The sequence below is a fragment of the Harpegnathos saltator genome, unplaced genomic scaffold (genome assembly GCF_003227715.2).
Source record: "Harpegnathos saltator strain DR-91 unplaced genomic scaffold, Hsal_v8.6 scaffold244, whole genome shotgun sequence".
Lineage (NCBI taxonomy): Eukaryota > Metazoa > Arthropoda > Insecta > Hymenoptera > Formicidae > Harpegnathos > Harpegnathos saltator.
In genome coordinates, this window is record NW_020230033.1 from 172,719 (window position 1) to 243,928 (window position 71,210).

Consider the following 71,210-nt stretch of genomic DNA (forward strand, 5'->3'; position numbering starts at 1 on the left):
TGCGACGGGGGCCCCACCCTGTACATTCAGGGAATCGGGGCTCTCGTACGTGGCAGTTGATTGGGGGCCCGTTACTGTGGTGGGGATATATCTTCCCCACCGCAGAAACAGGGCCGGTCTCGGTCGTCCTGCCCCGATTAAGGCGGTCCTGGACAGGGTCGGGCAGTTAGTGCGAAGGTGCCATCCCCGACCAGTCATAGTTGCCGGGGACTTCAATGCCCACTCAGAAGGGTGGGGCTGTAGTCCCCGGCAGTGGGACCGCCGGGGGGACAGCGTGATCGGCTGGGCGGCGGGACTGGGCCTCGTTCTGATGAACGAGGGCTCAAAGAGCACCTGCGTGCGGCCGGGGGGGGCGGAGCCTTGGTCATTGACTTGACCTGGGCGACCCCCTCGGCCGCCGGGTTCTTCCACGAGTGGAAGGTGGAGGCGGAGGGGGAAACACTGTCTGATCACAGACATATAGTGTGGACCCTCCGCCTCCCCAAACCCGAACAGGTGCTCACCCGCCGCCCAGGGCAGAGGGAGCTCCCTCTCCCCAAGAGATGGGTCCTCAATCGGCTAGACGCGGACAGGTTTCGGGCAGCTGTCCTTATGGCATCCTGGCACCTGGGAGAGGTGCCAAGAGGGCGGAACCCCGACCCCTGTAAAGGGACCGGGGAAATAGTAGGCATTGTGACGTCGTGCTGCGACGTCACGATGCCCCGATCCCGCCCCCGTCACCGCCGGGCCACGTATTGGTGGAGCGAGGAGCTACGGCGGCTCCGGTGCTCCGCCATAGCTGCTAAAAGGCAGCTGACACGGGCCCGGCGGGAAGACAGGGATGCCGCAGGGGCAAAAAGGGATTACCTCAATGCGAGGGAATCCCTAAAAGTCGCCATCGCCGAGGCAAAGCGAGCGACCTGGGAGCAACTAGTGAGCTCCCTGGACGACGATCCGTGGGGGCGCCCTTACAAAAGGGTGACTGGGAAGATTCGCCCTTGGGCGCCCCCACCGACCGAACAGTTGGACCACCAGGCCGTCAATGGGCTCCTGGACGCCCTCTTTCCGAGGGCAGAAGGGAGCCCACCCAGGATTCCTCCCCCAGAAGTGGGGGAGGGAGACTGGGACGAGGGCCTGGAGGTCAGTCCGGAGGAGCTCGCTGGGGCCAGGAAGAGGCTCGGGGTCAAGGGCAAGGCCCCTGGCCCCGACGGGATTCCTGGCCGCGCCTGGGCCCTCGCACTCGGCGAGGGAAACCTGTTCGCAGCCACCCGCAGGGTACTGAGAGGGTGCCTCAGGGAGGGGGTATTCCCCCCAGAGTGGAGAAGGGCCAAACTGGTCCTCCTCCTCAAGGAGGGCAAAGCACCCGGCAGTGCGTCAGCCTATAGGCCGATATGCCTGCTGGATGAGGCGGGCAAGTTGCTTGAACGTATCATTGCCGACCGCCTCGTCCAGCACCTGTCCTCGGAGGGGCCGAACCTCCTCGATCGCCAATATGGGTTCAGGCCCGGGAGATCAACGTTGGACGCAGTCCAGTGTCTCCGGGGCCTGACCCAGGCGGCCGTGGAGAGGGACGGCGGGGTGTTGCTGGCAGTATCCTTAAATATAAGGAACGCCTTCGACACCCTGCCGTGGCCGGAGATAGGCCGAACACTCGTGCATCACGGTGTGCCCGCTTATCTTCGGCGTATCCTCTCGGCCTACTTCGGAGGCAGGGACCTCGCCTTCCCAGTGGAGGGCGGGGTCCAAGGCCGGCGCACAATGGAACGCGGTGTTCCGCAGGGGTCCATCTTGGGCCCTCTGCTGTGGAACATCGCTTTTGACCGGGTGCTGAGAACTCCGCTCCCCCCGGGCTGCCACGTTATCTGCTATGCGGATGACACATTAGTGGTGGCCGGGGGGGAGAGCTGGAGGAAGCCCGCCTCCGAGCGGAGGCGACACTGGTATCGGTGGTGGGCTCCATAAAGGACCTGGGCCTATCGGTGGCGCCCCAGAAGACCGAAGCTGTATACTTTTACGGCAGAGATCGAGGGGCGCCTCCGGAGACTCAGGTCCTTGTGGATGGCGTCCACGTCCGCGTCGGGTCGACGATGAAGTATCTCGGCCTGACGCTGGACAGTCGCTGGAGTTTCGGGCCTCACTTTGAGAACCTGGCCCCCAGGGTGCGCAAGGCAAGCCTGGCGGTCGCCAGCCTCATGCGCACCCAGGGGGCCCAGGATGGATGGCACGCCGCCTGTATGTCATGGCCGTGCTCTCGATCGCCCTATACGGGGCGCCCAGCCTCTTGGTCTGCCGAAGGGGAAAACGCTCCCTTCGGCAGGCCTTGAGGCCAGTATTAATCAGGGCGATTCGAGGGTATCGGACCGTGTTATACATGGCGGCGACCACCCTGGCCGGCGTCCCTCCCGTGGAGGTAGCATAGCAGATGACGTGGCAGCCCGGGGGGAGCGGAGTTCTCAGCACCCGGTCGAACGCGATGTTCTACAGCAGGGGGCCCAAGACGGACCCCTGCGGAACACCGCGTTCCATTGTGCGCCGGCCTTGGACCCCGCCCTCCACTGGGAAGGCGAGGTCCCTGCCCCCGAGGGTGGTCCCTCCTTGCCGAGGAGAGGTCGATCCTCTATTGGCGGGTGAAGGAGCTCTGCGGGGAGGGAGCTCTAACGGCCAGGGATTTGAACGGCCTGAAGCTCCAGACCAGGAACTGGTCCCTTCGGAAGTGGAAGGACGAATTGTCCGACCCGAAGGTGTCCGGTCCCACAACGGCCGCGGCTGCCCACCCCTGCCTGTCTGAAGTGACGGGCAGGAGGGGACGTAGAATGACATTCCACCTGGTGCAGATGCTGACCGGGCATGGCTGCTTCGATCGGTATCTGCACCGGATACGAAAGGAGCCCACCACTCGATACCACCACTGCCCCATTCTCGAGGACACGGCGCATCACATCCTGTCCGCATGCTCCGCATGGGACGGGGAGCGCCGGGTCCTCGAGGGGGCGGTGAGGTGCTGAAGGGGGGAACTCTCGCTCCCGCGCATGGTCATGGCCATGTGCGGGAGCGAGGAAGCGTGGAACGCAGCGGTCTCCTTCTGCAGGGAGACCATCTCGCAGAAGGTCGCGGAGTGGGGACGCCGACCAGTCCGCAATAGGCGACGCACTGGTCGGCGGTCCCCAGAAGGGGGAATCGGCAGTGGGCCCGAGGTGGCGTCGGCCGAGGAGGACCTGCCTGTCCACAGGGACGGGACAGAGACTCCTCGGGCCCGCCTCCATCCGGACGGGGGGACTAGGTTTCCCTAGATCCCCCCCGTGCGGTCGGACAGGTAGGACAAGAGGGAGTGGTGTCCCGGTTGGGACCGGGCCCACTCCCCCAAAACCCCCCTTGACTAGCAAGGAAGGGGGGTAAGGAGGAGGGGTGGATGTCCCCTTCCTCCTAATAGATGATACCAGGAAGCCAACCGGTGGGACAACCCACCGGGGACCGCGCCCTGAACTCCCTCTGTGGGACAGGGCGCGGTACGTTGATGGCGCAGGGCTCCCGGAGAGCCCTAGGGCCGGGGGGTTGGGGAGGGAATGCGGGAGCAGTTCCCCTAACTCCCCACCCAACGGCCCGACAGGTAGACATCCCGCAGGGGTTTTAGTCGGTAAGAGTCCGACATAACCCCCTCCCCCCCAAGGGGAGGGGGTATCCATGATGGATTTCCCCTGCGTTACCAAAAAAAAATATATATGCATGGCCATACTTCCCCCTCTCTCTCATTTCACCAGATCCATTGGCTTTCTACGCTTTAGCCGTCTTATATCCCTCTCAGTATCTAGGAGTTGGAGAACTTGCACGTTAATATGTTCATGCAATCTTCTTTCATGCCTTAAAGCGCGTTCCTTAATTATTTCATTTACATTTTTCAGGTTCAGATCTTTATGAAGATCTTCATTTTTTTGAAACCATTCGCATTAGTAATTTGTCATATGATTATATTCTGAGAACGTTGAATAATCATTCGGTTGGTATCCGATGCACATCCCCAGATTTGGATGTCATATGTCCATATTGGTCTTATGATCATTACATACAATAATCTTTTTTGATCCAGGTTCAACTTAGACTTTCTTCCAATTAACCAATACATTTGTCGAATTTTAGATCGTATTTGTTCTACTTTTTTTCTTAAATGATGTTTCCAAGTCAAGGTGTGTCCAAATGAATACCCAAATACTTATCAGTGTCACTGCATGGTATTTTTTGGCCTTCAATGTACACAGAGTGTTTCACCTCAGTTCGTCTCAGAGTGAACGTAATATGAGTCGATTTCTGCTGATTGAGTTTGATTTTCCAATCCTGCAGCCATTTTATCTATAGCATTTTGAAGATTATTCGTTGCTTCTTCTTGCGAGTTTTTAACCGTCATGACCACTGTGTCATCAGCATAAGTGGCAAGTGTAGTATTATTGACTGTAGGTATATCCGCGGTGTATAACAAATACAGAATGGGTCCGAGTACACTACCCTGTGGCACACTTGCCTTTATTTGATAGAATTCCGACTTAGCACCATTTTGTAACATTCTAAATCTGCGTTCAGATAAGTACGATTCCAGTAGTCTACACAAATTTCCTGGTAATGATTTGCTTAACTTACATACAAGTCCTTCGTGCCAAATCTTGTCAAAGGCCTGCGCTACGTTCAAGAATACAACAGAACAGTATTTCTTTTCCTCAAGCGCCTTCTCAATAACAGAGGTTACTCTATGTATTTGATCGACTGTAGAATGTTTATTACGAAAGCTAAATTGATGATTAGGTATGTTCAACATAGGTTTTAGACGTTTAATGATTATTTTTTCAAGCAATTTGGATATCACAGGTAACAGAGATATTGCTCTATAGGATGCTGTTTCTTCTTCAGGCTTATCTGGTTTTTTGATCATGATGATCTGAACTATTTTTAAACATTCTGGTACATACTCGAGTCGTATGCACGCGTTAAACAAATATGTTAACATAACTATCCCCTTTTTGATAGTTCTTTAAGTATATTTGGTGTGATTTCATCAATGCCCGGTGCTTTTCTTGGATTTATGTTATTATCTATTACCTGGGCAATCTCTTTAGGTGTAACATATTCAATTTGAATATCATCGTTGTACGTTTTGGTAAGCACAATTTTGGACTGTATGTCATTAGTTTTGAATACTTTAGATAGGTGACGTGCAAACACCTTTGCTTTTTCCTCATCTCTACGGATCCACTTGCCATTTTGATTGGAGGGATTCTGGTTATAGGTCTCTTGAATCTTCTAGTAGCTCTCCACAAAGAGTAATCAGAATCCTTGTCAGCAGAAAGGTTTCCCAAGTATCTTTCAAAATTTTTATTGTTTAAGTCTTTTATTAATCTATTTAATTGATTACTGGTACGGTTGAACACATTCTTGTGCTCCAGATTTCTTGACTGTTGCTAAATTTTTCTTGCTCTTCTTCTTCTTTTAATCAGTTCTCTTATCTCAGTTAGGTAGCATAAATCTTGGACCAGGGTGTTTTTAGGAGTCGAAGTCGATCTTTGCGCCGCCATGCGTATTACTTCCACAAAGTTTTTCGTCTGTAGATTCAGGTCTTGAATGCTTTTAAGCCTCATTTTTAGATTAATAGATTTGTCCACCCCCTCTCTAAATTTTTCCCAGTCAGTATGCTTGTTGGTAAGTGTATACTTCTTTTCTTTACATATAACCATGCTACTTATTGTCATTAATACAGGTACATGATCAGATGAGAGATCTTCTATATTACCTACCTCCAAATAGTTATTTGAAATTCCTTTGGTAATATAAAAGTCTAAAAGATCAAGTGTCTTTTCTACATCTGTTGGCCAATATGTTGGTTTACCCGATGAGATGTAGTCACATTTGCAAGCATTTATTGCTTTGAATAGCTCTCTACCTTTCGATGTAGTTAGTCGCGATACCCATTCTTTGTGTTTTGAGTTAAAGTCACCTCCGATTATGAATCGCGACCCTAGTTTAAGAAGAATTTCCTCGAACTGGTTTTTTTAATGTTATGCCGAGGAGGACAATATGCGGCTGCTATATTAAGTTTTCTATTGTTCTGCTTGATAGTAATTATTGTCGCCTATATGTAGTCTCTTCTGATTTCCTCTTGTTGAAAGTGTTTTGTATTATTTTTGATAATAATCGCTGTTCCCGCGTGTGCTCGTCCACTGGGATGTGTAGTATAATATACCGTGTAACCATAGATCTTCAGATAATTTTTGTCGGTAAAATGCGTTTCGGATATTAATACTATATCTAAATTACTCATTCTAAGAAACACATCAAGTTCTCTACCGCGTTGCGCCAATCCATTTGCGTTCCACGCTATGATACGAAGTGATGTATTCGTCATTTTCCCTTCTTTTTTTTTCTTCTTATTAGCGGTGTTGTAAGACTTGTGCGTTATGGTTTCCTCCGGAAGATCGAGCCTACTTCTAGTGTCCATGATCATTTGTTGTACATTATTAAGTAGATTCCATATGTCTTGTGTAGTAGGTTTTCTAACTTCAGCTGGCAATATAATTTGCTCAGCTGACGATTGCTCTAAATTTCTTTTGGCTGCTTCGATATATGTTTTAGGTGTAGTGGGAAATTCCGTCTTATTGTGAGTCCCAATTTTTTGTTGAATACGTTGCGTAGCCGTTGTTCTTGTCTTTTGTATTGCCGTCGCTTTAGTTTTATAAACTTCACACCCTTTCCAATTAGCTATATGGGGTCCTTCACAATTGGCATATTTACATGCTTCATTCCTTGGTTTCTTACACTCCAACGAATAATGACTTCCTCCGCATTTTACACATTTGGCTTGCCCCTGACAATAGTTTTGAGTATGTCCAAAACTTTGGCATCTTTTGCATTGCGGTATGTCTTTCTTTATCCTAGGCGGTTCTATTTTAATCTTGCAATAAAGCATATCAGTTAAATTATAGACTTCTTTGTTGTTTATTTTTGTAGTCAGGTCAACGTAGAATAGGGGTAGAGCGACCTTACTTTGCTCACCATTAGTTTTCTTTTTGATAACAATATTAGTTACTCGTATAACTTCGTGTCCAAGTTTTCTTAGTTCTTCCTCTATATCACTTGTTTTTGTTGTTGGATGTAGTCCTCTTATAACTATTTTGTATGGTTTAGCTTGCTTGCACTGGTATGTATGGTAGTCCATGTCATGTAGGCTATGATCTTTTTGCATCTTTATTGTTTATAGTAGATTTATAATGGCTCTATAATTATCACTATTTCCTACGTTAACTTTGACTTCTCCATTTGCAAGCACTTTGAAGTTTGTACCGGTCTGTACTCCGCTTTTTGCAAAATTGCTTCTTTAAGTATATTAAAATTATTAACACCGCTAATAAATATTGGCGGAGGCAGATTTCCATTCTCATTACTGCTCCTGCTCTTCGCCTGCGTTTGTTGTAGTTTATATTGTTCTGGCGATACTTCCGGTGACGAGTTTGCTTTTCGTTTTTTTTCCTTTAACTTCTCTCCAAGAATCGCCTCCTGTTTGCCTCTCTAACTCCTCCTCGTCAGTTTCATATACTACTTTTTTTATTTTTTCATCTTGTTGCAGTGATTGTATCTTTTTTTCCAGCTTAACTAATTTTTTCTTCTGCTAGTTTCCATGCATTCCATAGGAATGCTTCATTTTGCGTTTGTGGTTTATATTCGTAAACCTTAGTATTTGGTCCATGCAGTAAATGGCCTTCCCCAGAATCCTTAGGGCCAGCCTCAATTGAGAGTGGATTATCCAGTTTTTTGTCTGGTATACCATCTGGGGTAATATTTCCATTTGTTTTGTTCATTGCATTTTCTTTCTTGTTGGTCCACGGGAGGTATTTTATTTCCCTCCTATCTTTCTGCCTACGCCAACGAGCATTCCCCAATCCGCCACTTGGGGACGTTGGGGGTTTCAAGTTCCCTACACGGGGTGGAATAAGCTAGATTGAGAAAACCTATATTTATCTCACTTTAACTTATTGCACCAGTTCAACAGTGCAGCTACACAGAACAAATCATAGGACTCCATGTATGTGGTGAGCTCTGGCAACGGCTGCGGTGACCAATCAGGTAGTCAAGTACATGCTGGCGCTTGCCGGAACCCGACCTGCACCTGGCTCTTGATTGGTCACCGTAGCCGTTTGCCGAAGCTTACCGCATATACATGGAGTCTTAACCAGTCTTAACTAAACAGCAGTAAGAAAGGAGTTTTTAGGATACGTCCCAGTAAGCAAAATGCTAACAGAATGTGCGCAGATTGACGCCAATTTCGATCAGATCTCCACATCAAAACCACAGCCATCTGTGTCCTCATTAGGCTCGTGTTTTGTCGACCTGTATGACAGGATGTGCGAGCAGATTGTCGGCAGAAACGGCGTAGGTCTTGCTGCCAAACTACACGTTGTGACGTGGCAGCCGGAAAGGCGCCCGTCCCAGGCCGAACCTTCGGCCCTTACGCAGGGGGCGGGGGGGGGAAGCGAACAGTACCTCGCGCGAGTATTATGGAGGGGGGGGAGCGCCGCTTTGCCCTCCCCCGCATTAATTAGTGTTAGTAATAGCAGCGCGCAGGTGGAACGGTCCCGCGTCCCCGAGCTCTGTGCCCCTGGACCTCCCGCGCCGCCCATCAGGACCAAAGGGACAAGTGGAGGAGGGAAGAGGACGACGCCCTCAGCCAGACCGCCACCCCAGGTGAATGCATTTCGTTACGAATATTATTATCGATTCCGTATCGTAGTGAAAGATTCTCGCTGCCGATTTCGTTGTCAACAGGCCTGCAGGGATAGCGCACCAAACGGTCGGTGTTCCCGTGCTCGAAACGTGACCGCCGGCTAGACAAAGCCGGCCTGGGCGACACGACAGCGGGAGTGCGAGCGAGAGAGAGAACGTGCGAGAGTGAGACCGAGACCCGTTCCGCGGATCAACAACAAAGATCCGCGAAAGGATTCCCGTATTGGGAGATGAAACGGGGAACGGGGAGAGACACGTGGCGAGACACAACACGGAAGAAAAGAGCGACTCTGTTTTTTGGCGGGGAATAAAAGAGCGAGCTCCCGTCTTCGCTCTCTCTTCTCTCCTATCTCGAGTTTCGGGGATCGTGAGTCTGCTATCGGCAAGTACGACAAAAGTATCGCTTAGAGCCGTCGCCTGGATCGCTACCACAAGGATACCGTTTACCGGGAGTGAGGAAAGAAGTTTGGTGGAGTTCCACGCGCCCAGGAGGCTGCCGTTGGTAGCGGAGGGGCGGAGGAGCGAACCGAGGAACAAGGGAGCGAAGGACCACGCCGCCGGGAGGTTCCCGACTCTGTAAGACCGTCCACCTGCTTCACTATTTCGATATCTCGGGCGTACCGTGTCTTGTGGTAATTAGCGGCGTAGAGCAAGTTTCGAATTCGCGAGAGCGTCTCGCGGAGTGTACCGTTTCGAGGGGGTCGGATCGTGTCGATTCCCAAAATAATAAAGACTGAGATAATCGAAACGCGTCTCGATTCTTGGGTTTTCCCGGTCGTTCCCGACTTCCGACGAACCCTTCCCGTCTACCGACTTAAATATCGAAGAGCTACCGGTCCCGTCGACTTCGCGTGTCTCGGCCCTTTGGGGGTGTGTCGCGTATCGTTGGTGAACGGTGCAGCCCGTTGCACCTGGCGCCCAACCTATTTCGTGAGAGCTGGGTTGGCCGAGGCGCGCGGACCGACGGCAGTTTGCCGACGGCGAGCGAAAATCGCGTCGCAACGTAGAGTCTGCGCGTAGAGTTTGCTCAGTTTCTGCCGCCAATCTGCCGTCAAATTACTGCAAGTCTTGCGCGGTTTTTGCTACAAATCTGCCGTCAAGTATCTGACAACAGGATCTGGCGCATATTTGACCGCAGATTGGCGGCATAATTTGATATAACAGATTCTGCGTTAAATTTGTTGCCTACTTGCCATCAAACTATGATAGCAGGCTTTGCTCGAAATCTGCTCGCGCAGGTTAGGCTATCTGGGGTTAAGATTAAGGTATGTGCATGTATTTATATTTTCTGTCATAGAAATCTTATACTCGTACATCTACACCTAAGTAAAACAGCGTTATTTATATGTTATATGTAATCAAAGTTATATATAACCTCTCAATTTAAATTTATATTATGCGTCGTCTACAATGGACTGTAGGAGTAAAGTTATAAGGTTTTTCTACACAGCAAAGGCTATGTTTATAAACCTTACAATCTTTACTTCTACAGTCATTATAGACGACACATTCGATATGTAACATAAAAGTATAGAACAACTAAGTTATATTAACCCAAGCAGCATAAATTCTTTGAGGGATATCCTGTAGACCGGATCTGTAACACTACAGAATAGAGGTACTGGATATTTCTTAAAACTCTGGAAAGTTCACATAATACCTTGGGATTTCCTTAGAAGTTATGTGTTATCTGAAAATGAAATCTTATACTCGTGCACAAACATGGTCATATAAAGCTGCACAAATTTTGAAGTACTTTTATATCCCAGTAAGTATATTGCATGAGATACATAACATATACAGGGTGTCCCATTTTAAGTGTCCACCCCAAATATCTCTTATTTTTTATTTTAGAGAAAAATGGTTCAGAAACGTTTTGTATGGTTTTGAGGGGGCCGTAAGATGGTATCATTTATTTGACCTTGAAGAGTCATTTGAGGTCACGTGAAGGTTACCTCAATTTTTTAGATAGCACCCCCTATTTTTATTACATATTCTTATAGCTGACCTCGAGAGCTTCCCAAAACACGATAATCAAATGTTTTTTGGTGAAGTACTTTTCGAGTTATAAAGCTCCAAATTTACAAAATTTTGATAAAGATACAAAATATTTCGTAAAACATTCACTTTCCGATAGTCTTATCTTACATGATCCAACCAGTCAAGACAAGATCCAAGCATGATCCAACCAGTCAAGGCAAGACCCGAGCATGATCCAACTAGTCAAGGCAAGATCCGAGCATGATCCAGCCAGTCAAGACGAGATCCTGTATTGCCTGATAATCAATGAACTGTAACAATTGTGAAAGTGCAATTGTCAATTCTTTTAATGAAACAAATATCAAGAGGCTTGTTTCAAATTTCTTACTTGGGCGTCGGTATTTTGGCAAAGTCTCAGACAGACGCATATTATTATCTATTGACTTTTTTTGATAAGAACATTGACAGGAATTTTTAGTTTTTTGGCGCTTTTTTTCTTTATAATTATGACTACTTATCCACCAAATGAAGTTGTGGACATGATTCGCATTTTGGGTGAGGCCAGAAATTATTACTCGGCAGCAGAAAGGCTTTATGCTGAAAGATTTCCAGACAGACGCCATCCTGATAGGAAAGTAATAAAAAGATCCTGTGACAGAGCTGAACAGGGTTTTCTTAGAAGAAACCGGCGAAAATTGAGCCCTGATGAAGTTACATCATTGACTATTATAGGTACCGTTGCTTTGAATCCTCAAATCTCTACGAGACAAATTGAGAGGCAATACGGTATATCTAAATCAACAGCCAATCGTGTGCTCAAGCTCAACAAGTTTCAGCCATATCACATTCATCTAACTCACAAGGAGATGACGCAACCTGTTTCATCGATTTCAACACGAGTCATAGTACACTCGACAGCTATGATGCCGTGTATAAACGCCTTAACATAATATGCGTGAATACGTCTTTGTTTACGAGTAATTTGCAGTTAAAATTTAGCTCGCGGAGCCATGCCAAACATAGGGCGCAAGTTACGACACTCTTTCACGAAGCCGGCGTGGCTGAGCAGACAGAGGCTCCCGCGTCGCGAATACTTTTGCGCCGACGACGGTGTTCGAGTCCCGCGTACGACTAATTCTTTTTTTATCGTATGTAAAGACATGTAATAAATATTTTTATATTGTTCTTATGTATAATTCCTTTTTTTGTTTCTACGCTATTAATCAAGGCTAATTAGGAGAGTCAGGTCTTTCAAATATGAACACAACATTTTTATTAATTACAATAAAATGTTTTTTTCGTGTAAATCTATTTCGTATAAATATTTCGTATGGTATGGGAAAGAAATGGCCAGACAGTGATTATTTTGTGTGAGAGAAACCCGAGAGCCGTTAGAACCGTTATAAGTGGAAAGGAACCCTTTTCCCTCGGGGAAGGGGACGGCCAGACCGGGCGCACCGAAGCCGCCGAAGTCGGCAGCCATAACGGTGAGATACCCCGATGGCCGCTACCATGAACTTATGGCCGAAGCCAAGCACCGTATAAAGCCAAAGGACCTAGGGATCGATGGACCCTTAAGGATCCGAAGGGCTCTGAGCGGGGCCATGATGGTGGAGGTGCTTGGCCTCAAGGCTGGACCTTCCGCCGACCGGCTTGCGGGGGAACTCCGCAAGCTGGCGGCGGAAAAGGGCCCCGATTTTCGGGTCCAAAGACCGGAGAAGGTCGCAGCGTTGCGACTCTCCGGCCTAGACCCGACCATCGGGGCCGAAGAGGTAGCGGCCGCGGTAGCCCGCGCTGGGAGATGCACTCCCGCGGAGATCTCCGCGGGAGGGATCAACGTCTCCCAGTGGGGCGTGAGGGCGATGGTGGTGCGGTGTCCGCTGGCGGTGGCTGCGAAGGTCACTGCCGCGGAGCGGGTCCCGGTAGGGTGGACCCGCGCCGGGGTGACGGCGCTGCAGCCTCGCGCACAACTATGCTTCCGCTGCCTTGAGCGGGGGCATGTGCGCGAGCGCTGCACCAGCGCCGTCGACCGCAGCGATCTATGCTACCGCTGCGGTAGTCCCGGCCACCGCGCCAAAGGCTGCACGGCGGCTGCAAAATGCCCGGTCTGCGCCGAACTGGGGCGGCTCTCTGGCCATAAGGTCGGAGGGCCGGCCTGCAAACCCCCCCCAGAAGGAAGAGGAGGGGAGAGAAGGAGAAGGATGAAAAGCGAACCGGAAAGGGAGGGACTGATGCGGGGGATGCCCGAACCCCCGCGGAGGTCCCCCTGGACCGGGTGTTGCAGGAGGGGGGTGTCGGTCCCGACACCCCTCCGACGAGGGACGGTGCGAAGGGTGTCGGCTCCAACACCCTCCCAACGAGGAACCCACCCGAGGTGACACCGCCGTCGAGGGACCAAGGGGAGGACGACGAGGTAGCTTCCACCGTCCTCATGTCGCAGGAGTGAGGGACACAGTACGCGTGGGACACCTCCTCCGACACCAGGATGGAGACCGCGCCCCTGGGACGCAAGAAGCGGACAGGGACGGAGACAAGGGGGCAGAAGGACTCCGACGAGGACCCGGCCCCCAAAAGAAGGGAGAAGGTGAGGAGGGTTACCTCGGGCGAAGAGAAACCCCCATCGACCCTAGGTGGGGAGTCGGCGGGAGTGTCACCCCTGATTCCCCGAGTAGACACCCCGCCATACTCCCGAGGGATAGGGCGGGAACAGTTAGGGACCCCCCAAGCCTCTGTGCACTCAGAGGCACCTGCACAGGAAGCCACCGACATTAAGGCCAATACCCGGACGGCAGAGCCGTCCCGGTCTCCCCCGAGGGGGCGGACGTAGATAGCCCGGAGGAGGCGAACAAGGCTTAGCCTTCACGCCCCTCCGGGTATTACAGGCCAATCTCGGCACCGGCACCCGGGCTCAGGACCTGTTTTGTAACAGGATCCTAGAGCTGGATGTCTATAGGAAGAGACGGGCTCTCCAGCGGGAGAGTGATAAGTCGACGCGCCTCGCAAAACGCTAAAAGTACTGCGCAGCTTTGCGAAAGTACGGCGTGAGGCTGCGAAAGACTAAGAACAAGAGCTGGCAAAAATTTGTAACGGTGGTGGGAAACTCGGAGCCCTGGGGATTCGTGTACAAACACGCGGCTCAGAAGCTCCGGGTGGACGAAATGCTAAGCAGCCTCCGAAACGAAAACTCCTCGACCACCACCCTAGAGGAAACTGCCGGACGCCTGCTGGAGGTGCACGTCCCGGAAGACCGGAAGAATGAGGACACACCTGAGCAGCGTGGCATCAGAGAAAGCGCACGCATCGCGCCAGACACCGACGATGCCCCGTTCTTCAAAGAGGCAGAAATCGTTGCGGTCGCAAAATCTCTGAAGTCCAAGAAAGCGCCCGGCCTCGACCTCGTAGAGATTGCAGTCGTGCTGGCAGTTTCAAGGACAATACCCGGTCAGTTAGTTAGGCTCTTCAACGGGTGCCTCCGGTGGGGCGTCTTTCCTTCGATCTGGAAAGAGGGCTCGCTTAGAGTTTTTCTGAAAGACAAGGACAAGGACGTGGAAGACCCGAAATCCTATATACCCATATGCCTCCTCCCCGTTATAGGGAAATTCTTCGAGAAGCTCCTAAAGGAGCGACTCACCCAGACGTCATTGTCGTCGGGGATGCTCTCCGATCGGCAGTTCGGCTTCATGCCCGGAAAGTCGACGGAGGACGCGATCGTGGAGCTGCGTCGGATGGTCTCCGCCTCAGAGCGGAGATACGTCGTCGCGCTGCTCTTCGACATAACTGGCGCCTTTGACAACGTCTGGTGGCCTCTCGTGCTGCAGGCCTGGAGTGAGCGGGACTGTCCCCGCAATATCTTCCAGGTGCTGTGCAGTTATTTTAACGATAGGAAAGTTAGTATTTCTTTCGGAGACATCTGCGTCTCCAAAGAGGCAAAGAGAGGCTGCCCTTAAGGTTCAGTGTTAGGCCCAGCTTGCTGGATAGTCATGTTCGACGGCCTCCTCCGTGAACTTGATAAAGAGATAGGCAGGTCATTTATCGCGTACGCCGACGATCTGCTGGTCACAGTCGAAGGCAATTCCCGTTATGAAATAGAAGAGCGAGGGCAGCGCACTGTTGATTTAATCAACAAATGGTGCGAGAGGGCAAAACTCCAGATATCTTCGCGTAAGACTGAGGCGGTGATCCTTAGGAGTGAATTGATCAGGAGGGCCCCAATAAGTAGAAGGGGAGGAGCACGTCCGAACCGAAAACGAAAGGTAGTTAGAGCCAAGAAATCTAACCTCACGGCGAGACCACCGACCATCCGATTAGGGCCAAAGAAAATTGAATTTAAAAAGAAAGTCAGGTATTTAGGCATTCACTTTGATAAAGAAACGGGAATTTCCTCCCATTGCAAATACCTATGCGGTAAGGTCGGACCACTTTTTAGCAATTTAGCTAGGACCGCGGAATGTCAATAGGGGCTGCGCTTTAGCGCGCTCTTGACGATCTATCGGGGTGTGTTCACTCCGACGGTGGCATATGCCACTGCCGGATGGGTCGACCGGTGCGAAAGGGGCGGCCTGAAGGATCTCCGGACCCTGCAACGCCAGGTACTTGTGTCGGCGATTGCTGCATATCGCACGGCGTCGACCGAGTCGCTCTGTGTTGCTGCGAGTGCGGTCCCAGTTGACATTCTCCTCAACGAATACAAGGCGCGATACTTAGCTAGAAAAGAAATGGAAGCAAAGTAGGGAATGTCGTAATCCCGTTCACCGGGAGCATCAAAGAGACCTATGGTCTCATTAAGGATGAGGCGCTAAATATATGGCAAGCTCGATGGTCTTCTTCAAGCAAAGGCCGAATAACAAGCGCCTTCTTTAACAATGTCCGAGACAGGGTGAACGCCAGCTGGGTGAAGCCGGACCATTACGTCACGCAGGTACTCACTGGACACGGTAAGTTCCGGGGACGCCTTGCGTCCCTAGGGCTCGTAGAAAGTGGCTTGTGTGCGTATGGAAAGGCCGAAGACACGGCGGTGCATCACTTGATGGAATGTCCGGACTTCGAGCCCCAGAAAGAGACTCTGCGGCAATTCATTCCGGCCGGAAGCTGGAAATGGCCGGAAGCGGCACACTACTTCGTGTCAACTCCAGAGGCCTATTCAATATTTTCGGCATTTTGTAGGGAATCCCTTTGGCTAAAGGGTCCATGCTAGGCTTCCAATTTCACCTTCGTTTTCTTCTATTCTCCTCTCTTTTGCTTTCTCTCTATTCTAGATTCTTTTACCCACTTTACAACTCTATTCTATTCTACAACCCTGTCCGTTAGAACCCACCTACCATATCATATATTCCTTTCTTATCCTATCGCACTCAAGAGTCAGAGCGTGTGTTCGGGCTCGGGATACAAATGAGCGGGCCTCCCCGTAGTTCCCCGTGGACGCGGCACGCGAGACGACACTCTAACGGGAGTCGACGCGCGTGTTGCGACTAAACCGCTCATCCTGCGAAGTACGACCCACGCAGGCGCTGCTGGATTTTCCCATTGCCCATTTCAGTGATTGTGGACAACTCGATGGAAAGTGGTAGTGTTGCGTATAGCTTAACAAGCTGAGGTAGCAAGGCGCGACACCCCTGGGTGTCGGGCTACACAATAACTGCTCCCAAGAAGGGAGGAGATGTGGCGAGGAAGGCCGCACCTCCTTCTAAGGGTGGGAAGGCCAGAAGGGAGGGGGACCCGAAGAAGGGTCCTTCCCCATCCGCTAAGAGGCCTCAGATTAGGAACCCCGTGCGCAATCCTGTCGTGACAGTGACAGCATTGCCGGGGGGTTCAATTAGTGCGGTAATGGCGAGAGCCAGGCAACAGGTCGACCTCAAAGAGGTCGGCCTGGAGCCTGGCGAGTTTAAAGTAAAACGTGCCAGGAATGGGGGAGTAATCCTCCAGATCCCTGGAAAGGATGGTCAGGATAAGGTCGACCGCCTGGCCAGGGGTCTCGAGGATGTGTATGGGGAGACCGTAGTCGCCAGGCCGGCGAGGAGGGCGGAACTCCGCCTCGTCGGCCTGGATGACTCGGTCACCCCCTTAATGGTTAGGACAGCAATTTTGAAGCTGACCGGGTGCTCCTCGGGTGACCTTCAGACTGCTGGGGGGCTGGGAGCAATCTGGGTTCGGTGCCCGTTGGCACCGGCCCAGAAGCTAGTTGCAGCTGATTGTGGGGTGGTCGCGAGCGCGAATTAGAATTCTGGAGGAACGGCCCCTCCAGTGATTCAAATGCCTCCGCTATGGCCACATGGCAATGACCTGCCAGTCCAGTGAAGGACTGGGGGGTCATTGCTTTAGATGTGGAGGGGCTGGGCATATGGCGAGGGGATGCGCCGAAGCGGTGCGGTACAGCCTCTGCCAAAAAGAGGGAAGGGACGCGACCCACCGAATGGGGGGCCGTGCCTGCAAGGCGGTCCCCTGGACTGCGCTAAGAGGGGGAGTTCCTCCGCGGCGGAAACGCCGCAAGAAAGGAAGAAAGGCAGCGGGTGGGGGCGTCGGGGCGGTGAGGGGTGTTGAACCCGTGCGGCCCCGGCTCCTCGACGGCGCTGCCGATACGGTCAAACCAGGGACCAAGGTCCTCATTGTGGCCCCAGGGGCCAAAGAAGGAGAGAAGGGATGGTGGAGGCTGGGAGGGACCAGCCTCCACCACCCACGGATCAGGCAGGGCCGGTAGCGGCGGGAGCGACGGCCGCTCCGTTAGCGCCGGACCCACCTCCGACAGTTAGGTCGGAGGGGGTCTCCGAGGCGGTTGCATCTATGGAGGTCGAAGTTTCGGCCGCCCTCCTAGCGGAGGCGGGGTGGGAGGAGTGGGGGGATAGAGCTGATGGAGCTCTCCCCACACACTCCCTCACCCTAGGCTTATAGGACTTGCCGGTGGCGCAGTGGCCGCAGAGGCCCCGCCATCGGGGCTCATGGGCTGGGATGGAGCGGGTGGGGGTGAGCCGACCCTTCGTGGGAACACCCTCATCCGCGCTAGGAGGGATAGCCCTGAACCGGGATGCGACCTCCGTCGCTGACAAACATGGTGCAGCGGCGGAGGGAGTCCTGGGGAGGGAAGACCTGCCCCCCGGAGGGGGGCAGGTGCGGTATGGTCCCCCTCGGTTCCTCACCGAGGGGGGGTTTTGGGGGCGTCCCGAAAGGGGCCCCCACACATCTACTCCCCCGTGGACGCCACCTTGACGTGGTGATGGTGGTGGTGGGGGAGCTTGCGTGTCCCAATGACGTACAGGGCTGTACCGGCGGGGGTTCGACCCCTGGCAGGTTTCACCATGCCGGGGTGGCGTATACGGAGGGACCAGACTAAGAGCATCCGTAACACTCTTGGAGGGGCAGCTGCCTCCAAGTTTTACATAAGGACTGGAGGACCGTATTCGTACGATCCAAAGGTCCCTACAGCGCAGGCAGAGCGGGCTCGTGAACCGGGAAGGCAACCGGTCTAGGGGAAGGAAAACCCTGAATTCAAACCCGTAGTTGTGAGGCACGTACAAACCCACAGTTTTGCGAGGGGCCAGGGTGTTTCGGCACCCTGGTACGGGGGATCCAGGCGAATCCCGGCAGACCCTAGCCTATCACACCGTAACCCTAGGTCATGTCTCTGGGGCCTGGGGTCTTGCCTTTATTGGCCGGACCGCGAGGCGGGTCCTCTATAGAACCACAGTTATAAAAACTATAAAAATCCTACGGTCCTGAGGCATGCCACATTTATGGGATGAATGTCAGGTGCGTGACCTGTCGCTAGTGGTTCCTCACCCGTGGCACCTGGCGCATCACAGGGACATGCTAGCCTTATCCTGGGTAATATGGGAGTTCTACCCAGGATCGACGCACCCTTCCTGCCGTACTCGTGGGAACAGAATGATGACCATCGAAAAACTTTTAAAAAACAACGCAGAGTCTTCGGACTCTAAGTCCCTAACGGACGGGTGTAGTAACCGGTCCATGGGCTTATCGCCTGCGGGCGATTTTTATAGGACGGATGGTGGACACGGAGTGGTAGGTGGTCGCGAGGCAGCACACCTTCCCACCCCCGGGGAGGTGATTGCGGCGGACCCCGGCGGATTAGCTGCCAGAAGGCCGTCTTATGAGAGCGGACCACGGCTCTCCCTGGCGTCAAGCCAGGCATGCTGCCCTGACCGCAGGGCTAGCAAAGTGAGCCCGTCGGGATCTGAGGGCGGCCACCCGACGCGGGACGTACACCTCTGGGGTCCCCACGCGAATGGGGTACCGGGCGTTGCTAGGCCTGCCCCCCTTCCCAAGAAAGGGATGGCAAACAACGACCCCCTATTCACCAGGGGGGTGAAGGAGGGCACCGCGGCTCGGGCTGGGGAGGAGAGTGGGTCCGAGCGGACCACCGGTCCGGTGATTCGCTCGGGTATCCTACTTGGCCCCCAGCTCCAAGTTGTGTTGCAAAGGATGGAGCAGCCCTCTCAGGTCGCGAGCAACATTGGCAGCGGGAGAGGGAGAGAGGAAGCCAACGACAACGGCGCTTCAAGGAGACCAGGCACCGGTTACAACAGCGGCAGGACTAAGAGGCCGAGGGGGACGACGAGTAGCGGAGGGTCGTCCTCAGTCGTGGAGGTGACCCTAGAACCAGAAAGGAAGAAGAGGGGGAGGCCTCCGGTAACTGGGAAAGGGATAGGGATAAGAGAGAGAAATGAGAAGGAGGAACAGGAGAGGAAAGAGGAGGAACTGGCCAGAAACGAACAAGTGGCCCGGGATCTCCTCAGCAGGGGCATATTCCGTTCGCTCAAGGACGGGCGCCCTGCTGAGGAGATTTACAGGGACCCGATGTATAGGGCCATATTCAGGGAGGCCACATCGCCGGAATTGGCCTCCGAGGCGGGCAGGGCAATACGACTGATGGCCCACAGGTCTAAAACCCTGAAAGGAACGTATGTCGGACTGATTAACTGCGCCCTGGTCGTCTCGGAGTTGATCATAGGGACTCTGATCGCGAGGACGGGAGCGGACGCGGACAGGGAGGAAGCAGGGTCGGCGACTGCTAGGGAGTTGGGGGAGCTCCGAAAGGAGCTTAGGAGGATGCGAGTTGAAAATAGACGGCTCGAAGAGGAGCTAGAGGCTGCGAAGGCCTCTGTCGAGACAGCTCTCATCCCCCCTCCACCAGCTCCCAGAGGAAGAAGGACCTATGCCGAGGCTGCCGGGGGCAGCTCAACAGCAGAAGAGGCTACAGGACCCGGGCAAGGGAAAGAGAGGGTGAAGAGGAGGAAGAAGAGGAGGGTGATGACCCAAGTCTCCTTCTCCTCCAGCTCGTCGGAGGAGAAGGTCGGGAACTCCTCCGGCGACATACCGTCCTTCGACGATAACTTGCCGGAGGAGCCCCCCGGCTTAGAGGTTGGTTGTTCGCGGGGTGATGAAGGAGCTGGACGACTATATGTCCAGCTCTGCCCTCACCCCGGAGCAGGTGGCAACCTACGACCGGTTGACCGGCCACATCATGAGGCTGGTGGACAGGAGGGCGAGACTGAAGGATGGTCAACCGGCCTACAGGGAGTTGTCCGGACAAATGGACCGGCTGTTGAAGGAGAGGGAAGGACTGAAGGCAAGGCCAGGAGAGAGATTGAGGACACCGGAGCCACCCTCGAGAGGACAGACCCCGGTGGCGACACCTCCGACTCCCATGCGACAGGCCTCCACCTCTGAAGGGGGGCGGGAGCTGACAGCGGGGTAGAAGGCGATGAAGCCATAAGGGGGGAGATAACAGGTAACTGGGCTCTCGCCCTCGGCGAGGGAAACCTGTTCGAGGCAACGCGGGTTACCATGAGCAGGTGCCTAAAGGAGGGGGTTTTTCCCCCAGAGTGGAGAAGGGCTAATCTGGTCCTTCTCCCGAAGGAGGACAAGGCGTCCGGGAGCGCGTCGGCCTACAGGCCGATTTGCCTGCTGGACGAGGCGGCCAAGATGTTCGAACGCATCATAGCTGACCGCCTCGTCCAGCACATGTCCTCGGAGGGGCCGGGCCTCCACGATCGCCAATTCGGGTTCAGGCCCGGACGTTCAACGCTGGATGCGATCCAGTGCGTCCGGGATCTGACCCGGGCGGTCGTGAAGAGGGGGGGCAGGGTGTTGATGGCGGTGTCATTAGACATCACTAACGCTTTTAACACTGCCCTGGCCGGAGATAGGCAGGGCCCTTGAATTTCAAGGTGTGCCCGTCTATCTCCGGTGGGCCCTGGCGGCCTACTTCGAGGGCAGAGACCTCGCCTTCGCCAAAAAAGGCGGGGTTCAAGGCCGTTATGGAGCCTGGTGTTCCACAGGGGTCCGTTCTGGGGTCCCTGTTGTGGAATATCGCCTTCGACCGGGTGCTGCGCACTCCCCTCCCCTTCAGGGCCCATGTAGTCTGCTACGCAGACGATACATTGGTGCTTGCCGAGGGGGAGACCTAGGGGAAGCCCGCCTCCAAGTGGAGGTGGCATTAGCATCGGTGGTGTGTGAAATCCGGGACCTGGGTCTCAGGGTGGCGCCCCATAAGACTGAATGCATGTTTTTTCATGAATGCAGTCGCGGGGCGCCGCCGCCGACCCGGGTCCTCGTCGATGGAATCCACGTTCGGGTAGGGCCAACGATGAAATATCTGAGCCTCACTTTGGACAGTCGGTGGGACTTCTGTGCCCATTTTAGGAATTTGACCCCCAGGTGCGCGGGACAGGGCTAAAAGTAGCCAGCCTGATGCGCGCCCAGGGAGGTCCAGGATGGAGAGCCCGCCGCCTTTACGTCGGTGTGGTGCTCTTGATGGTCCTGTACAGGGCGCCTATTTGGGCGCCCCAGCTGGCGGCTACCGACCGCAGTAAGCGCTTGATACGCCAGGCGCTGCGGCCGGTGGTCATACAGGCCATTCGGGGGTACCGCACCATATCCCATATGGCGGCGGAAGCCCTGGCCGGTTCCCCTCCCGTGGAGCTCATCGCCGAGGGGAGACATATTCTCTATTGGCGGGTGCATGAGCTCCGCGAGGAGGGGGAGCTAATGGCCAGGGGAGTGAGGGCCCTGAAGTCCCAGGCCAGAGCCCGGACTCTGGGGAAGTGAGCGGACTTGTTGTCCGACCCCCGGGGATTCGGGCGTCGAACGGCCGAGGCTGTCCGCCCCTTTCTAGCCGAGATGGCGGACAGGGTTGGGCGTGGATTAACGTTCCATTATTCAAATGGTTCCAAACGGTTTTTTGTGCAATCTTTAGCTCTTGGGCAATCGAAACAGTGCTTACATGACGGTCGGACTCGACAATGTCCATGATTTTATCGATATTTTCGACAATTGGCCTTCCAGTGCGTGATGCATCTTTGACATCGAAATTACCGGAACGGAATCGACGAAACCAAAATTGCGCGTGATTGGCTGTTACAGTATCAGGACCATAAACACTATTCACATTTTCAGCCGCCTGGCTTGCGTTTTCACCTTTATCGAAGAAAAACTGTAAAATATAGCGTATTTTCTCTTTGCTAGTGTCCATCTTTGACGCGCGCTCAAACAAAACTGAGTCAACTAATCACAAAACTGTCAGGAAAGTTTTTTTAGTACGAAATCTCATCTTTCTAACGCCATCTAGTGGAACCCGATCGGACTTATACAACGCGAGATACAGATAACTAAAGCCATCTATTGGAAAAATAATGGATTTCTTTTTACTACACCTGATATATGGCGATAAAATTGCTTCCTGGAAACATATAAAAGACTTTTATACAATAGATAAAAAGGCACAATTTAGAGCGGCTCCTAGATTGACTGATAGCCATATTAACCCAAATAATTTTGAAAAAATGAAAGTGAAATACACAGCACAGGTATTAAGCCATTCTGTTTCAGCTGGTATAAATACATATGTTAGTTTATATTCTTTACCTGCTGCAGCTACTTTTACAGCAGATTTTATAGAAAAATTTAATAAATTATTTGATACTTTAAATTCTTCCAAACTTTACAGCAGCAATCCTAATAAGGAAGCATTTACAAATACTAACGAACAAGTTACTTATCTAAATGAAACAATAAAGTTTTTGCAAAGCGTAAAAGTAATTAGAAAAGACGGAAAAGATATAACAAATTCTATTAAATCAATAAAATGTTGGATTATTACAATTAATTCCATACTAAAATTATGAAATTATTTACAACAATTATTAGTTCCTATTCAGTATTTATTAACTAGGAGACTTAGACTAGATTTTATTAACTAAATCAAGACAGTTTGTAAAACTTTTTTGGAGCTGCACGTAAACAAAGTGGAAATTCATTTAATCCTACACCAATGCAATTTTATTACAATTTTAAAAAACTGTTTTGTATTGATTATATGAAAGCAGATAGTGGAAATTGCGCAGCTGATGAAAAATCAATATTAATTCAATGTCAGGACATAAGAACACAAAATATAATATTTCAAACATCTTCACAAGCAACATCTTTTATTAATTCAGATATAGATAAATATGATTATCATAATTTACCAGTAACCGAAGAAAATGTTTTTGTTTATATTTGCGGATATTTATTGCGTCGCGTTTTTATTAAACATTTTTGTGATACATGTGCATTACTAGCCGAAAGAGATTGTAATTTAGATGAATCTCGTTTATATTCTTATTTAAAACCTTATGATAATACAAATGATATGTTTGACAGTTTATATATACCAAGTGCAGTATTTGTTAATTATATTAGAGAATTGCATACAATATTTTTCGAAAATATTAATATTATTATTGAAACAAATGTTATGCAAAACTTTATGCAAATTTTATCTGTTATTGAGTTTTTAATCCTTGTTGTGATTTTCCGCTTTATTTGCTAAAACTATTTATTAGAGTAAGATTATATTACATAATAAAATTTATTAATAGAGACTTCAAAACAAAAAAAAGGAGTAAAAAGAAAGCTATCATTTTGTGTCATAATTAATAATTTAAAATTTTTATTCTATTTGTGTTCATGCGATATCTAATTAGTTTATTATATACGCGTACATACATATGTAATTCTTAAAAGAGTTATGTTATTTAACAGTTGTGTTACTTACAACAGTTGTATTACTTAAAGAGTTGTGTTACTTATAAAGTTGTGATGTTTAATATATTCTATATATATTGTTCTCTATATATATTCTTTTGACGTTCTTGGATGATATTGTGTTTATATATTCTTTATATATTTTTGTCATGTGATATTTTATATGTCATGTTATATATGTCATGATATATATAAGTTATTTTTATAATCTTTTATTTTAATATATTTCACATAATATAATTTTAGTAAAACTTGAACAATGTGCTAATTTGTTTATTTCAAATTATAGCCATAAATATATAATTAATACTATTTTTATAATAAATACATAATATATCTTCAAATAAATAAAGCTTACTAACATAAGAAATTTCTGGTGTAACTTTTAATGAAAGTAACCTCTACTGAAATCCCTGATGAACAATTTATCACAATTTAAAAAGCAATGTACAGAACTTTTAAATTTATAATGACATATAATTATTTATTATTAATTTTTTTCAACGGGAACATGATTTATTAAAACCCACGTTTATTTGTTTCGCATTTAGTCTTAGTTTAGTCTTTAATTTAGTATAATTTATTATTTATTCGTTATATTAATTAATTAATATTCCTAAATATTTTTAGGTATACATCAATAAACTCAAATTAAGAAAGAAAAAAGAAGAATTGGACAGTATCTAGATTATGACTGATGGATCAAGGATGGATACACATTTGTAAATGTTATATTTATCAGATTATGTTTTTCTAACGTCTTTAATAATTATACACGCTTACACATACACACATACACACACACACACACACAAGTTGTATAGGTTATGAACATTTATATACATACATACGATATACTAGGATTTTAATTAGATAATTATTGTATATAATAATTGTATTCTTATACAGTGATTTTGATAAAATTGTATTTTAATTAAAAATAAATTAATACATATGTACAACAAAATAAACGCAAAGATATTAATTATTTGTAAATATACACAATAATTTATGTACCATATAACTACGATGGCTCAAACTTTCTTCCCATCAAGTGAATTATTACTCTAGAGTCTTATTTTCTTTTAAAATATTTAGTACAATTCTTTCTTAGTGTTTTTATAATATTGTTATTAGACATATCCTTTTTTTTGTATTTGTACCTTTCAAATTAGAGCCCGCGCACAACCAGCAACATGGCGATCTTTTAGTCATGAGATCAAAGGTGCCGACATCGAGTGAACCTACTGCTTTCTTATACTGTGCCAGTACTGACAATACTGCAATTGTCATTCCGTTATAGGGAAGGAAAAGCGATATAAGCTATTACGGAACACATCGCCAACACTGCTTTATGACGTCATGTTCACAGTACTGGCAGTGAATATCGGAATGCACCCCTCGACAACAGGAATAAGCTAGGTTATATTTTATATTTCTTTCTGTAGTTCTCACTGTACACTGTGATTGTGTACTGCGGAACGTAAATTCTCCGTTTCATTATTACTGCAAAATACGCAATAAAATCAACAGCAGTAATTTTGAAACTGTCTTACCGCTCTACTGCATGACGTCGTATAATCAGTACTTACAGTAAATATCGAAACGCAGCCCTGGTATTCTTTATTCAATGCATGTAACGGATCATGGACACGATGTATACGCGCGCGCGAGATATGAGTTGAGTAGGTAGATTTATTAAAGCCAGCGGCACACGGTGCTTGTTTTCGTGCTGGATTGCTTGCTGGGTGAAAATATTGCATTCTGATTGGTACATTTTCATCCATCTCCGGAAATGTACCAATCAAAATGCAGTATTTTTATCTAGCAAGCAATGGCCGCGTTCAGTAGAACAAAGTGATCAGAGAGCGCTTAGTGATTATTGTCTGTGATTAGAGCATTTTTTCATATTCTTCATAAACCCAGAAGTATTTACCAATCAGGAGCGAGATTCAGTGGAAAATCTAGTAATGTTGTCCAACTGTTGAGTCTAAAGAGCCGCAAACTGTCTGCTAGGCAGGGGAATCTTTTTCCTCGCAAACATGGCGTCCCTTCGCGCGAAGTTCAAAACTAATAACTGAATCTCGTAAATGTATTAGTGTGATTATTCAAATAAAATTGAAATAAATTTACATAATCGTTTGAGAACGAACATAAGTTTTATTGAAAACAGTTATAATAATTATATATTATAACAATTATATTATATATTATAATAATTGTATTGAACATAATTATCTTTTAATAATTACATTATATTATTATTGCTGTTACTAAAATGTAGGTTCCCAGACAGCACATAATATTTACAAAATATTTTAGAAATATAGATCAAATATTTTATAGTTATTATAATGTTCAACATTCTCTGCTATGAAAACAATTATAATAAATATGTAAAAATATGTCTGCAAAATATGTTTCATAAATTGATTTATAAGTCATAAGTTGTTTCATAAAAATATTTATGAGAAATGGTTTTCTTAAATATTTTTAGATATTTATTATAATCTTTTTCATATCTGAGAATCTCGGACATTACAGTATTTATATAATATTTCACATCTATATCTTTAAAATATTTTGCTAACACTGTGTTCTATCTGGGTTATTGCATTCAATAGAAATTTCTTGTGACAACAATTAGACTAACATACTAAAAATAAAAACAGAATTACTTTACTCAATATCGTTGGAAGTCTCTGCTGACTAATAATAAAGTTTTATTTCATGCTTTTGCCTAACAAACGCGAGCCCATGCTGAAACTACCAAATTTTGAACCGGATTCTTTTCGTTCTTCATGACCAGTGAAAATTTTCAGTCGCATTTGAATGAATCTCTTCAGAATAGCTGTTGCAAGATTGTGACACTTTGGTATAGCGAAAGCATACAAATTTGGAAACTCCTTCATTATATTTGTCAAAAATATGTCTGCATTTTTACGAACAGATGTGATGATGTGCTCAACACCTCTACAACATTCTGCTTTCACGATCAGAGTGAAAATTTCATCGGAAATTTCTACTTGAGAACAATTTGCATAGTTTGTTTGGCGAGTAAATTCACTTTCTGGATGAGCCTGAGGACCCTTATGAAGTACAGCTGAAGAACATGTAGAACAAATTAAGTCTAACTTTGTAACTGTAAAAACTTGATGAACCACATAGCCTGCTACTCTGTACAGCACTTTATTTTCTTTTTGTGGTACTGTGAAAGGTAGAATTATGAAGTCTCTTGGCCAATCTCCATTGTTATTCAAAGCAGTATCCAAAGCAGCAAATTTTAACTCTTCAAAGATATTAATAAGTATTTCTCCCTCTGTCTCAAAGTCATAACTACTTCCAGGTACTTCCCTCAAAAGCATTGAAATAGTAGTTTGTCTTAGCCGTTGCGTTATTTGAAGTGGTGTAGGTGTTGGTCTGCGATACCTTATGACAGAGAAAAAATTTTCAATGATATCTTGAGTAAGTCGACCAGTAAACAGAAAGTCATAACCAAGTTCATTCAGGCACAATTCAGCAAGATCTAAAATAGTCTTAGTCGAAATTTTAATTGCAGTCTGTACAGGTTTCCAACCTCCTGATATATACATATGTTGGAATACATCCATTATCAGTTTAAGAATAGTAATAGCTTGTTCATAAGCTTCTGTATTTTTTTTACTTAAAGCAGATAAGAGGGATCTGCAAGTGACATAACGGAACCATTCATGCATTAATAGCACCATCCAAGCTGTTGTAACCATTTCAGGGTCACCTCCTTCCATAAAAGCGATATTAAACAAGCTAGCAGCAGTACGATGATTAATGACTCGTCTCGCGACATTTAACTTCATCTTGTCAAAATGATTGCATTGTACATCACTCCTCTTTAATTTTGGAGTCATTCGCCACATATCTCCACTTTGATAATCAATTAGAGCAAAAATATGAGCCACTTTTACTGCTGAAGAAGGCAGACCTTGTTCTTCAACAATTCGATCAAGAAGATGTATAACTTTATTGTTTGTCAGCATTTCTTTGAAATTTTTAAAAGCGTGCATAACATCAGCCATAACAAACATTTTCTGACCTTCAACACATGGATGGCAGAAGCTGTTATTCAGTATCTGCGGACCCACTTCTATTCCCAGGGCTTTTCATACATTACGATTACCCATGTCGCAAGTCAGAACACGAACTGTTATTCCCACTTTGTACGACTCACGTACAATTTCTAGACAGCGATTTTTGACTGCTTCAGAAAAAAAAGAATTTCCAGTGAAATCATAGGCTACTGGTTGTTTCCACCGGACAGCTAGTCCTCCTAAGATCCACACCATGATTTTACTTGCCTTTTCCTTTAGCATTGATAGGGATACCTCAGTCCGCCATTTCTCTCTTGTATCAGGATCAGGATATTGAAGCTTTAACTGTGAAGTTATTTTTGGTTTTGCTCCTGGTATAGTACACCAACCTATATATGACTTGGTTCCTGGATTGTAATCAATTTTCTTCTGAATTGCCATCTCGTCAAAAATAAGAACGCAGTCTTTGTTCATAGTTTTCATTGAGCTTATTTTTTTATGAAGAAGCTTAAAAATGTCATGCAACAAACCAGGCGAGAACTGTACATGTTGAAGTTCAGATTGAAGAAGACGAACAGACGGCAAAGGCATTTGTAGCTGTGACTGTAATTGATATCCAGTGGTGCCAGATGCAAAATGCAACTGTAAAGCGATTTGTAATGTCTTATTTGTCCATTTACTGCCGCGACTCGAACTCAAACATAGAGCATTAAGCTGATCCTCCCCAAAACGAGAAGACAATTTGTTCTTAAAAGATGATAACTTTTTCTGCCAATATGTAACTAATTTACGTAAACTGTCAACTTTTCTTTTCAGGACACGGTTTTGCTGTGAAATACTATCAAGTTTCAAAGATGGATTCAATGCATGTTGAATATCAATAAATAAAATTTTGGATTGTTTCAGCATAGGTTTCCGACAATTTTGAATAAAATAATTTTTACATTCTACGGTACTGGTATTATATGTCATACAACTGTTTACAATACTAGGATTAGGACTGGGACTTCCTTCTATTATAGAATTATCAGATATTGTATTATCAGGTATTGTATTATCAAATATCAGGTGTAGTAAAAAGAAATCCATTATTTTTGCATGAAATTGAAGGCTTTAATTACCATAGTTAGAATGATCCGATTTAGGTCAAATATGCGCCGTTTTGTTCGATAACTTGTTGCCATTTTGAAGGTAATTTCATCATGCCTCTCTCATAAAAGCCGTCGTGACTATTGGCAAAAAATTGAGACAGTCGATTTGAACAAGCCTCTCTTAAAGCGAATTTTTCACCAGCAAAATTGTTCGCCATGGACAGGAACAGATGGTAATCACTTGGTGCCAGGTCCGGACTATAAGGTGGATGCATAAGAACCTCCCAACCAAGCTCCCGGAGCTTCTGGCGAGTCACTATCTATGTGTGTGGCCTGGCGTTGTCCTGATGGAACACAATTCCTCTCCTATTGACCAAAGCTGGCCGCTTCTGGGCGATTGCTTCCTTCAGACGGTCCAATTGTTGACAGTACAGTTCCGAGTTAAGAGTTTTGCCGTAGGGGAGCAGCTCATAGTAGATAATTCCCTGCCAATCCCACCAAACACACAGCAAAACCTTCCTGGCCGTCAATCCTGGCTTGGCTACCGTTTCCGCCGGCTCACCGCGATTCGACCACGACCGTTTTCGCTTGACGTTGTCGTAAGTGATCCACTTTTCATCACCAGTGACCAACCGCTTCAGAAATGGGTCGATTTTGTTGCGATTCAGCAGCGATTCGCAGATGGAAATTCCATGAGGTTTTTTTTCGTTAACTCGTGTGGCACCCATACATCGAGTTTCTTTTTGTATCCAGCCTTATTCAAATGGTTCCAAACGGTTTTTTGTGCAATCTTTAGCTCTTGGGCAATCGAAACAGTGCTTACATGACGGTCGGACTCGACAATGTCCATGATTTTATCGATATTTTCGACAATTGGCCTTCCAGTGCGTGATGCATCTTTGACATCGAAATTACCGGAACGGAATCGACGAAACCAAAATTGCGCGTGATTGGCTGTTATAATATCAGGATCATAAACACTATTCACATTTTCAGCCGCCTGGCTTGCGTTTTCGCCTTTATCGAAGAAAAACTGTAAAATATAGCGTATTTTCTCTTTGCTAGTGTCCATCTTTGACGCGCGCTCAAACCAAAACTGAGTCAACTAATCACAAAACTGTCAGAAGTTTTTTTAGTACGAAATCTCATCTTTCTAACGCCATCTAGTGGAACCTGATCGGACTTATACAACGCGAGATACAGATAACTAAAGCCATCTATTGGAAAAATAATGGATTTCTTTTTACTACACCTAATATTATATAACTATCAGGTCCAGTCATGTTTCTCACTATTATATTGTTATTAATAGATTCACACTCCGAATTTCTGCTATATCTTGTGGTACTTATCACAATGCTACTCTTTGAATTAACATTACTTTTAGAATTCCCGCATTGTTCAACATTTTCATATATGGAGTTTGTCAATGTATGAATGTTATTACTTTGACTAAAGTCCCGTAGTTTCGCTATTGCACTTAGACCAGTATTATTATTTGTACTTTGATTATTATTATTAATACTTTGGTTAAAATCAGTTGTTGTTTGGACTTCACTCATCTTACTTGCTATCAATGGTACCTTACATTCTCTAAGAATCACATTCATATTCGCACTACAATGTGTTACTCCTATCTTATGACTCGACTGATTATCACAGTGCATAATGCTAGAAGGTACTTGACATTCGTCAAGGTCTCTATTCATATTCGTATCACAAGATGTTACTCCTATATTATGACTCGACTGATCGTATTGCACAATGCTGGAAGGTATTTTACATTCACTAAGGTCCACATTCATATTCGTATCACAATGTGTTACATTATGACTCGACTGATTATTACAATGCATATAGCTAGAAGATACATTTCTTTGTGAAGTGGACTCTATCGCAGTTGGTCGAGGAACCAAAGATGAAACGATCTGTCTTCTTAAGGCTATGGGACATTGTGTCTCATGTATACATTCTTTTTTTGGACGTCCTCTTTTGATGCAAAGTTTTTCATTCTCTTTATTACTTGTCTTTTTATTCCTATTCTGTAGATGTTTTGGTAGTCCTGGATGATCTTCTAAAGGATTAAAAGTTTTATTATTGACCTGCAAAGGTTTGACATTCCTACAAGTATTTGAGTAGTTGCAAAAAATTGTAAGAATAAGGCTTCGAGTATTTGTTTGTAAATCTTCTCTGCTGAAATGTTCCTACAATATAAGATAAGAACCATAAAACAAAATCTTATGACATAACATCTAAACATATATACTTTCTAAAGGAAACAACTATTTTATAATTTTATAATTGCATTCATACCTCACAAAGATAAAATTCATTTCTCATAGTACTTCTATTTAATTTTTCTAACCATTGTTGCTGCAGATGAGAAATACAAGGGCACCTCCTGAACTTTATCCCAGTACTATACTTATTTGAACAATTATTTGCACTACATACTCGTACCATGATGCAAATCAATATTTAAACACCGCAACATAACTACAAATACTGCAAAAATAATAAAGTAATTACATAATTTGAAATTATTCTTATAAATGTTTCATGCAACAGTAAATAGCCATCAAATCTCTTTAAGGAAATACAATAAAACAAGTTTGTAAAAGTTTGTGTTCAAATTCCAGCAAGTTTTCTAGACAATGTATTTACATTAGAAACATGTTTCAAAAGATTTAATATAAAATCCACTTACTTTGTATTCTATGATAGATACACTCTTATTTTTCTGCCTTCACATTCTAATGTAAAATAACCTCGCAACCTTCTTATCTAGCAGACAGCTAGCGAACTGTACGATTTTTCCTCGCAAACATGACATATTCTGACGTCATATAGTACAGCCAATCAAAAACGTGGAGGCAGTTTGCGTTGTTGGAGGCTCTTTGATTTTAGGCTTTTTAGTTGAGTCTGCTGAATGCAGCCAATCAAATGTAAAAGCTCATTGAGCGCTCAGTGAGCGGTTGTAGGGTGCGTTCCGAAATTTACTGCCAGTATTGAAAATACATAATTTGTGTCACGTATATTATAGATTTTCAGTGCTGCTAATGAATATCAGAACGCAGCCGTAGTACTGAATGCACCCATTGTAAGGATGGCCATCGCGAAAAAAAATAATCGTCCCTAGAATTATCGATTGGTACAAATATCGTTTTACATATATCGATGTTTTAAGAAAAATATCGATAATTAATCGATTATTTCGTTCAAAATTACTATCTAACTAAAGCTAAGACTCCATGCATGCGGTGAGCTGCGGCCACAGATGTCTATACTATACTAGATTGCTAACTTCTCAAAAGAGCTGTGTCCCGCCCATTTTCCGGTTCGGCCATGAAAACCGCCAAGATATGGCGGCGGTGTGTGTTTGTAGTGTGTATGTGAATACCCGATGCGTATGTAGTAGTGCGTGGTAGTGCGTATGTGACACCTGATGTGTCTACTACTATTTATGTTAGTAAAACTGCAAATCTACAAACGAGATAATGCCGAATAAGTATTGTAAATTTCAAAAATACGAACAAGAAAGAATATCATTTAAAGATGTGTGTATTAATAAAGTGTTGCTAATCTAAGTGTTTGGTAAAGGTTAAAATTAAATTGAATATATACAGTTCAAAATATGTCAAAGTATTTGTATTAATATTTTTTACATACATATAAAGAATAAAATGCAACTTATGTGTTATTAAATAATATTAATTTTGTAAATTTATGTCTGTTACTTGCAGGATTTCTATCTTTCGTTGTTTTTGTAAGTGAATACATTCTAATATTAATAATATTAATAATATTAACATAATATTAATAATATTAACAATGTTTAATTGCAAGATAACCCTCACATATTACAAACCTCGAATATTTATTATATATAAATGTATTCTACTTACTTAAATAAGTGATATCCTTTTTTATTCGTATTATTGCAATTAACAATGCAACATGTACTTGGCATTATCTCGTTTATATATTTGCAGTTTTACTAATATAAATAGCAGTATACGATATCCAATAAGAACTTTCCTTTAGAAAATTCAGTCTATTACAAGAAAGCTCTTTTCTTATTGGATATCAGATCGTGATACTTGGTGTGTGAATCCTCCATAAGTCTTCTTAGAAAAAGTATAAAAATATAGTATACGAAATACAGAATATATATATTATATATATATTGGGTGAGTGCAAAAGTTCGTGCGGAGTTTGTGAGTAAAAGTCACACAGTGATTAGGCAAACAAAAATCTTTATTCAATCAATGATATATTCTCCATCATTTTCTATAATCTTTTCCCAACGTTCTGGCAGCATACGGATGCCTCGATCATAAAAACTGCGCGGTTTAGATTCGAAGAACGAAGAGACGCCGTTTTTTAAGGCCTCCAAAGAGTCAAAGTTTTTTCCATTTAAATAATTTTGCAATGACCGGAACAAGTGATAGTCAGATGGTGCGATATCAGGAGAATACAGTGGATGCGTTAAGACATCCCATTTCAGGCTCTTCAGTTTGCGCAGCGTCTTTTTCGAAACGTGTGGTCTGGCGTTGTCGTGATGAAAGACGATTCCCTTGCGATTTGACAAAATCGGACGTTTCTCTTTTATTTCTCGATTCAGATTGGTTAATTGGCGACAGTACTTGTCCGAATCAATCGTTTCGCCAGCGGGGAGAAGCTCGAAATAGATTATGCCCTTGCAATCCCACCAAATAGAGAGCATCACCTTCATCGGGTGCAAACTGGCCTTTGGCATTGCGTCACCATGCTCACCTGATTGTTTCCATGTCCGTTTGCGCTGAACATTGTTGTAGAGGACCCATTTCTCATCGCCCGTCACTAGTCGATCCAAAAACGACTCGTTATTGAGCCGCCCGAGTAAAGAAACGGCTGCAGAAATTCGCTTGATTTTGTTCTTCTCGGTCAGCAAATGGGGCACCCATATATCGAGCTTCAAATCGAATCCCATCTTTTTTAAACGCCGAAAAGCGGTTGATCGGTCAACGTTTAGTACTGTAGCAACTTCTTCTGTTGAAATTCGCGGATTATTGAGCACTAAAGTACGCAAAACATCGTCATCAAGTTCAGAAGGTCGACCAGAGCGTGGCTCGTCTTCAAGGTTAAATTCTCCGCGCCGAAATTTAGCAAACCATTTTTCCACAGTTCGTTTAGCTGATGCTTCATCCTGATAAACATCCTGAATGTTTTTTACGGCTGCGGCAACGTTTATTCCCTTCCGAAACTCGTAAAGCATAACATGCCGTAAATGCACCTTATCGATACTCATTTTTAAAGTGATATTTCTCGAAGCAGTTTGTATGAAAACAAATGATTTTTTTTTTAATAACAGCTGAAGACGTCACCTTTCCAACGTTATATAATATGTAGATGGAAGTATTAATGACAACACTTTACGACGCTTATAACTCCATGTATTGAAACTCCGCACGAACTTTTGCACTCACCCAATATATATGAGAGAGAGAGAGAGAGAGAGAGAGAGAGAGAGAGAGAGAGAGAGGGAGAGAGAGAGAGAGAGGGAGGGAGGGAGGGAGGGAGGGAGGGAGGGAGAGAGAGAGAGAGAGAGAGAGAGAGAGAGAGAGAGAGAGAGAGAGAGAGAGAATAAAAGCATTTTAGACACAACAGGCTTAACTACATTGTAAATCGAAAATTAAATAAAATTATATATTATTACAAAATCTGTAAGTATATTCGTATGTAAATAATATACATAATAATATTATATTACACATAATATATATATATATACTTATATATTATACGCGCGCGTATGTACCGCATATCAGTAATAGTTTATGACAAAACAGAAAACAATATTACAAAATACAGAAAAATTAAAAGATATTATTGCACTGTAATAATTCACTATAATATTGCAAAATAAAAGCATTATAAATATTTTTTGAAATAGCAAATACACATAAAAGTAACATATTATGTATTCTTTTATGTAAATTTCCAGTCTTCATCTTCTAAAGATTGAAGGAAAAGTAAAATATTCAACCTAGAATATTCAGCCGATTTCTCATATCATATTTAATAAGACCAGCTTTGGAAAACAGACGCTCGGAAGGATCCTGACGTTGCAACAACTGACAAATATTGTTTTGCTATTATGTATAATGTAGGATACACATTTTGTAAAGTTTGCCAATATTCTAGTAGATTACGATGTCTTGGAATTACAGGCTGATGTAAATACTGCCGTAACTCTAAATACATCCCATTGTTATCACGAGTAGTAACAGCAGGTACTGATACCAAGTTATCATGGAAAGCCGATAAGCCTTTTGTTATGTTATTTTCAACCTGAGATGACACCGGCATATTAACAATATTTGTATTTGCATTTATTCCATCTAGTAAAGTATCAATATGACAAAGTGCTGACGAAATGTGTAACGGTCGTTGTAAATGCATTTTTTTAAACCGTGGATCTAATATAGTAGAAATAACTAATGTTTTATATTTTTCGGTATCAGAAAACCTTCGTTCTATTTGTAATAAAATGTTTTTTTTAATCTTTCGCCGTCATCGGTTATAGGAACACAGTCAGTAATATTTTTCGTCATACATCTTAATAGTGGGATAACAATACTACAAGTAGGATATAAATCACCTCCGATTTCTTTAGTTACTAATTCAATCGGCTGAAGAATTGTTATAATATCCTTTAGTATTTCATATTCCTCGTGCGTCATCATTTCTGGAGGTACCTGACATTTTAATATTACAGGATATATATATTCTCTTAATAATAAAAACCGTTCGATCACATAGAACGTGGAATTCAATCTAGTTGGAACATCTTGTTTTAATTTCAAAAGAGAACCTTCCGTTTTTCCATCCCACTTTTGTAAACGTTGCAATTCATCAGTAGCTACTACACTTTTTCTTATTACAGAAATAATAGTTTTTACTTTTGTGATAACTTTTTCTATTGTTTGACATGTCTTTAAACTATCTGGAACTAAATGTGCTAAAACATGTGCTATGCATGGAATATGTTTATGAATAAATGTATAATTTACTGCATTAATCATGTTCGGAGCATTATCAGTTACAATGGCTGTAATTTTGGACTGATCAATGTGAAAATCACGAAATGTAGTTACTAATATATCATTAATATATCCTGCGGTGTGATTTTGCTCTAAAGGAACTACCCCTATGACACTTTTGGCTAGTATTATATCAGTTTTCAAATAATGCAATGTTATACCCAAATAACTCTTATTCGAAACATCTGTCCAAATGTCGCATGTTACCGTATATGAAGAAATATGCTGTATATCATTAATAAATGCTTTTTTTAAAACCTCATATTTTGCACCCAATAATCTGGTCATTGTTTGTCTGCTGGGTATTTTATTTTATACAAGGGAGAGAGTGTTTTCATTAGTTGTTTAAAGCTCACGTTGTCCACTATTGATAAAGCTTGATTATCCTTGGCTATCATAAATGCAATTGCATTTGTTATATTGCCTGCTATTGTACCTCCATCTATGTAAACCAAAAAGATATAAAATAGTAAATATCTGCACAGCTAATCTTGTAGAGAAGAAAATTAGATGTTGTATCTGGTACAGATGTTGGCAGAAGTATCATATAATCTGCAAAAATGATAGTATATTAAGGAAAAAACCAATCAGTATCTGTTCACATCTGTTCTTTTGTGACTATAATGTATTTAAGTGGAACATACTGTATACGCTGTTTGATTTCTCCCTTCAATTTACTATCAAAGTATAGGAACAAAGGCTTGATTCTTGAAATTGTGTGCACATAAGTTTCAGTGTGCAGCTGTTTTACGATATGAGTGAAACTATGCAGTAAAAATTATGTATACACAACTATTTTAAGAATATGGCCCTAGATTCTGTTGACAAAACCTGAGTTTCATATAGTAGTCACAGGTGGCTATGGATCTGCTAAGGTAATTTGATCGAATTTGCTGCTAATCTGGCAACATAATGTTATATCTTGCTTATTGTGTAAAAGAAAATAAAACAGTTCGTAAATCATTGTATTATTCTATAACTTGAAGAAATATAAATTACCTCTAAAAGAGTTAATGCGCTCGAAAGCATCATCAATTCGTTCAGGACACAACTTGCCAACCTACAAATAAATTAATATAAAATTAAAACCATTTGTTATCTATACACATAAATTGTTAGTATCTTAAAAAATTATAACATTACTTTCTGTTTCTTCGTTTCTAAAGGAATACATGAAGTACTAGAATTTTCCATTTGAGATCCCTCATATTTCGTTTCACATTATCAGTATTAGACTCTTTATCAGTAAGGACATTCACATTTTCGTCTACACTTTCATCAATGTTTTCGTCATCAATTATTGGGTGAGTGCAAAAGTTCGTGCGGAGTTTCAATAGATGGAGTTATAAGCGTCGTAAAGTATTGTCATTAATACTTCCATCTACATATTATATAACGTTGGAAAGGTGATGTCTTCAGCTGTTATTAAAAAAAAAATCATTTGTTTTCATACAAACTGCTTCGAGAAATATCACTTTAAAAATGAGTATCGATAAGGTGCATTTACGGCATGTTATGCTTTACGAGTTTCGGAAGGGAATAAACGTTGCCGCAGCCGTAAAAAACATTCAGGATGTTTATCAGGATGAAGCACCAGCTAAACGAACTGTGGAAAAATGGTTTGCTAAATTTCGGCGCGGAGAATTTAACCTTGAAGACGAGCCACGATCTGGTCGACCTTCTGATATTGATGACGATGTTTTGCGTACTTTAGTGCTCAATAATCCGCGAATTTCAACAGAAGAAGTTGCTACTGCACTAAACGTTGACCGATCAACCCCTTTTCGGCGTTTAAAAAAGATGGGATTCGATTTGAAGCTCGATATATGGGTGCTCCATTTGCTGACCGAGAAGAACAAAATCAAGCGAATTTCTGCAGCCGTTTCTTTACTCGGGCGGCTCAATAACGAATCGTTTTTGGATCGACTAGTGACGGGCGATAAGAAATGGGTCCTCTACAACAATGTTCAGCGCAAACGGACATGGAAACAATCAGGTGAACATGGTGACGCAATGCCAAAGGCCAGTTTGCACCTGATGAAGGTGATGCTCTCTGTTTGGTGGGATTGCAAGGGCATAATCTATTTCGAGCTTCTCCCCGCTGGCGAAACGATTGATTCGGACAAGTACTGTCGCCAATTAACCAATCTAAATCGAGAAATAAAAGAGAAACGTCCGATTTTGTCAAATCACAAGGGAGTCGTCTTTCATCACGACAATGCCAGACCACACGTTTCGAAAAAGACGCTGCGCAAACTGAAGAGCCTGAAATGGGATGTCTTAACGCATCCACCGTATTCTCCTGGTATCGCACCATCTGACTATCACTTGTTCCGGTCATTGCAAAATTATTTAAATGGAAAAAACTTTGACTCTTTGGAGGCCTTAAAAAACGGCGTCTCTTCGTTCTTCGAATCTAAACCGCGCAGTCTTTATGATCGAGGCATCCGTATGCTGTCAGAACGTTGGGAAAAGATTATAGAAAACGATGGAGAATATATCATTGATTGAATAAAGATTTTTGTTTGCCTAATCACTGTGTGACTTTTACTCACAAACTCCGCACGAACTTTTGCACTCACCCAATATATAATTGAGAGATAAATCTTCATCATGTGGTAAATGAAATATATGTTTCCTTTGCAAATGTTGTATTAAATTTGTCGTATTGCCACTGTGCTTTAACACTTTTGTACATAAAACACACTTGGCACATGTACCATCCTCTTTGGTAAAGTATTTCCACACAATACTTTTACGTATGTTTTTATTGTTTCTATCCATTTTATTCCTGTAACAATAAATGAAAAATAAGAAAGCTTATATTATATATATATATATACATAATTTTTAATATTATTTAATCTGTATATTAACCTAACCTAAATATTCACTTATTTGATATCTGATGATTTTTTAGCGATTTCTCTCTTTCTCTCTCTCTCTCTCTCTCTCTCTCTTTCACGTGGCTGCATTTTGAAAAACATAATGTTATAACACAACACAACCATTTAGAACAACGTGTTCCGCCTTGAACCTACCTGACTCGGCTAAATGGCTTTCTCAAACCAAAGCAAACGAGCGATGCGATTCGCGATATACGTCGCGCGATATCCAATGAGTGTACTAATATTCCGAAAGAGGTGTACGTTCATTAGATAACGCACGTCTCATATCGCGAATTGCGTTGCTCGACGCGCATACGAAAATGTAATGAATAGTATACGTGACATGAACTATAGGACTTTCGCATACGTATCCACTCATACACATAGAGAATCATGCCCCTGGCGGTGAATTTCAGAACGCTGCCTTAATAACATCGAAGCAAAATAACTATCGATGCAGGAATAATCGGTTTTCAAAAACATCGAAAAAAACATCGGTTATTTCAAGAAAAAGAATCGATTCTAAAAGCATCGATCACATTTTGGCTATCCCTAACCCATTGTATCCATTACAGGTATACCTACACTGCGTTCACGTACGATCTTCGAGTAGGATCAGATTGTGAATAATTTCTCTCTTTAGTGAGCACGAATAGCGACTTTTGCATTTGCAATGATTAGCGATATTACAGATTTTTACAGTTATACGTAAGACTCACACGATAAACACGCACATATGAATAATTACGTAAATAAATCATTTGTGTCGCGGAAACCGGCACATAAGTTATCCCCACGATACCGATCTATAGTTATGTGTAAAGTAAGGGAGAGTTTAAAATTGGTACATATTGCAACATATAAAAGTGTAGATGGAAAATCAAAGAATAATGCCAATTTGCAAAGCTGTGATTCCCATAATTCACTAACTCCAGAATGTAGTTCCTCTGAGTTTCGTTTTGTTAACAGTGTTCCGCACTTTGCTGATGTAGAGTATACTTTTTGCAATGATTCCATGTCAAATGATAATTCTCATATAGTACATAACAGAAACATTATTAATGATGATTCTTCTTCATCGTCTTCAAATGCATCTGAATGTGGAACATTGTTTCATGACAATTTTGGCCAATCATTCTTTTGTGAACAGCTAGCTTCCTGTTTTGTTGACAACAATTTTACTCATGTTCAAGGTAATAGTGTATTATCTCTTCTTAGAATATACCCATGCTTCTCTAATTTGCCCAAAGACACTAGAACACTTCTTAATACACCACGCAATAGTATTGTTGTGTTAAACGTTGAGCCAAGAGAATACATTCACTTTGATTTTCAAGTAGCTTTAATTGAATACCTTTCACATATGTCCATGGCAGCAATTCCTTCACATATTGAATTAGATATTCACACAGATGGGTGTACATTAGATAGAGCGGGTAGTGTTCATCTATGGCCTATTCAATGTAGAATAGCGAATGTACAACACGCCAAACCAATAATTGTTGGTATATACAAAGGTTCACAAAAGCCCCATAATCCGAATAGTTTCTTCGAAGCATTTATTACAGATATTCTAACAGTTGTAAACAATGGAGGCATACAGTTCAATGGCAGTAATATTCCAATACGACTTAGATGTTTTATAGCAGATGCACCAGCTCGAGCTTTTATTCTAAATCATCGTGGTCATCTGTCTAGTAAACCATGCTCAAAGTGCAAAGTTAGTGGAACAATAAGTGAAGGTCGCAATGTTTTTAAAGGAATAAATCATTCTGTAAGAAGAGATGAGGAATATGTTGCAGTTGTGGACGAAGATCACCATAAAGAAGATACAACTCCATTATCATTAATCCCTATAGGAATGGTTTCACAAGTTTCTTTCGAGTATATGCATTTAGTGTGCTTGGGCATCATGAAAAAACTATTATCTGCATGGGTTTCCGGATGATATTCAAGTGCATCAAAACTTTCTGCAAATGCCATTAGTGTCATATGTGAAAGATTAGATAATCTCCAACAATATATTCCCTCTGACTTTGCAAGACGTCCCAGATCTCTTCAAATATATTTGAAATATAAAGCGACAGAGTTCAGGCAGATTGTGCTTTATTATGGTCCAGTTATTATGTATGGTGTGTTAGGTACCCAGTTTTATAAGCATTTTTTGTTACTACAAGGTGCTATAAGGGTTCTCGTTTCAAATTCACCATCTAAACAACTTCTCAATTTTGCAGAACTTGCACTGCAAAAATTTGTTCTTCGTTCAAGTGATCTCTATGGTGATAATTTTCTTTCTTATAATGTGCACAGTCTTCTTCATATGACTAACGATATCCGGCAGTTAGGAAGTTTAGATTCTTTTTCTGCTTTCCCATATGAAAGCAACATGTCCATTTTTAAGAAATACTGTAGAAAACCGGGTCAGCCACTTCAACAGTTCTTTAATAGGATGAAGGAAATAGAAATGCATGGCACAAAGTGCAATCAGGAAATAGATTCGTCAATTCGTGTATTTATGCCACTGAATAATGGTGCTACTTTTTCACAGTATCGTAAGATACAATTTAATCAGATACTTTTAAGTTCAGATGTACGTGATAGTTGCTGCATGTTGCATGATGGCTCTATATGCATTGTCTTCAATATATTCGTACATGATTCTTCCTATTACTTGGAAGTAAAGAAATTTTTAAAAATAGACGACTTTTACGATATTGGTATACCATCTTCAAATGTATCTATTCAAGTGTTCAAATGTAGTAATTTATGCAGTGATTTTCTTTTAGTGAATGTTAACGAAGTAAAAGTTAAATGTTTCAGAATGCCTTTTTGGCACTGCTCTTTAACGGATGACACCGAAAGTGACGATTATGAGGAAACCCACAGAGAAACAGGCACATATATTGTTGCAACAATCATACATAGTGAAGTGATTAAGTGTTTTTCCTATTAGTTATCAGGAGTTTAATATTTACACAGAGTGAACTGTTTACAGTGTTTCTGTTAATAATTTTCTTTTCAATGCACGTGAAAAAAATATTTTAGAATACATCGATGACGATACTTTTCGACCAGTCTTAAAAAATGAATGTGAATTAGGCCTATAGGGGAAATCACATAAAAAAAAACGCGCCAAATTATGTACCGCAAGGTGGTGAGGAAACCATAATCTTTGCAAAAAAACTACACCAAATATTGAACGAATCTCATAGTGTTGAGTATAAAGAATTGAATAACGTAATCCTTATGATATCGCATCTGTACAACTTGGAAGTAATTTTTTTAAATATTAACGATGTAGACCTATTTTGTGCGACTTCCCATAAATTCACCAGTGAAATATGTAGTTACGGTAATTGACTATAACATAACTACAAGGTTTCCTTAAAGTTTGAAAAAAAAATATTTTCTTGTAAGTAAATATATATATATTTTTCTTTTATTGAAACATTTGCATGTTGCAATATTGAATATTTTTTCTATCGCATTTTAGTTATACCCAATGCCAAACAAAGCAATGGCTAGATGTATAGCTGCCTTATAATTATGCATCGACTTGCATGGAGGAAATGAGATGATAATTTGTTACCTATGGGAAAGAAGCATTTGAAAATGAATTCTGAAGACGCCGAAGTGCCTACTTTGCCGGACGAAAGGAGGGCTGATTTTTCGGAACTTAGACCTGGTACAACAGAAGACAATATTATTTTAAAAAGGTAGCTACTAATTTTTCTATTGAACAAATAAAAAGAAATCTGATATTCCCTCTTGTTATTGTGTTGTAAACGGTTCTTCAAAATATTCTGTTTTTTTACAGATAGTTGGAGCATTGACGGATTGTAAGCCAATAGTCGGAGTGCCGTCTTATCTATATTAATAGGGAATTAAGTTCTTCTCTACCAGAGGAGCAAAATACACGCAGCAGACGTACTTATCCTTCTGAAGAATCGGCCGTTGGATTTGGCATATTCACATTGGAAAGTAGCTTCTTTTATTTTGTATATCATTTAATGTGTATAACAATAAAGATTTTTATCAGAACAATTATTTAAAATTTAATTTCCATTTTATTGGCCCTCTGATTACATAACTTTAAAAGCGACAGAATCTTCTATATTTATGCCGCCAATCTGCTGGCACAGCATGTCGACAGGCTCTGTATGTATTCTGCCGCCAGTCTGCTGGCATAGCATGTCGACAGGCTTTGCGTGCATTCTACCGCCAGTCCCCTGTCGATCTATGCATACATTCTGCCGCTAATCTGCTGTCAGAATCTGCTGTGAGACTCTACGCGCACTTTGCCGCCAGTCTGTTGTCAGAATATGTTAAAACAGATTCTGCATGCAACCTGTTGCCTTTCTGTCACTAGACACTGCTAACAGGCTCTGCGCAAAATCTGTTTGCGCAGGTTTGGCTATCTGGGATGACAGATTCTGAAAAGATTAGCAAAGGCTCCTATGCAAAGGAGAATGTATCATGAATCAAAAGCGAAAGGGAAGAATCATAGCATATGTTATTTTATTGCGTAACAAAAGGAACAAGATCAGTCCTACATAATGAGATAGCATATACTTACATTCTTCTGCTTCTGATTAATGATATACTCTTCCTTGTGTAGGGGCCTTTGCTAATCTTTTTAGAATCTGCCATTTTAGTACATATAAGGCGAAGATTTAAAGATATATTCTTTTATAATTATTGTACACAAGATAGGAGTTATTTTGTGTACAATTCAAAATAAGTCCTATCTTATAGGCTTTTTCTTTATAGCTTTTTCCTTATAGCTCGCTCGCTCCTCGTCGTTGGCGCTCACTCGCTCTTCGTCGCGCTCGCTCGCCTCTTGTCGCTTGCGCTCGCTCGCTCCTCGTCGTTCGCGCTCGCTCGCTCCTCGTCGCGTGCGCTCGCCTCTTGTTGTTTACGTTGCTCCTTGCCGCGCGCGCTCGCCTACCATCACTCGCTGACTCCGCCTGTATCAAATGTCTACGTGCTTACTGCGGTCACCCTCCGCTCTCTACGCGCTCGTTGGCTCACATGTTTTAATTAATAACTCGATAACTATTGGCAATTTGACATTATGGTACATGACTTTTCTTCTCGGCTACACCCAATCTATCTCCATCTTTCGTCTGCATGATCAGCTATCAAACACCCTGTATAATATATAACCAATTTGTCATTTTTATTATACCCAAAAAAACCTGCAGAATATTTATATATTATATAAATATTCTACAAATATACTAACAATAAACTAGGAAATATTTCTAATCGATACTAGAAATATTATTAAAATATTATTTAGATATACCTACAATATAATACGAAATATTCTCAGTATATACTGAGTAGACTGCGGAAGCGGACATAGAAACATTCTCAGTATATTCTCAAAATATTACAGTACGTATTTCGGATATTCATGGAATAATCGCAATTTACGTTTGCGATATACTGAGAATCTGCTTAGAATCTACCTGTGCTGTATGGGTATGTTTTAGACTTATTCATTTTATGAAAAAGACTGATATTAAGAGAAACACAGTTATTCTAGAGCATGCAAAACTGAGTATTTTTAACAATTGTTACAATATTCAAGTATATGATATGCTACGATTTTGTACTTGTATTATTTCATTAATCAGCATTACGTACATCGCTCAGTAAACATCAAGTAATAGTTATATTACATTAACGTTACAAATTCTCATTCAACAATATAACGGTTACATAACATGCATATTATGTTGTATTACTTGATGTTTAGTGGGCAATGCACTTTATGTATGTATGATCTAGAATAACTGTGTTCGTAACATCAGTTTTCTTGTATAAAAGGAATAAGTAAAAACCATAGGAGATGCAAAGGAAAAAATGTTAACCTGAAAATCCACAGATGTCTTCAATGCATGCTGAGTGTGCTGTTGTGTTGTTTCGACATTTCTATGACGCTGTTTCCTTCTTCAGCTTTTATATGTGAAATTAACAGTGAACCTTGAATAAGAATATCCTGACTACACTTTACATAACAATTTCACAAGCCACAAAGAAAAAAAGACAAGGTGAAGCTTAAAGATATTTTGTCTCTTAATATAAGATATATGTCATATATAATTCATCATATAACATTTGTGGCCTGTGTGCAAAAGCAGCTCCTCCGTTGAATTGTTTGGTCCAAAGTAATAGTTTCTTCATCGACGTTACAGAAGGATAAGGTGTCCCGTTCAACATTATGATTTGCCACAAGATATTTTTTTACCATCTAGAAGAAATGGCGATAACAGGCGTTGAACAGCGAGGAACAAACGGTACGTGATTACCGAATGGAATGAAATTAATTAATCGATTCTCATCAATTCTCGAAACGTTAATTTCGTTAATACAAGTTATTTTAACAGAACTAAGTGGATTAAATTACTCACGTTGAACTCAGTGATGTAAACACGGTGAAGGAGAGCTTGTGGCGCTATTCACTTTACTAGGACCATTCATCCGTTAGCAATTTTCAGTACGTATGTATTCATCTGTAACAAAGAAATTTTTTGCGGCAAAGTACTTCATCCCTCATACCGCTTGGTACGTAAAGGAAATCGGGTCTTTCTGCGTCTTTCAACGTCTTCTGCTTTTTCAGATCATACTCTGAACACTGATCCGTGACTGCATGTAAAGTCTCAAAGTTTAATGCCAGGCACGAACTCCAACACAACGTACAGCAGATCATTTCGTATACAGGCGACCAATCCACATCCACATCGATGTACGTTTGATATGCAATTTTTTTGTATAATTAGAAACACAATTACACAAAGAATAGAAGTTTTTAAGTTAATGCGTATGAATATTTGTCAAAGTAAAAAAGAAATAGAATCCTCTCTCTCTCTCTCCTTCTTTTACTTTGAAAAATATACATACACATTAATTTATCAACTTGTATTATCCAATTTGTATCATTGTAATAATAAAAAAAAGAAAATTTTTTTCATCGCACATCGTCGTATGTTTAACGAAATGTGATGTTTTTATTATATTCGGTGCGGCGCTAAAAAGCGCCGTGTCATGTATTTCGAACACGACAGGTTCCCATGTTTAAGACATCAAAATAGGCACTGAAAAGTGCCGGTTCGTCTGACGACGCAGAGAGAAACCAACCACCGGTTTCTCCTCCTTCTCTTCCCCCCTTTCCACCTATCTCTTCCTGCTTCCTTCTTCTTCCTCTTCTTATTCTGTCCCTGCGTTCCTTCACTGCACCTTCCTGGACGACCTCCCTGCGTTGTTCCATTTGACTTGTATTAGACAACCTAGATCCTGCGAATAAAGCATGTATGAAAATAATATACAAGGAAAATCATAATTGTTACAATAAAAGTACCAATACATCAACATGTATTTATACATCTTAAAATAAATATGAATAAAATGTGCTTCTATTGATACAATTACGTTTGTGGAAATATGATATCCTACAATTATAAGAGAAGTAAAAACAAAATGTATGTTGTACAACTAACGTTTCTTCCATGTGTATTAAAGCAGCGATAATATATTTAGATAATTTCATTTCATAATGTCCATCACTATCGCTGTCATCCATTGATAGTTTCTCGAACAAATGTATCCTGTAACATTTCTCGCTAACTTCATCCAAATTAATAATAATAATCTCGCTACTTAAATTACTGCACTTATATACTTTAAATGTTGATGATGGCATGCCAATGTTATAAAAGTTATCCACCGATAAAAATCGCTTAACAGCTAAACGATAAAAATTGTATTTTAGAATATCTAAGACAATACAGATCGAGCTATCTTTCAAAATACAGCAATTGTCTCGCACATGAGTAGTAAGGCATATACCATTAAAATAAATTTTAGAGTAATGAAGACTATTGTCGTCATTGTTACGTGGCATTGAGACGCAAATAGACAAATCTATGTTATTATTATGATTTCGTCCATAATGTCGAATTTCCGTTATTCTATTAGAAAATTGTTGTAAAGGCAGACCCGGTTTACTGCAATACTTCCTAAAAATGGACGTATTATTTTCGTAAGGAAAAGCAGAAAATGTTTCTAAACTACCTAGACGTCTAACGTCATCAGTAAGATGAAGTAGACTGTGGACATTATAACTAGTAAAATTTGGACCATATAGAGAATTAGAACGAAGTACGAATTTTTGCAATGCTAGTTCTGCAAACCTCAAATGTTTTTCTGTTGGACACTTCAAAAGCAAGACCCTTATAGCACCATGTAGAAGTAAAGATGTTTATACAATTGTTCGTTCAAAATACCAAACATTACAACTGGCCCTGTATACAAAAGAAACTGACGAAATTCTGTTGCTTTGTATTTCGAATATACATCTAAAGATCTAGGGCGTCTGGAAAATTCTGTAAGGCAATATTGTTGTAAAATATTTAAACGAGCACAAATTCTTGAAAAAGATATTCCCGAGAGCTTTGATATGCGTGAATATTTGCCATGTACCAAAGCAGACAATAGTTTTTTCACAACACCTAAGCATACTGAATGCATGTATTCAAATGGGACTTGCGTAACCATTCCTATTGGCAGTAAAGATAATGGGCTTGTACTCTCTTTATGATGATCTTCATCAAATTTCAATCTGTAATCCTCATCAGTACGAGCAGAATAATTTATACCATTAAATACATAGTGACCATCGCTTTGTGTACCACTAACTTTGCACTTTGAGCAAGGACGATGAGACATATGACCACGATGATTTAAAATGAAAGCTCGAGCAGGTGCATCAGCTATGAAACATCTTAATTTTATTGGTATTAGGTTGTCACGAAAATGTATACCTCCATTGGACATAATTGTTGTTACATCAGCAATGAATTTTTCAAAGAAAGCAATAGGATTATTTGGCTTTCGTGCACCTTTATAAATTCCTACTACTGGATTAACTATTGGATTAACATTTTGTATATTTGATATTCTGCATTGAATGGGCCAAATGTGAACAGTAGCTGATTTATCTAAAGTACATCCATCGGTACTGAAATCAAGTTCTAATTCTGTAACACGAGATACATGAGAAGCGTTTGAAAGACTTTCAATAATTCCTGTTTCTAGATTAAAATGTATATATTCCCTTGGTTCGACACTATATACAACGACACGATGCCGTGGTGTGCTTATAAGAGTTCTAACATCTCTTGGCAAATTGGAAAAACAGGTATGTGTTTTCAAAAGAGATAATATATTGTTACTTTGGCAATGTGTTAAATTATTGTCAACAAAGCAAGAGGCTAAATTTTCACAAAACGATGGTTCTGATAAACTGGTAAAAAAAGAAGATGCACAAGAAACATCAGAAGAAGTGGAAGAAGAAGAAGATTCTCTATCATGCTCCACATTTGTGCAACTTGTAATGTCGATATTGCTACCAAAATGAAAATTATTCGAATAACTACATTCTGCCACAGATGAAAGAGGAATATCTTGCAACGCGGAATTATTATTGAACTCTATACGTGTAACGTTAGTATTTTGCATGCGCAATTTGTGCCTTATTTCTACCATAATCCTATTTTGCTGTCTCATGGACAATTTATGCAACAATTTGCGCGAAGTGGATAATTTTAAATGTAGTTTCATATTTACGTAACTTTGTTGTTGTAGATGCGGCTTCAATGTGATATTCTTAGAGTTGAAATCACAAATTCGTCGAGTACAAGTCACTACGATCACAGTTGAACTCAGAATGACCGCTAGACGGCTTCTACCCACAAAACACGGAAATATTTGGCGCGCTGCAAGAAGAAACATGGTAGCCAATCAAAAATCATCTTTCCGTAACGTCTTACACATCACATAGGGTGCGTTCCGTTTCACGCATGCGTGTGATGCTATGTGATGTGTAAGACGTTACGGAAAAACGGTTTTTCATTGGCTACCATGTTGTTTCTTGCCGCGCGCCAAATGTTTCCGTGTTTTGTGGGCAGAAGCCGTCTAACGGTCATTCCGAGTTCAATTGTAATTGTAATAACTTGTACTCGACGAATTTGTGATTTCAACTCTAAGGATACCACATTGAAGCCGCATCTACAACAATAAAATTACGTAAATATGAAACTACATTTAAAATTATCCACCTCGTGCAAATTGTTGCATAAATTATTCATGAGACAACGAAATAGGATTATAGTACGAAATAAGGCACAATGCGCATGCAAAATACTAACGTTACACGTACAGAACACACCCATAATTCATAGCGTGTTTGAGTTGCTTGCATTTTTCATACTCAATACTTCGGTTTTACTTCGTCCAACGTTCGAATATGAATCCGTTTGTTTCTAAATAAGAAAAATGTGAAAAATGTAAGCAACGCGACAAATATAATATCTGAGGTGAGATCCATTAAACGCTACAAATGCTTACATATAACTTCTAGACCAATCATAGCTTCTCTTTGAGTGTTTCAAAGCGTTTGCAGCATCTAGGGGATCGCATGTCCAACATAGATTCATTACTTTAAAAATCTTTTTTTCACGCATATTCTAAAGAGAGATCTCAGATTGGTAAAGCCATGTTGCAAACGTTATTCGATATTGAGAAACGTAAATAAATAAAATAAAATAAATAATGACAAGATCTGAATATTTCTAAAAGTATCTAAATATTTCATAATAATAGAGAATTATTTCATTATTTTATTTTGTAAACATTAAGCTAATATGATTTGCCATGTCGTTAAAATTTTGCTGAAATGTTTACAAAACTTAAATTATTATTTCACAAATTTGTGAAATAAATATTATCATTATTATTTCTTAAAAGTTGTGTCTTAATGTTGAAGACAACAAGACATAAATGCATATGTATGAAATATATATTAATGTATGTTATAATGCTTACAGATGGAACGGCAAAAACGCATTGTTCCCAAGCCATTGCGCTATCAAACAACTTCTTCTGACGAGGATCCAAAGCGGAGAAGGAATACTACTGCTACAGGAGCAGCAGGTGCCATTGTATCTGGAATAATCGATGAAGATATCAACGATATCAACAGGATGTTGCAGCAAGATAAGAATTCAACCGATTTTAATATTATAACACATATGACACACACACATACACAAAATATACAACCATATACAAACATGCAAACAAATACGAACAATTCTTCATATACAGTATATACTCCACACACACAGACACATACAAACACAGCATATACTCCACACATTGAGACGCACACAAATATTGCACACAGACAGACACACACATACACATCTCCCATAGTGACACAAGACATGCACAACACACTCAAAATTTCACAGTACGCACTGAGTCTGACAAAATGTACTATACTAATGATATTTTGTCTCAGCTGCAGGACACCTTGCCTACGCAACAGGATATATCTTACCAACGTGAGGAGAGCGAAGGACATGCTGTCTGTCAAGCGCAGAATATCTCGTTACAAAAGGAAAGGACAGATAATAAGTATGTTTCTAATAATATATAGAATATATTCTTACAATTGGAATAGTAAGATGAAGAACAGTAAGGAAAAATTAGTTGTGAATAATAAATAATCATTGCAATTTGTGTATACTTACAGGAAAATAGAAGAACGATTGAAGATTATGGAGGACCGATTGAAGATTATGAAGACAGACATGAAGTAAGTAATTCGTACATCATGATTATCGGTATGTGTAAAGTATGTCTATATTTGATGTTTTTATTTTCAGGAAATCGCATGGATTGTTGCAGAAAATATTGAAATGCGTCCAGGATCGCCATTCTGCGCCACAAAAGCCGGCTGTATTACCCATTTCAACACTACAACAGATGGACGAATTCGAAAATTTGACCGAAGAAGACTATTCCGATGTTGTAAGTGACATAAATACCTTTGCTGTTAGAAAAGAAATATTTATACATTATATTTATTGTAACTATTTTTTTAGGTTAATTATTTTCATTATGTCGGTGGCTTTCACTTAAAGGAAGCCATCAACCTGTGTATAAAAGAAGGCTTATTCGACTCGCTGACACAGTCGTTTACATGGTTCGGTCGCGAGGAAGGACGACGACCGTTGTACAATACTCGACTGGTCCAAGCGATTTATGGTAAGACATTTTTGTTATGTTATACAGAAAAAGAGATGTTTATTTATAATAGAGATAGTTTATTTATAATATATCTTGTGCTTCTTTTGCAGATGCCTTGTGCAAGAACCGGCACTTTGACAGACCACTTAAATCAGAATTCCAGATGCAGATGCGGGAATCTCTGCGTGTAGCAAAGGAGAGACATCGGAGCAGGATACGTGGTCACGCAGACGAAACATCTGCGCAGAAGCGAACCAAAATTTATGGAATGACAAGGCAGACGAGGGCGACGTTGAAGCAAGCGACGACGAATAACAACATTATTTAAATGTAAATAAAAGATGTACAGATATATATTGATGTATTGGTACTTTTATTGTAACAGTTATGATTTTCCTTGTACATTATTTTCATACATGCTTTATTCGCAGGATCTAGGTCTGGTACAAGCCAATGGAACAACGCAGAGACAACGCGATGAAGCAACGCAGGGAGGACGTCCAGGAAGGTGCAGTGGAGGAACAGAGGGACAGAATGAGAAGAGGAAGAAGAAGGAAGCAGGAAGAGATAGGTGGAGAGGGGGGAAGAGAAGGAGGAGAAACCGGTGGTTGGTTTCTCTCTGCGTCGTCAGACGAACCGGCACTTTTCAGTGCCTATTTTGATGTCTTAAACATGGGAACCTGTCGTGTTCGAAATACATGACACGGCGCTTTTTAGCGCCGCACCGAATATAATAAAAACATCACATTTCGTTAAACATACGACGATGTGCGATGAAAAAAATTTTCTTTTTTTTATTATTACAATGACACAAATTGGATAATACAAGTTGATAAATTAATGTGTATGTATATTTTTCAAAGTAAAAGAAGGAGAGAGAGAGAGAGGATTCTATTTCTTTTTTACTTTGACAAATATTCATACGCATTAACTTAAAAACTTCTATTCTTTGTGTAATTGTGTTATTCTAATTATACAAAAAAATTGCATATCAAATGTACATCGATGTGGATGTGGATTGGTCGCCTGCATACGAAATGATTTGCTGTACGTTGTGTTGGAGTTCGTGCCTGGCAATAAACTTTGAGACTTTACATGCAGTCACGAATCAGTGTTCAGAGTATGATCTGAAAAAGCAGAAGACGTTGAAAGACGCAGAAAGACCCGATTTCCTTTACGTACCAAGCGGCATGAGGGATGAAGTACTTTGCCGCAAAAAATTTCCTTGTTACAGATGAATACATACATACTGAAAATTGCTAACGGATGAATGGTCCTAGTAAAGTGAATAGCGCCGCAAGCTCTCGTTCACCGTGTTTACATCACTGAGTCTGACGTGTAAGTAATTTAATCTACTTAGTTCTGTTAAAATAACTTGTATTAACGAAATTAAGGTTTCGAGAATTGATGAAAATCGTTTATGATTAATTAATTTCATTCCATTCACCAATTAGATGCTTTATAACACTATGCGAGAAAATTCATAACGCATCTGATTGGTTACGCGGTTACGCATTATGCGGAAAATACCTTCCATGACACTCCAACCTTAGGGAAAAAGAAACTTTAATACAATTGTTTTTTACACACATCATATGTTTATATGAAATAAAAAATAATACATATATTCTCTTTTTGTCATAGTTTTTCTTTCTACATCCCCTTCTTAACACAAAGGTCCATATTCTGAATTCTTTTTATTGCTAAAAACGTCTCCAAAAGTGGTTTGTAGCACAAGACTTGTAATCATAAGACTTATAAGCCATGTTTAAAGGCGCTTTTAACGATAAAAGAGAGCTCAGAATATGGACCAAAAAGTTACATTCATGTAAAAAGCTGCATTAATATAACGATATAGGTTAAAAATCATTTAAAAGCCAATGCACCGCGCGTTCATTTAAATCACAGCTGATTCCGCGCAGAGCCTGCTCCGGTTTTGCTGCCAATCTGCTCTCAAGTTTTGTGCGCAGGATCTGCTCGGTTTCAGCCGCCTATCTGCTGCAAGGTTATGCACGCAGGCCCTGCGCGGTTTTTGCTGCAAATTTGCAGCAATTACCCGACAGCAGGCTTTGTTATATATCTGATGGCACTTTGGCAGCATGATTTGATATAACAGATCCTGCATCAAATTGTTGCCTATTTGGCATCAAAAGTTGGTAGCAGGCTCTGCTCAAGATCTGCTCGCGCAGGTTTGGCTATCTGGGCATATATTATTAATAGAATATTATCTGCAATAGAAGTACAATTGAATTAAAAAAATATTCCTTTTAATGATGCAGTTAACAAAGGAAATAGAAATAAAATACAGGACGACTTTCAATCATGTTATTTTACGTAATACTTTTTTTGTCATATGCTTTCCATTCTATCATCAACATATTTATCCATATAAATACAGGTATAGTTATATCTCGAATTATTCTATTATTCTATTATTATATATTAATAATTTGATACATCTTTTAGCATAAATGTGAATGTGCTATTACATGCATATTATAATAGTGTTCCTATGAAGATATAAATATTCATTGCCAGCACTGAAAATATATAATTCATATGGCGGACAACTCATGTAACATATATTGCAGATTTTCTACACAGTAATTTTGGAATACAATCTATGTCTGTATTTCAGTATTCATTGTCAATACTGCAAATCAATGTTATATATAACGTAAACTGGAGGTTTGCGGTATTGACAGTAAATATTAGAATGTAACCGAAAAATATGTGTAGCTGAAATATTAAAAATATTGAATGACAATTATAACTAATTGTAAAAGTATATTACAAAATAAACTTACGTATGATAACATTTGTCAATTTCAAAGATTTAAAACTGTGTTTAACTTTTTTACCGGCCCAACTAAATTGTTGAGTTATAGTATTTGTTATCATTTTTTTCATGATATTTCGTACCATTGTATGTTAATTGCTTCCACCCACTAATATCAAAATATTCAGCTGAAACAATAAAAAGTATAAGTAATATAACAATATAAGCACATACAAATATTAGCCAAACCAGCTTAAACATATTTCGAGCAAAGCTTGTTATAAATTTTTTGTAGCAAAAAGGCAAGAGATCTGATGCAATATCTGTTTTATTTGATTATGTTACCAAATTGACATAAAAAATGTAAGAATCTGGTGGCAGACAATTCGAGCAGATTTGTGGCAAAAATCGAGCAGAGTCTGTTTGAAGTTCGCGGAGCAATTTGAAAATAGACTTTGCTATGGATTTTTGCTGCGGATAATGTGCTGTTTACTGACACATCTGCATGCAGTCCACGATCAATTTGTTACACATTTCTTATATGAAAGATATTCATTCATGAATAAAATATTATACAGTGCACACTCACCAACATTGATTTTTCCATTATAGATTTAAAATCAAGTCTGAAAGATACCAGGTATGTCGGTAATTACTTTCCGGTTTTTGTAACAGATGTCACTAGTCATAAGTATGCAATGTTATGATTTGATACATATGTCATTTTATTCTACTGACATTAACCTCAAAACTACACAAGTTACGTTCCGCCAAAATAACAGCGTTATAGATTAATAATTTTTTGAAAATGTCGAGTTTTGTGCCTGAAAACATGCATTTGCGGCACGCATTACTTTTCTTGTTTAATCAAAAGAAAAAAGCCGCTGAAAGTCATCGTTTGCTGGTAGAGACTTACGGTGAGCATGCTCCAACCATAAGAACATGTGAAACGTGGTTTCGACAATTTAAATGTGGTGATTTCAACGTTCAAGACAAAAAACATCCTGGTAGGCCGAAAACGTTTGAAGATGCGGAATTGCAGGAGTTATTGGATGAAGACCCAACACAAACTCAAAAACAATTGGCAGAAAAGTTGAATGTGAGCCGAGTAGCAATTTGTGAACGATTACAAGCGATGGGAAAGATCCAAAAGATGGGAAGATGGGTGCCACATGAATTGAATGATAGGCAATTGGAAAATCGAAAAATCGTCAGTGAAATGCTGCTTCAAAGGTATGAAAGGAAGTCATTTCTGCATCGAATAGTAACGGGTGATGAAAAATGGATTTATTTCGAAAATCTCAAGCGAAAAAAATCATAGTTATCACCTGGTGAAGGCGGCCCATCGACTGCAAGGCCAAATCGCTTTGGTCGCAAGACCATGCTCTGTGTCTGGTGGGACCAGGTTGGTGTCGTATATTATGAACTGTTGAAACCTGGAGAAACAGTTAATACTGATCGCTACCAACAACAAATGATCAATTTGAACTGTGCATTGATCGAAAAACGTCCACAATACGCTCAAAGACATGATAAGGTGATTTTGCAGCATGACAACGCGCCGTCTCATACAGCAAAACCAGTCAAAGAAGTGTTGAAATCACTTGGATGGGAAGTTTTATCGCACTCGCCGTACTCTCTAGATCTGGCTCCATCCGACTACCACCTTTTCGCATCGATGGGGCACGCGCTTGCAGAGCAGTACTTCGCCGATTTCGAAAAAGTTAAAAAATGGCTCGATGAATGGTTTAGCTCAAAGGAGAAACAGTTCTTTTGGAATGGCATCCATAAATTGCCTGAGAGATGGGCAAAATGTATAGAATCAAATGGCCAATACTTTGAATAAATAAATTTTAACTATCCATTGTAAATAACGTGTTTTCTTTAGCGAAAAAACCGGAAAGGAATTACCGACACACCTGGTATGTATCTTAATTTATTTTATACACAATTTATTATTATAAATGAATTACACTTGTATATATAATTCTCACACTTCGTCAAAATAAATCAGGATGGACATTTTCTGGACTTGCTTTATAAAATCTAGGAACATATTAATGTCGGTGGATGTATCATCACATGAATGTATATAAATTAGATAGCAACTTTACTGAAATAAAATCATATATAATCCGTAATATATAATCCGTTATTTCTCTTATGAGTCTGCCACATGTCAGTTATATTTCCAATATATACCTTGATGGAAAAATTTTGCTGAACATATAATGCAATTTGCTGAAACACATAATAAAATGTGCTGAAAATTGTTGAAAAATTCTATCAATTGACTCATCTTCGTTACGATTTCAGCAATATATTCATTGAAAATCAGCAAAATATCAGTAAGTTTCAACAACATACAGTAGAAAATCATTAAAATTCAAAATCTAGAAAAATGTTATTCGTCATGTTTCATTGTAATTAATTAGAATGAGTGCAATGAAAATACAGTGTAAGCCAGCCAATACCAAGCATCCGTTATATTTATTTGTTTTTTTATTATAAAAACATTTATTATATCATCTTAGCAAAACAATTATTTTAAGTCTGACAATTTTCTCACAATAAATATTTTCGTTTTGAAGTACAGATATAAAACTACAGAATATACAACTTCGCACAGAATATATTATAGAATATATAACAGTACAGAATATAAAACTTTGTTTACAAAATGTTTTTATATAAAATGTATTGTATAATATAAAGTATAATATAATATAATATAAAGTAATTTTATAACACATTTGACATATTCAGTCTTTGAAAGTAAGTATTATGAGTAAAGTTATATGTAATAAAATACTATGAATAAGGTAAGTTGTATGAAATTAACTTTACATATAAAATATATGTAAATGAAATTATAAATATAAAATATATTAACATACAATGTGTATATACGAATTTTTAAATATATTTCATTCAATATATTCAATATATAGTCATATATTCATTCAATATATTCAATATATAGTCATATATTCATTCAATATATAGTCATTGAAAGGAAATATATTTTATACTTTAATTCCAGAAAGGAAAACACTTAAAATAATAAGTATATACATCTAAACATATATGTTTAAAATTCAATTTTCTTCGTTATTAACTTCTATAGTATGAGCTTGTTCCAATAAGTCAGGCTCTTTTGGAACATCCAACTTAAAATGTCTTCGTGCACCAGTTATAGCTCTGCTCATATAAACATTCATATGCTTCATTTCATTTCTCAAAGCTTGGTTTTTATAACCATTTGTCGTCAACCAATCTTTAAATGCTTTTCTCAGTGCTTCAACTTTCTTTGGAGTTACAATTTGTCTTATATCTTTCTTTGGTATCTTTCTGACGCATCTATTAGCTAATGCTTCATATCCCCAAATACTGTAGCATAATGTAATTACAAATTTGCTTGGGTCATAGCAATTGCATGCCATGTCAAAGGCGAATCTTTTAATCTGTATTTCATCGCCTAGGGATATTATTTCTGTTTCAACTTCGTCCTCCGTGGGTTCATCGATTCGTTTTTCTTCACGGTTTACTAATTGTAAATAAATAATTATTAGATTTTTTGAAAATAATAAAATACCAATAATATCAGATAAATATAGTACGTTGTTTACATAAAATAGCAAACAATAACTTATTTTTTAATAACTTATTCTTGAATTGATAAATTTCATCTTTCAGCATATGAAATATACAAATAATAACTTGTTGATGTAGTATAAGTATAGTGATTTACAAGAATAGATGATGCATCGTATTATACGTATGCATCTTTTGTACTCAAAATAAGAGAACAATTTGTAAATACCAGAAAGGGTACAAATATAATCTTATAAAAGAGATATACAAGGTATAGAAAAATTTTCTTTCAAGAACTAATGATTGTCTTGGAATGATGATTAATATTTAAATATTACAACATATATAAACAATATTATCTGTGTATTTATTCATTAAAGTTATTAAATCTCTTCCTGCCTTCTCCGTTAAAGGAAAATTTCCGGAATGTTTTAAATCTTTATATTTGGTATAATATAAATCTGCTTTTTGCTTCTCTTTGTTGTACTGCTCCTTTAACTCTGTCATTTCTTTTTTTATATTTTCTAATCTGTCCTGCATACGCTGTATGTGGGTATTTGTTGTGGTTTGTTCCTCCATTGATTTCTACAAATATTATAGAAGTTATATTTCCACAGAGTGATTTATTGTTAATAAACGCGAAGTATATCGAAATATAACACTAATAATAAGTATAATTGTTGGTAATAATGTTGCTCAATAATTTTCTTATTCGTAGAAATATTAAAATTTTTATTTATCATTGGCTAATTTATCGTTAATATTACAGTTATAAAAATATTTAACAAAATCATACATAAAAATAACTAGAATACATAAAAATAACTAGAATGGAAACATATTAACCGTAAATGTAGAACGAATTCCTAAGACAGTTGTGTCCGCGCCTTATACAATCATTTGAATAAGATTCTAAAAAATCAGGAAAGGTTATTAGAGTGTAAACAAAATGTCCTAACGTTCGATTATTATTTTCCGATTGTAATAAAATCCCGTTATTTAGCACGTGTAAACTCTGAAGTAATTGAAATCGCTGAGGCAAGTATTCGTAGGCATAGGTATTCGTTTTAAAGATTAAAATTCCTGGTTAATACACATGAGGTGCCACCACGTCATATTCACAATGATGTCAGTGTAACATTTCGCTAGAAATGTGACAAAAGGCGACATTCGGATATCGCCGTGATATCACAATAATTTATGTCTTAAGATATATGTGGAATGTAATATATGGCTGTACTATGTGAATATATACTCATTGTAGAAATAGTAAACGTTACGTACTAGATATGTAACAATATATGTTTAATGTTCTATCTAGAAACGTTTCTGAGTAGTTACTGTAGCGGAAACATTTCTGCTACATTTTTAAGTTATTATCTAAAAGAAACATTTCTGAGTAGGATATGAAACATATATGTTACGTATCTAATATGTAATTATTTATCTAATATGTCTACTACTTGTATAGTGAGTTTCGTTGAATGACATATATATAATGCTTACTATTTCTTGCAGAGCGGTGTTTGATGATAATGAAGCATTATGAAGAAAATCGTTTATGATCGTTTCTTGAACTTCAGACTGTGCATGTTCATGAAGTTTTTTATTCTGCTGCAATGAGGATTACAATATCATATACAAAATGTTACACCAATAAAAAAATCAAGTATAAACAACATTAATACAATTAGAATGTATCTTTCGTTTTTTTTTCTATTATAATGTTGGATTTAACTTCTGCACAAACTGATGTCGAATCCAAGTTGGAACCAAATGATTCAAGTGTGGACTGATTTAATTTTGGAACTCTTATTCTTTTCCGTTTTATTTTGTCTTCTAACTGTTGTAAAGTATCTATGAATAGAAATAAAAAATTATTATCTTACACAGATTTAAAAAAAAAGTTTCTCGTCTAATGCTATTAATATATACTCTTGTGGAAAATTTTATTTCCTATATTGTATGAATTATGATAATATAAAAGCACCTAGATAGCCAAATTTGTGAATAATAAAATCGCACAACAGACTTATAACCTATTATGTCTGCAACAAACTTTTGTTCTGTGGGTATCTCTTGAAATAATTATGGCAAGTTGGCAGCAAGAATGACCATCCTGTTGCCAACCTGTCATAAGGTTATTTCAACAGACATCCACAGAACAAGAGTTTATTGCAATCATAGTAGGCTCTGAATCTGCTATACGATTGTGTTATCTACAGATTTGGCTATCTGGGCACTATATAAATGTTTTATGTTTCAATAAATAATACTTTCTATTAATCAATGGTATTAACCCTAGCACATCAGGTTCTTTTTTTCTCACGTGGTTACCAGTCAGAGTCTGCGAGACCCTATTAGATGTTATGTGTAAGTTAATATCCTATTTGCATTAATTTGCATTAATTAATTGCAATAATTTCACAGAATGAAAATATTGAACTTCTAAAAAGAATGTTTATTTGTACTATATATATATATTTATTTATTAATAATATTTTACCTGCTACATGAAGAACTTGGCATTTAAATCTATTTCTCTTTAATGTTTTTCCCTTATATATTTGAGAAATACATTGCTTATGATCTTTACTTTCATATTGTTGGTAATCAAAATTAGTAAATAAGTCAATACTAATTGTGTCATATTTCTTTTCTTTAGGAATGTATATGTAAGCGAAAGTCATTCAAATTTTTTGACAAAACCTAATATATAAGAAAAGATGTTATCATTAATTTATCGTAAAAATAATTCTAATATGTTTTATCATTCCTTTTTCCAGAATAGAATTCATAAATGTATAGAAAAATTTGGCTATATTAACCTAAACAACACAAATTCTTCGAGGGATATCTTGTAGACCTGTAACGACACATTACAGAATAGAGGTATTGCAGACTTCTTAAAATGTAGGAAAGTTTACATAATATCTTAGGATTTCCTTGGAAATTATGTGTCATCTGAAAAGGAAATCTTACTCATGCACGAACTTATTGAAACACAAACATCCCACACAACAATATGACGTCTAAAAGACGTCTAAATGACGTCTTAAAATTTTTTAGACGTCTTAAAAAGTTGTCAGAATGACGCCTTTAAGACGTCTTATTTAAGATAATTTTAAGATGTTTATAATGTAATAGTCAGTAATACAGGTTACTGTAATTTTAATAAATAATCGTAATTTTATATAATAAAATTTTATTTTATTTAATATAATATAACATAACATAATATAATATATAATATAATATAATATATATAATATAATATAATATAATATAATATAATTGATTTGGAAATGATCTGCACGATACGTTTGACAAAGATCCGGATCACATTTCCTGACAGCCAGATAACGAGGACACTGCTTTGTATTGCATTGCGCCTTGCACCTACACTCAGGAAATCTGTTCTGGCATTCGCTGCTGATAAAACTTCTCGCAGAAGTTTTATGCTTGTATACATGGGCATGAATTATCACACTGACGGCTGGGATGATCACAAGGTGCAAAATTGTGCACGTGATTAGCACCTATTCATTCAAATGAAATGTACGAATTAAAGGCAAATAAGATGAGGGGATAGTATAAAATTTAACATACCCGAGTCCTTAAGTTGTATTTTCCGGCAATGCATAGACCACAACCAATGCTTTTTTTCTTTTTTCGCGACGGTGTGAAGTCCTTGAGATTTTCTATAGCAGGAGTGTTCTTTCTGCACAAATTCGTATATTGCCTTGCATGTTTTTGTTAATAATCATTTTTGTTAATAATCATACTTACTTCTTAATCAATCACTGATGTTTAATCAAAAAATATCCTAATCAATCACTAACGTGTATCCCACTCATGATGACGATATACCGATGTTGTGTACTTAATATATGTATATATTCTTAATCAATCACTGATGTTTAATAAAAAAAATCCTAATCAATCACTAATGTATATCCCACTGAAGACGATGCACCGATGTTGCGCATTTAACCCACCATTTCTTCCCAATGTTACGTATACACAACACGAAGTTTAACTTCACAAAATGCAGTCAAAATGAACTTATTTCACAATTAGTCTAACACTTCGTGAAAAAAAATAATTACTGACGTCAGTAATTAATTATATAAACTTCGTGTTGCGTGTACGCAACATTGGGAAAAATAGGTTAATGTATGTATAAAAAAAATTGAAGAGCAACCTCCCTAGACAACGAGTCAATAAGTACCTCTCACTCTCTCTTGCTTGCTTGCTTGCTCGCATTCGCTACTGTCTGCTCTTCAGCGCTCTCGTAGTGCCCCTGCGATCCTTTAATTCGTTATTGGAGTTAACTCCAATAACGAGTTACAGAATCGCAGTACAGTGGTGCGATTCTTTAACTCGTTATTGGAGTTAACGATATTTTCATTATCGTTGCGCAGCTTTTCTACGGTATACAAAAGCTGCGCAACGATAACGAAAGTGTCGTTAACTCCAATAACGAGTTACAGAATCGCATCACTGGTGTCGGGAAAGCAATGTGCACGTTTTGCCCCACTCTTTCGTGTCCGACGTTTCTTATTGAATCGAAATTTTCCGTGATTGGTCTATACTCTTAGATCCAGTCAAGAATAAGAGCATACAATAATGTTAAATTGAATTAATTTTACTGATACTTCTAAGGACAGTTTGAAAAAATAAATAAAAAGCAGAATCATTTACCAGCGAGAAAGAGAGACTCGGTGAACACAAAGTTATCAGTCTGCGCACAGATTATTTGCAGAGAAGGACATCTTTAAAAAAAATTTCATGATTATGTCATAATTCAAAAGTTTTTAAAATGTCTTAAATGACGTCATTTTTATGTAATAAATGATACGTCTGAAAAAAGACGTCTTTATGACATCATAATTTAAAAATCTTTAAGACGTCTTAAAAAAGACGTAATTATGACGTAATAATTCATATGTCTAAAAGACGTCTGAAAAAAGACATCATTATGACATCATAATTTAAAAGTCTTAAAGACGTCTCAAATAAGAAGTCTGAAAAACGTCTTAAACAAATCGTCTCAAAGACGTCTCAAATAAGATATCTAAAAGACGTCTTAAACAAATCGTCTTAAAGACGTCTCAAATAAGAAGTCTAAAAGACGTCTTAAACAAATTGTCTTAAAGACGTCTCAAATAAGACATCTAAAAGACGTCTTTTGAACAACGTCTTAAAGACATTTGAAATAAGACGTCTTTCAGACGTCTTTTGGGCAACGTTTTAAAGACATTCGAAATTAGACGTCTTTTAGACTTCTTTTGATAACGTCTTAAAGATGTCTAGGATAAGACGTCTTTAAGACGTCTTTTAGATATATGTGTTATGTGGGATCATACTTATGCACAAACATGGTCACATTAGCTGCATAGATTTCGAAATGCTTTTATCCCAGTAAGTATTTTGTGTCAGATATATAACATATATGTTTAATGTATTATACATAGATATTTCTACTATATATCTGAGTATTATTACATATTACATATGTAATAGCTCAGATATATAGCAGAAACATCTCCGTATATGACATAAAATATATATATATATATACAGGGTGTTTGATAGCTGATCATGCAGACGAAAGTTGGAGATAGATTGGGTGTAGCCGAGAAGAAAAGTCATGTACCATAATGTCAAATTGGCAATAGTTACCGAGTTATTAATTAAAACATGTGAGCCAACGAGCGCGTAGAAAGCGGAGGGCGACCGCAGTAAGCACATAGACATTTGATACAGGCGGAGTCAGCGAGTGACGGTAGGCAAGCGCGCGCGGCGAGGGGCAACGTAAACAACAAGAGGCGAACGCGCGCGACGAGGAGCGAGCGAGCGCGAACGACGAGGAGCGAGCGAGCGCGAACGACGAGGAGCGAGCGAGCGCAAGCGACAAGAGGCGAGCGAGCGCGACGAAGAACGAGCGAGCGCGAACGACGAGGAGCGAGCGAGCTATGAGGAAAAAGCTGTAAAGAAAAAGCTCGCTCGCTCCTCGTCGCGCGCGATCGCCTCTTGTCGCTTACGTTGCCCCTCGCCGCGCGCGCTTGCCTACCGTCACTCGCTGACTCCGCCTGTATCAAATGTCTATGTGCTTACTGCGGCCGCCCTCCGCTCTCTACGCGCTCGTTGGCTCACATGTTTTAATTAATAACTCGGTAACTATTGCCAATTTGACATTATGGTACATGACTTTTCTTCTCGGCTACACCCAATCTATCTCCAACTTTCGTCTGCATGATCAGCTATCAAACATCCTGTATATATTGTTGTGCCCACACCTTTGGGGAACGTATTGTTCCCACGCTCTTGGGAGAAAACTGTGAAGAAGACATATAGAGAATGTTTGACAGCTGTTATCGTTGTCAAGGAGTTTGTTTACTAACAACTAGAATAGAGTCGCTCTAGTCCTGTCACGACGTACGGACGTAAAGCGAATTCGTGCGATTATTTTGAGATTGATTAAGATCCGTTTTTCTTGGCTGTAAATAAAGCTTTTCTCGTTTAGTTTATCCCGAGTTATTTCTTTCATGCGCGGGCACAACATTTGGGGGCTCGTCCGGGATCAATAACGATAAAAATCGTAGACGTGCTCGTGTATGAAAGTGAAAGAAAAAGAAATGGCTTTGGCACATTCGCCGAGGAGGACTCGTGCTCAGACGCCGGCTACCTTAGATGATTCATTACGAGCCGTTCTTCAGGAGTTGCAGCAACTAAGGGAGGAACGGCAGCAGGATCAGAGAGAGCAGCTACGAATTCAAAATGAATTAAAAACACAGCTTGAGGAGCGTGATTCAGCTTTTAAACGCCTGGAAGAAAAACTGGATAAACAGATGAGTCCTTCTAATAATAGTATTTTTGGGAATGAATCTCGTAATGTTATCGATCTCGAAAATTCGAGAATGAATGTTGAAAGAGAACGTATATTTTGTGATGTCAAAGTAAAATCAAATATTTATGATGGGACGGTGCCTTTAAAAGAGTTCCTTGCACAATTTTCTCTAATATCGCAAGCTAATGGTTGGAATGATTCCGCGAAAACAATAGCTTTGGCTTCCTGTTTAAGAGGGAAAGCACGAACAGTTCTTTTAAATATAAATGATTTAAAAAAGATAACTTTTAATGAAATAAAAGCAAAATTGGAATTACAATTTGGAGAGGGTGAATTAATGCAAAATTATTATTCGCAATTTACAAATCGAAAGATACTTGCGGGAGAAGATTATGCAACTCTTGGTGCAGATTTAGAGCGTCTTTCGAGAGGAGCTTATCCAGAATGTTCTTTTGAAGTTCGCGAAAAGATTGCTTGTGCACAATTCATTGCTGCAATTTCGGATAATTTTATTAAGCGTTCGCTTTTGACAGAAGGAATAGTTTCACTTAAAGCGGCTATAGAACGAGCAAAGATTTTACAATCAATAAATGAAAACTGTTTTTCACGGAAAATAAAAGAACAAAAAGTCACGGGAGTTTTCCGTTTTGAAGAAAAAGGAAATGGATATAAGAAGGGAAAGGAATTTGAAAGAGTTGAAGCACGAAGAAATTTTAAAACGAGTAAGAATAAAGAAAGGGAATGTTGGCAATACGGTGGAGTAGGACATTTTCGTTCAGAATGTCCGACATTGCAGCAAAAGGAAAACTAAATTTTGCCGAGCTTCGCGGAGCTGGTTCGGTAAAAAGGATTCAGGCTCCGTTTTATAAGCGCAAAATTGATAAAAACATGTATAATATTTGTGGAAAATTGAATGATAAAATGTTTCTTAGTAATTATTGTTGTTTCAGGGGCTTGTTAAATAATACAACTTGTTCTTTTAAAATTGACACAGGTTCCGATGTCTCGATTATAAGTTCTAGGAAGGTAATACCTTTGAAATTGAGTCCGATAGGTTCTGTTAATTTATTTTACCCTACAGGAGAAAGAGTTCAGGTTCATTCACAAGTTGTTGCTACCGTTACTTTGGGGAAGTTTTGTGTACAATTATGTTTTTATGTAGCTGATATAAATAATGATTGTATTTTAGGAAGAGATTTTCTTTTAAAAACAGGTTTAGTAGATGGATTGTTTGAAAGGGCTCTTGGAATCTCAAAGAATGGTTTTGGAAAACAAGAATTAATTTGTTCTAGAATAGAGAAACATTCTATTCAATTTCCTGAATTACTTAGGGAAATTCATGAACAAAGTTCTAAACATTTGAATTTTTCACAAAAAGAGATTTTCTCAGAGTTTCTTATTCAATTTCAAGATTTATTTGCTGAAAATGTTACAGCTGGTAATTGTGATATTCTTTGTCATCATATTAAACTTTTAGATTCCAATCCTATTAAGCAGACTCCTCGTCGTATTCCTATTCATTTACAAGAAGTTTATAAAATTATAGAAGACATGAAAGCTCAAAAGGTAATAGAATCCAATAGCCCTTGGATTTCTCCGGCTGTAATGGTAAAAAAAAAGATGGTTCTATAAGATTTTGTGTAGATTATAGAAAATTAAATGCAGTAACCATCAAGGATTCATATCCACTTCTAAGAATTGATCAAATTTTAGATTGTTTAGCTGGGAATTCATGGTTTTGTACTCTTGATTTAAAGAGTGGTTATTGGCAGGTGGGGTTAGCTCCTGAGGATCGGAAAAAACTGCTTTTTCTATAGGAAACGGTTTATGGCAGTTTACAGTGATGCCGTTCGGACTTTGTAACGCTCCTGCCACTTTTGAACGTTTAATGGAAAAAGTGTTATCAGGTTTAATTTCTAACAAAATGTTTCGTTTTCTTGGACGATGTAATTGTTTTTGGAAAGAATTTTGAAGAAATGATTTCTAATTTAAAAGCAGTTTTTCTGCGGTTACAATCTGCAAATCTTAAGGTAAATCCAAAAAAATGTGAATTTTTAAGGAAAAAGATCAAATACTTGGGTCATGTGATTTCTGCTGAGGGAGTTGTTACAGATCCTGATAAGATTTCTGTTCTTAAAGATTGGCCAATTCCTAAGACACGGAAACAAGTGCGAAGTTTTTTAGGATTTTGCTCGTATTATCGGAAATTTATTAAAGATTTTTCTCTTTTAGCCAAGCCTTTATTTAGATTGACGGAGGAAAATAGAAAATTTTCTTGGTCAACAGAATGTCAGTTGGCATTTCAGGAGTTAAAACGTGTGATGACTTCTTCTCCAATTTTATCTTTTCCTTCTGGAGAAGGTCAATTTATTCTTGACACTGATGCTTCAAATCATGGCATTGGAGCAGTTCTTTCACAGCTTCAGGAAGGAAAAGAGAAAGTTATTGCTTTTTATAGTCGAGTTTTTAGTAAAGTAGAACAGAATTACTGTGTAACTCGTAGGGAACTTCTTGCTGTGGTAGATGCTGTACAATCTTTTCATCATTATTTATATGGAAGGAAGTTTTTAGTAAGAACAGATCATGTTTCTTTACGATGGTTAACTTCATTTAAAAATTTGGAAGGGCAGTTGGTAAGATGGTTAGAACGTTTGCAGCAATATGATTTTGACATTAATTATCGTAGCGGGAAATTACACAAAAATGCAGATTTTCTCTCTCGACGTCCTTGTTTGGAAACTTCTTGTCGTTATTGTTATAAAGTAGAATCACGGGAGGAATCTTTTAAAGAAAATATTATAGGATTTATTTCTCTAGAAAGAGATAATTTACAAGAATGGCGTGATTTTCAGCTTCAGGATTCAGTGTTGGCACAAATTCATCAAGCTAAAGAGATTGATAAAAGGCCTTCTTGGCAGGCTGTTGCTCCTATGGAGATTTCTTCTAAGATTTATTGGTCTCAATGGGAAGCTATAGTTGTTTTAAATGGTGTCTTATATAAAAAATGGGAATCTCCTAATTTATTAAACCATGTTTATCAAATTTTAGTTCCTCGGGAGAAGGTTTCGGAGGTGTTGGAAGAAGCTCATGATTCACCTTCCGGTGGTCATTTTGGAATTAATAAAACTTTACAAAGGATACGTAAACGTTTTTATTGGGCAACTTGCAAGAGAGACGTGGAGGATTGGTGTGCTTCTTGCAAAATTTGTATAACTAAGAAAGGTCCTTCTGGAAAAGGGAAATCTCCTCTTCAGGTGTATAATGTAGGTGCTCCTTTTGAAAGAATACAAGTTGATATTTTAGGTCCTCTTCCTACCACTCTTAATGGAAATCGGTATGTGCTCGTTGTGCTAGATTGTTTTACCAAATGGCCAGAGGCTATTCCTTTGAAAAATAAAAGAGCAACCACTGTTACTAAGTTTCTAGTTGAACAAGTATTTTCTCGACATGGAATTCCTTTAGAATTACATACTGATCAAGGAAAGAATTTTGAGTCACGATTAATTCTTGAGATGTCTCATATTTTAGGAATCAGGAAAACTCGTACTACACCTCTTCATCCTCAGTCAGATGGACAAGTTGAACGTCAACATAGAACAATTTTAAATTATTTGGCGAAATATATTTCTGATAATCAACGAGATTGGGATAAATGGATTTCTTTGTTTTTGTTGGCTTTTCGCTCCTCTAAACATGAAGTAACTGGAGTTTCTCCAGCCGAAATGTATTTTGGTCAGGATCTTCGTTTACCTTTAGATCTTCTTCGAGGTCGGCCTCCCTCAGTTAAAGAAAAAGAAGAAGAAAAGTACACTATTAAATTAAGGAAAAAACTGGATGAAATTCATCGTTTTGCTAGACGTCGTCTTCAAATTAGGTCTCAAAATACCAAATTGGTATGATCAACGTTCTAGGCAAGTGACATTTGAACAAGGTCAAAAGGTTTGGTTTTTCAATCCTCGTCGTACAATAGGAAAAGCTCCGAAATTGCAAAGTTCTTGGGAAGGACCTTTTATAATTATAAAGAAACTTAGTGATGTCGTGTTTTGTATAGGCAAATCTTTCAAACATAAAAGAAAAGTGGTTCATGCAGATCGTTTGGCTCCTTTTCGAGAAAAAGATATTAAATAAAATTAAAAGAATCAATACGTGTATATACATATACTTGTTTGTTTTCTTTTCCTTTTTCAGAATTTCCCATTCCTCTTTCCTTTTCCGTTTTCCGAGTCGCTGACGTCTTTTTCCACTGAGATCCGTTAAGGACCGCCCTCCCCACGGTTTTTGACCGTAGTTTTTCCGTGAGGCTTTGGGTGAATACCGGGGCGGGGATTAGGGGTGTTCTTTTAAAGAACGTCGGGTCCACGGGTTATACGCCCCCCTTATCCGAAGAAGAAGCTGAAGAGCGGTGAGCTGGGACTTCGAGAGTCACGTCGACAACTTTTCGGCCTGTTAGCTGTTGGGACAAGAGATGGCGTAGTCAAGAGAACCTGAGACAGCAGTCCAGGTTGTGACAAAGGATCGCCAAAGGTGCCCTGGAACAGCAAAGATGGCGTGAAATTTTGGAGATAGACTTGAAGAAGAGCATCACGAACAACTTTTTCCATGGGATTGTCGGGACGACAATTTTGGAAGAGAAGGGACAGTGTTGTGCCCACACCTTTGGGGAACGTATTGTTCCCACGCTCTTGAGAGAAGACTGTGAAGAAGGCATATAGAGAATGTTTGACAGCTGTTATCGTTGTCAAGGAGTTTGTTTACTAACAACTAGAATAGAGTCGCTCTAGTCCTGTCACGACGTACGGACGTAAAGCGAATTCGTGCGATTATTTTGAGATTGATTAAGATCCGTTTTTCTTGGCTGTAAATAAAGCTTTTCTCGTTTAGTTTATCCCGAGTTATTTCTTTCACGCGCGGGCACAACAATATAATATATATACAGGGTGTCCCATTTTAAGTGTCACTCCAAATATCTCTCTTATTTTTGATTTTAGAGAAAAATGGTTCAGACACGTTTCATATGGTTTCGAGGGGGCCATAAGATGGTACCATTGATTTGACCTTAAAGAGTAATTTGAAGGTCACGTGAAGGTTACCTCAATTTTTTAGTACCCCCTATTTTTCATTACATATTCTTGTAGCTGACCTCAAGAGCTTCCCAAAACACTATAATCAAATGTTTTTCGGTGAAGTACTTTTCGAGTTATAAAGCTCCAAATTTACAAAATTTTGATAAAGATACAAAATATTTCGTAAAACATTCACTTTCCGATAATCTTATCTTACATGATCCAACCAGTCAAGGCAAGATCCGAGCATGAACCAGCCAGTCAAGGCAAGATCCGAGCATGATCCAGCCAGTCAAGGCAAGATCCGAGCATGATCCAGCCAGTCAAGGCAAGATCCGAGCATGATCCAGCCAGTCAAGGCAAGATCCGAGCATGATCCAGCCAGTCAAGGCAAGATCCGAGCATGAACCAGCCAGTCAAGGCAAGATTCGAGCATGATCCAGCCAGTCAAGGCAAGTTCCGAGCATGATCCAGCCAGACAAGGCAAGATCCGAGCATGATCCAGCCAGTCAAGGCAAGATCCGAGCATGATCCAACCAGTCAAGGCAAGATCTTCTTTTGTGTACAATTACTTAAAGTGTAAAAAACTTGGCCATTTACTTGTATGCATAGCTCTAGTCTATGGTGAAAGTCGTCCCTAACTTTTTCAAGGACACCTACATTAATATTTCTGCAACCCTGTCTGATCCGGTTTTTCATATTTTCAACGGTTGTAGGCTTTTGCGAATAAACTATATCTCTAATGTAGCCCCAGAAATAAAAATCTAGGGGTGTCAAGTCGGGTGATCTTGGGGGCCATTCTTGAACTCGGCCCTACCAATCCACCTATTCGGGAATCTATTGTTTAAATATTGTGTAACAGCGCAAGATCTATGAGCCGGTGTTCCGTCTTGTTGGAACCACATTCGTCTAAGTAAATCATTGTCGACATGTCTCGAGAGGTTGGGCAGGTTATCTTGAAGAAATCTTAGATAGATTGCCGCATTGAGATTTTCTTCAAAAAAATATACCAGCAATAACATCCCCCAGGATAGCTGCCCAAACGTTAATGGACCACTGCCGTTGGAACTCTTGGCTTCTCTGCCAATGTGGATTAGTATCTGAATAATGATGGAAGTTATGTCTATTAACGCCTCCTCTATTACAAAACTGGCTTCATTAGAAAATAGCGTATCAGCAATGAACCGGGGATTTTGTTGAATTTGATCTCGAGCCCAGTTACGAAAACGTACACGGCGTTGGTAGTCCCTCTTTTCCAATTGCTGACAAGGAGATGACGCAACCTGTTTCATCGATTTCAACACGAGTCATAGCACACTCGATAGCTATGATGCCGTGTATAAACGTCCTAACATAATATGCGTGAATGCGTCTTGGTTTACGAGTAATTTGCAGCTAAAGTTTGGCTCGTGGAGCCGTGCCACACATAGGGCGCAAGTTACGACACTCTTTCACGAAGCCGGCGTGGCTGAGTAGACAGAGGCTCCCGCGTCGCGAACACTTTTGCGCCGACGACGGCGTTCGAGTCCCGCCGACAACTGGTTCGTTTTTTTTCGTATGTAAAGACATGTAATAAATATTTTTATATTGTTCTTATGTATAATTCCTTTTTTTGTTTCTACGCTATTAATCAAGGCTAATTAGGAAAGTCAGATCTTTCAAATATGAACACAACTTTTTTATTAATTACAATAAAATGTTTTTGTCCATATCAAAACACATGCACACACACACATAAGACAAATATAAGGCACACAAATGAAAGTTACGTATTATAAAATGTGGTCATGCTGTCGCAACTCTGCGGATGGAATGCCGTATAAAAGCATGTAAAACATAATAGTTTTTTGCACCAACTGCACGTAATGAACGCATAATTTTTTGCACAAATACACTTTTGACTATGTATAGTTGGTGGAAAACATATTTGATTG

The 71,210-nt window shown here is 40.2% G+C and overlaps 5 protein-coding genes and 6 long non-coding RNA genes across 18 annotated transcripts; 6 read left to right on the plus strand and 5 right to left on the minus strand.

Annotated features, from left to right (window-relative positions):
• The first annotated feature begins 20,514 nt into the window (after positions 1-20,514).
• Positions 20,515-21,777, plus strand: LOC105190486 (uncharacterized). The gene is made up of 3 exons (XM_025298880.1): positions 20,515-20,796; positions 20,877-21,053; positions 21,373-21,777. Exons 1-3 carry the CDS (start codon positions 20,515-20,517, stop codon positions 21,775-21,777), a joined length of 864 nt encoding a protein of 287 aa, XP_025154665.1.
• A 4,457-nt stretch (positions 21,778-26,234) lies between these two features.
• LOC112588562 (uncharacterized) lies at positions 26,235-29,176 on the minus strand. 5 transcript variants are annotated; one of them, XM_025298876.1, is made up of 3 exons: positions 28,355-28,895; positions 27,830-28,265; positions 26,235-27,186 (listed from the first exon to the last, which is right to left on the minus strand). In XM_025298876.1, exon 3 carries the CDS (start codon positions 27,120-27,122, stop codon positions 26,481-26,483), a length of 642 nt encoding a protein of 213 aa, XP_025154661.1. In that variant the 5' UTR covers positions 27,123-27,186; positions 27,830-28,265; positions 28,355-28,895; the 3' UTR covers positions 26,235-26,480. The 5 variants fall into 5 exon arrangements, 2 of the variants coding, with proteins under 2 accessions (XP_025154661.1, XP_025154660.1); XR_003112933.1 differs by having other exon boundaries at positions 26,653-27,186; positions 27,830-27,991; positions 28,092-29,176; XR_003112932.1 differs by having other exon boundaries at positions 26,653-27,186; positions 27,830-28,231; positions 28,355-29,171.
• On the minus strand, positions 29,036-31,852 carry LOC112588568 (ras-related protein RabX-like). Its single transcript, XM_025298881.1, has 4 exons — positions 31,623-31,852; positions 31,229-31,420; positions 30,163-31,119; positions 29,036-29,053 (listed from the first exon to the last, which is right to left on the minus strand). The coding sequence occupies exons 2-4, from the start codon at positions 31,376-31,378 to the stop codon at positions 29,036-29,038; spliced, it is 1,125 nt and encodes a 374-aa protein (XP_025154666.1). The 5' UTR covers positions 31,379-31,420; positions 31,623-31,852.
• A 544-nt stretch (positions 31,853-32,396) lies between these two features.
• Positions 32,397-32,787, plus strand: LOC105186534 (uncharacterized). Its single transcript, XR_003112927.1, has 3 exons — positions 32,397-32,472; positions 32,659-32,681; positions 32,762-32,787. It is a non-coding gene; the product is annotated as an uncharacterized LOC105186534 (long non-coding RNA).
• A 6,094-nt stretch (positions 32,788-38,881) lies between these two features.
• On the minus strand, positions 38,882-39,204 carry LOC105187028 (uncharacterized). The gene is made up of 2 exons (XR_002162910.2): positions 39,042-39,204; positions 38,882-38,969 (listed from the first exon to the last, which is right to left on the minus strand). It is a non-coding gene; the product is annotated as an uncharacterized LOC105187028 (long non-coding RNA).
• A 1,053-nt stretch (positions 39,205-40,257) lies between these two features.
• LOC112588569 (uncharacterized) lies at positions 40,258-40,836 on the plus strand. The gene has a single exon (XM_025298882.1). The coding sequence runs from the start codon at positions 40,258-40,260 to the stop codon at positions 40,834-40,836; it is 579 nt and encodes a 192-aa protein (XP_025154667.1).
• A 263-nt stretch (positions 40,837-41,099) lies between these two features.
• LOC112588561 (uncharacterized) lies at positions 41,100-42,932 on the plus strand. Of its 3 annotated transcripts, XR_003112930.1 has the most exons (4): positions 41,100-42,101; positions 42,190-42,300; positions 42,382-42,604; positions 42,706-42,932. It is a non-coding gene; the product is annotated as an uncharacterized LOC112588561 (long non-coding RNA). The 3 variants fall into 3 exon arrangements; XR_003112928.1 differs by having other exon boundaries at positions 41,100-42,300; XR_003112929.1 differs by having other exon boundaries at positions 41,100-42,240.
• Positions 42,933-43,949: 1,017 nt separating this feature from the next.
• Positions 43,950-45,634, plus strand: LOC105187027 (uncharacterized). Of its 2 annotated transcripts, XR_003112934.1 has the most exons (6): positions 43,950-43,965; positions 44,191-44,375; positions 44,782-44,947; positions 45,092-45,193; positions 45,284-45,393; positions 45,517-45,634. It is a non-coding gene; the product is annotated as an uncharacterized LOC105187027 (long non-coding RNA). The 2 variants fall into 2 exon arrangements; XR_850067.3 differs by lacking the exon at positions 43,950-43,965 and having other exon boundaries at positions 44,098-44,375.
• LOC112588564 (uncharacterized) lies at positions 44,002-45,462 on the minus strand. Its single transcript, XR_003112936.1, has 3 exons — positions 45,308-45,462; positions 44,768-45,147; positions 44,002-44,038 (listed from the first exon to the last, which is right to left on the minus strand). It is a non-coding gene; the product is annotated as an uncharacterized LOC112588564 (long non-coding RNA).
• A 125-nt stretch (positions 45,635-45,759) lies between the features above and the next one.
• Positions 45,760-50,933, minus strand: LOC109504194 (uncharacterized). The gene is made up of 6 exons (XR_003112935.1): positions 50,786-50,933; positions 50,489-50,714; positions 50,296-50,342; positions 49,779-49,898; positions 46,394-46,501; positions 45,760-46,190 (listed from the first exon to the last, which is right to left on the minus strand). It is a non-coding gene; the product is annotated as an uncharacterized LOC109504194 (long non-coding RNA).
• LOC112588563 (uncharacterized) lies at positions 49,898-51,869 on the plus strand. Its single transcript, XM_025298877.1, has 6 exons — positions 49,898-50,372; positions 50,491-50,553; positions 50,624-50,768; positions 50,843-51,005; positions 51,098-51,317; positions 51,419-51,869. Exons 1-5 carry the CDS (start codon positions 50,227-50,229, stop codon positions 51,313-51,315), a joined length of 735 nt encoding a protein of 244 aa, XP_025154662.1. The 5' UTR covers positions 49,898-50,226; the 3' UTR covers positions 51,316-51,317; positions 51,419-51,869.
• Positions 51,870-71,210: the final 19,341 nt, after the last annotated feature.

Coding starts and splice junctions, on each gene's coding strand:
- LOC105190486 (XM_025298880.1), top strand. CDS start 20,515: ATGAGCAGGTGCCTAAAGGAGGGGGTTTTTCCCCCAGAGTGGAGAAGG. Junction 20,797..20,876: donor GGGATCTGACCCGGGCGGTC/GTGAAGAGGGGG, acceptor GGCCGGAGATAG/GCAGGGCCCTTGAATTTCAA. Junction 21,054..21,372: donor GGAATATCGCCTTCGACCGG/GTGCTGCGCACT, acceptor TGCCCATTTTAG/GAATTTGACCCCCAGGTGCG.
- LOC112588562 (XM_025298876.1), bottom strand. CDS start 27,122: ATGCTTTTGAGGGAAGTACCTGGAAGTAGTTATGACTTTGAGACAGAG.
- LOC112588568 (XM_025298881.1), bottom strand. CDS start 31,378: ATGGTACGAGTATGTAGTGCAAATAATTGTTCAAATAAGTATAGTACT. Junction 31,120..31,228: donor ATGAATTTTATCTTTGTGAG/GTATGAATGCAA, acceptor CTTATATTGTAG/GAACATTTCAGCAGAGAAGA.
- LOC112588569 (XM_025298882.1), top strand. CDS start 40,258: ATGGCAGCAATTCCTTCACATATTGAATTAGATATTCACACAGATGGG.
- LOC112588563 (XM_025298877.1), top strand. CDS start 50,227: ATGTACTATACTAATGATATTTTGTCTCAGCTGCAGGACACCTTGCCT. Junction 50,554..50,623: donor ATTATGAAGACAGACATGAA/GTAAGTAATTCG, acceptor TTTTATTTTCAG/GAAATCGCATGGATTGTTGC. Junction 51,006..51,097: donor ACTGGTCCAAGCGATTTATG/GTAAGACATTTT, acceptor CTTCTTTTGCAG/ATGCCTTGTGCAAGAACCGG.